Source organism: Nomascus leucogenys, chromosome 13 (genome assembly GCF_006542625.1).
Source record: "Nomascus leucogenys isolate Asia chromosome 13, Asia_NLE_v1, whole genome shotgun sequence".
Lineage (NCBI taxonomy): Eukaryota > Metazoa > Chordata > Mammalia > Primates > Hylobatidae > Nomascus > Nomascus leucogenys.
This window is the reverse complement of record NC_044393.1, coordinates 91971179-92043267: the sequence shown is the minus strand read 5'-3', so window position 1 is coordinate 92043267 and position 72089 is coordinate 91971179. Positions and strand designations below refer to the sequence as shown.

Here is a 72089-nt window from a genome sequence, read left to right as displayed (position 1 = left end):
GGGTATGCAAGGTCATGTGTAAAAGTCTAAAGTACCCAAGCTGAAGATCACCTGTACTCTGCTCCTCGGAGTTCAAACCCAGACACCACTTTCTAGGTGCATGCCCTGGAGCAAGGCTTCCTCTGTACCGTCAATGGTGGAATGAAGACACCCATAACGGCTGCTTCACAGGGTTGTTGAGAGGATCAAATGAGACAATGTCTGCAGGAACACGTGATATAGCTGTTATTGCCGTGAAGTACAGCAAGGGACAAAGGAAAAGGACTATGTCATTCCTTGAGTCCTTGGCACTGGAGGTGATGCACATCCTTGGGTGGGTGGAGAAGTCAGGGAAGCTGGTCTTGCTGATAAAGAGATGCGAAATTCCGGGCCAGGCGCGGTTGCTTACGCCTGTAATCCTAGCACTTTGGGAGGCCAAGACAGGCAGATCACGAGTTCAGGAGATGGAGACCATCCTGGCCAACACTGTGAAACCCCATCTCTACTAAAAATGCAAAAAATTAGCTGGGTGTGGTGGCGGGCGCCTGTAGTCCCAGCTACTCGGGAGGCTGAGGCAGGAGAATGGTGTGAACCCAGGAGGCAGAGCTTGCAGTGAGCCGAGATAGTGCCATTGCACTCCAGCCTGGGCAACAGAGCGAGACTCTGTCTCAAAAAAAAAAAAAAAGAGAGAGAGAGAGATACAAAATTCCTTTGGTTTTGGCAGTCACAGTAAAATTCTATGTTTACTGAAGTGTCCCAATGTCATATTTAAAATTTTTCATAGCTGATATACAAAATTACAAATTGGCAACAAATATTTTTGTCATTTATACACACACATATTCCCTTTATGTATATGCATATATATATATGTGTGTGTGTGTATATATATATATATGTATGTATATTTCCAATTTTATAATTGTAAACAGATCCCTGATTTCTCATTTTGGTTCACCAAGTATCTTAATGCTCAGGCCCTGACCATTTTTTTTTTCTAAAAATAGATGTGTTTTTCTTTTTTTTTTTCTTTTTTTCTTTTTTTATTATTATACTTTAGGTTTTAGGGTACATGTGCACAATGTGCAGGTTTGTTACATATGTATCCATGTGCCATGTTGGTTTGCTGCACCCATTAACTCGTCATTTAGCATTAGGTATATCTCCTAATGCTGTCCCTCCCCGCTCCCTCCACCCCACAACAGTCCCCAGAGTGTGATGTTCCCCTTCCTGTGTCCATGTGTTCTCATTGTTCAATTCCCACCTATGAGTGAGAACATGCGGTGTTTGGTTTTTTGTCCTTGCCATAGTTTACTGAGAATGATGTTTTTCAGTTTCATCCATGTCCCTACAAAGGACATGAACTCATCATTTTTTATGGCTGCATAGTATTCCATGGTGTATATGTGCCACATTTTCTTAATCCAGTCTATCATTGTTGGACATTTGGGTTGGTTCCAAGTCTTTGCTATTGTGAATAGTGCTGCAATAAACATACGTGTGCATGTATCTTTATAGCAGCATGATTTATAGTCCTTTGGGTATATACCCAGTAATGGGGTTGCTGGGTCAAATGGTATTTCTAGTTCTAGATCCCTGAGGATAGATGTGTTTTTTTACTCTGGCATTCCTCTTATTTTTCATTTATGAGAAAACAACAAGACAGTAGACCTATTTTTTTTCCCTCCTGGGTGGCCAGAGGTAACAATTCTTTGCTCATTTTCTTTGTTCCTGGATTGCCTGTGTCTAAAACAGTTGGTGCCCAACTCCCTGCTCCTTCTCCCTCTTCTCCTCACTCCAGTTTGCAGATCCCAGGGCTGCCAGGGCTGCACTGAGCTCCATGCCCACAGGAGACAGGAGAGTGTGAGACAGAGCAGTCACAGTTCCTAGGAGCCCCCTGTGGACTCACAGTTGCTACCGGCTCCCAGGAGCTCACATTCGCCAAACTGAGGATGGTCCTGGGATGTGGCCAAGTCCCTAGTAGAGGCAACTGCTCCCTGGGAACAACCACCATGCTCCTATTCCAGACCCTGCTTGGGAACACCATCAGTACTGAAGAGGGTGGGAAACTTCCATCTTTCTGAATCCCTTTCAGTTCCAGGTCTCCCACTGGGAGTGCCTGAATAGCGGGAGGAAAGAGATAAAGAGAGTGCACCGGGCAGAGTGGAGCATCTCCATCCTGGGGTCGTGTTGTTGCTCTTTCCTGTGGGCTGCCCAAGAGGACCCAGATTTGGGACTGTGCCTGCAGGGAGTCTGAGAGGAACCTCTTTGCCCCATTCAACCCATTGCACTGGCCCTGTTATCCACAGGGTCTGAGCTCCAGGTCCTGCATTTGGACCTGGGTGGCAGGATGTGACCTGGCACTGGTGAGTCCCCCTCCCCTTCCCTCCCTTTCTGTCATGCCCCTTTCATTGCACCTATCACAGTCTGTTGTTTTAAACTTACTTACTGTCTGTTTTTGCAATTGAATGGTAAAACCCAGGACTGTTTTTAGCCCTGCATTCCTAGAGCACCAGCAGTACTTGGTATTGTCCGTGACTTTCTGAATAAGTGACTGAGTGAGTGAGTAAGCGAATGAATGATTCAGTTGCCTATTTCCTCCTGCTCACTGTGCTACTGCTGACATTAGGTGCAGCATTGCATTTCATCATGACAGGACTCCACCCCCTGCATTGGTCCCATTTTGCCCTCCCCTTGGGGAAGAAGCTAAGGGTCTCTGTCCCACCCACTTCTTTTGTCCCTTCCTGAAGCTGGGGCTGGGAAAGCTCAGCATAGGTCTAGTCCTGTGGTGTCTCTTTTTCTATTTGAGCCTCCCTAGACTTTTGTCTGCTTAGTGCATGATGCTCTTGCATCATTTGTTGCTTTTAATTCTTGCTGCTAGCTGGCCTGCTATCCCCAGGGTGCTGTTCACCTCTATGTCCTCCCCTGGCCATCTGCCCCTTGCAAAGACCTGCCAACAGTGAGGGATGTTCAGGTACTTTCCTTGCTCTCTCCTCTTTCTCATTCCTCACCCTGCTCTTTCCCTCACTAAGAAGTTCAGCAAGCCCCCAGGACACTGATGATGGACATTACTGCCACAAAGAACCAGGGTGACAGTACTGCTACCCCCTCTGCATTCCCAGTGGGTCAAAAACAGTCATTTTTCTGGAGCAGAAACATTGTTTCAGGAGTCAAAATGCACAAGGATAATTCAGCTAGGAGGATTGAGAGAGTTAATGTGGAGAGGGAGAAAGATACACTGTCAGGAGAGAACATTCAAATCCTCCAAGTCTCTGGAGGATTATTATATTATGTGGGGATGTGGAAGCTCTCCGCTAGTTGGCATTTTAACAGAGCTGTGAACTGCAAAACCTGCAGCATGAAGGATTTAGAAAGATAAACAGGATCTCTTCTCAGCAAGCATCCTTAACAGGAATGAGTGAGGGGAGCTGAGGGCACTCTGGGGAGTCCAGGCTGCAAGTACAGTTAATGTGGGATGCTGTCCAAAGCATATGCTAAATAGCTAAACACAGCCTTGACTAGGCCACTCTGTAACAGCCAAGGCTGTGCTTGGCCTGTTTTGATTGAGCACTGGATGGTCTACTGGTTGGACAAGTTGAGTTTGCCTTGGGAATGCAGAACTCCTGGGCCTGAGAGAGGATCTGTTGTGTAGCAAGGGAAGGCTGCACTGAGGGAAACCTATTCTGTCAAAGACTCTGATGCAGAAAAAAGTCTATTCGACATTCAAGTTACACTTTACATATGTTAACTTCACTTGTAACTAACAATCAGTTTTCTAAAATAAAAACTTGGAATGTAAAATTATTGAACAAGCACTAAAGGTCCTAAGACATACTCCAGGGACTTGTCCTGAGTTGCAGTCTTGCTGAATTGGAAGAGGTCGGGGGGCGTATTGTGACTCAGAGTCTTGAAGCCTCATGAAGAAGTGACTGGCATGAATTTTGTATGAAGAGAGGAGCATCAGTCATCAAACCTGAGAGGAGAGGTGAGATCTTGAACAGGGAAAAAACAAACTAAGTGCTAAAAGTTTAAGTGGCTGGACAGAGGTTGGGAAGATAAATGCAAGAGGGTTTGAGATGAGGGGTGAAGGGCAAGGGCACAAAAATGGGGGCTGTGGTGGAGGCCAGTTTGAAAAGGATGCCAGCATTGTGGTATGAAGCTAAGCCTGCCACATGAACTGGGGTACTCCTGACTCAAAGTTTATCTTAGAATCCCCATTTAACCTCTGATTCCAAGACTTGAGATGTTTTATATTGGAGAGCCTCAAGACGTGATGTCTCTGAAACCTGGTAGAAAGATGTTGCTTTCTGAGTGGCAGGTGGCAAATGAAACACAAAATAGGACCATGGGTTGAATTTCTCATTCTAGCTTAGGAATTTATGACACCTGAAGAATATGAAGGACATCAATATGGGGGCTGAAAAGGGTGAGGTCACAGTCTGGGAAGTGGCAATTGGAGGAACAGCAGCTTTCTGGATTTCTGGATTGTCATGGATTCCCAATAAGAGATGGAGGGCTGAGGGGTGACCCTGTTTGGAGCACTGCTAACCAGTCTTGCAATACCACTTGAGACTCAAGTTAGATCTTTCTGCTGGGAAAGGGACACCCTCCCCATCTCCTACCTATCACTGATAGTCCATAGCTGATAGTGGGACTTTAATACATTCATTCATTTGCCATGTATTAAATAGTTTTTTTGTAGATATAAGCATTTTTATTCGTAGATATAAGCAATAAGCTTTGAGTCCTGTGTTCAGAGATTGATACGGCACAGTGCTTGATTCAACACTGCAGATTTCACATACTTGAAGTTTTGATTACTACAAACAAATAGATATTGGAGTTAGAAAACTCCAGATTCAAATCCTAACTCAACATTTATTGACCATATGACTTGGGATTAAGATCCTTAAATGTTCCAAGCCTCAGTTTTTATCATCTATGTTATGAAGTTGGTAACGATTTCACAGCATCGTTGTCGCACGGGAGCCAGTGCATGGTGGGCCCTCAGTGAATGAGGTCTACCCATTCCTAACGCTTTATCCACAATTCTGTAATCAAAATGCTTTGAATGCTGAAAGTTCTTTCTTAAATGTTGAGTCAAAGCACTTAGATGGCTTAACTTGTTCTGAACTAAACATGAGGCCATTTCTGTCTTTATTTCATTGAGTGTGAATATTTGTGTACTTTGCTGCAGAAATAATAGTGTGCTTGATTCCAGAATGCTGCCTTGCTGGTTTTGGTCTCATTTTAGCTTTCTGATAAGAAATTGTGGGGTCGTGATTGCCCCATTACATTTTGTTAAAGTCCACATTACACATACACATCATCATTAAAGAAAATGTGAGTTACCATTTGGCAAAACTTTCCTTCTCAGGACTAGAAATGAAAACCCAACATATGTGCTCATCGGTTTAACCAAAATTATTATTATTTTGAGAGAGCATCTTCCTCTGTGGCCCAGGCTGTAGTGCAGCATTGTAATCACAGTTTACTGCAGCCTCCACCTTCTGAGCCCAAGTGATCCTCCCACTTCAGCCTCCCAAGTAGCCCAGACTACAGGCATTCGGCACCACACCAGGCTAACTTTTTTATTTTTGTAGTGATAGGGTCTCTCTATGTTGCCCAGGCTGGGTCTCGAACTCCTGGCCTCAGGCAGTCCTCTCACATCTGCCTCCCAAAGTGCTGGGATTACAGGTGTGAGCCATTGCACCTGGCCTGTTTAACCAAAATGTAATGAGTAGTTACACTATGTAAGACATGTTGCTTGGTATTCTGAGGGTTATAAAGATGAAAAAAGAGCCCTGACACTGAGAAACCAGGAATCCAGGATTTGGAATCTGACTGGTACACAATTATAATGCAAGGCAGATCATGTTAACTTTCCTGATTGGGAACTCCAGGCAGGATGACTTCACATCTGGATGGGGATGAAGCTTCGTAAAGGAGGGGACATTTGAGATAGTCCCTGGTGGGTGATTAAGAATTTGCCAGGCAAAGATGGCAGAACAAAGTATTCTAAGCACAGGAATAAAAAGGGAAGTGTGTGAAGGCAAAGTGGACAACTTATGGAGAATAGCGAGGGTTCAGTTCGGTGGTATCACAAAGTGTGTGACAAGGAGGTGGGGGTGAAGCTATGGGGGGTGGTGAATGGGCAGAGTCATGTAGGGCAGGAGTTGCCAGGGAGAATCTGTGCTTGATTTGACTGAAAAAGGAAGAGATTATTGTTGTTAATTTTTTTGATCACTAAAATAATATATGAAGAGAATTCAAATTTAAATGAAGAGAATTTGGAAATGAATGTGGACGTATAGAAGAACAGAGGGTACAAGGTTTCAGTTGGGCAGGAAGAATAAGTTCTAGCAATCTAATGTTCAGCATGGGGATTACAGGTAATGATACTGTATTGTATACTTGACATTTGCTAAGAGGGTAGATCTTAGGTCATCTCACGACACATGAAAAATGGTAACTATATGAAGAGATGGATATACTAATTAGCTTGACTGTCGTAATAAGTTTACTATGTATATTTCTATCCAAACCTCATGATATACACTTCATATGGTTTGGCTGTGTCCCCACGCAAATCTCATCTTGAATTGTAGTTCCCATAATCCCCACTTGTTGTGGGAGGGACCAATGGGAGGTAATTGAATCATGGGGGTGGTTAACCTCCATGCTGTTCTCGTGATAGAGAGTGAGTTCTCATGAGATCTGATAGTTTTATAAGGGGCTTTTTCACTCCTGTGCTCTGCACTTCTCCTTGCTGCTGCCATGGGAAGAAGGACGTGTTTGCTCCCCCTTCGTCCATGATCATAGGTTTCCTGAAGCCTCCCCAGCCATGCCAAACTGTGAGTCAATTAAACCTCTTTTCTTTATAAATTTCCCAGTCTTGGGTGTGTCCTTATAGCAGCATGAGAACAGACTAATACAACAGTTTAAATACATATAATTTCAATATGAGATTTTTAAAAAGTAAATTCCTATAGCCCACACCTAGATATAGCCATTGTTCATATTTTAAAATGCATCCTTTTACTCTTTTTCTGGATGAAGATAGATGGCTAGCTAGTTTGATTGATTTTGAAAGTAATTATAAATGAAATCTCATTGTTACAGATTATTTTTATTTATTTATTTATTTTTGAGATAGAGTGTTGCTCTTGTTGCCCAGGCTGGAGTGCAATGGCATGATCTCAGCTCACTGCAACCTCCACCTCCTAGATTCAAGCGATTCTCCTGCCTCAGCCTCCTGGGTAGCTGGGATTACAGGCATGCGCCACCACACTCGGCTAATTTTGTATTTTTAGTAGAGATGGAGTTTCTCCATGTTGGCCATGATGGTCTCGAACTCCCGACCTCAGATGATCCACCTGCCTCAGCTTCCCAAAGTGCTGGGATTACAGGCGTGAGCCACCATGCCCGGCCTTGTTACAGATTATTAAAAACAGTTGACACAATAACTTAAGAAAATAAAATATAATAGCAGCATGGTGCATGGATAGGTTGGTGACTCAGCAATCTACCAATAAAAAAAAATTAAGAATGTTGTTGTAATGATTAAGAGGAAACAGATCCTTGAACTAGGGTGGTGGCTATGGATAAACAAAGATGCTTCCAGTTTCCAGCCCAGATGACTGGGGAATTGGGAGCCATAAACATGGCCTTTGCGGGAGGGGAGGACTAGGTGTGTATCTTTAGATGTGTTGAATGTGTGGTGGTGGTCAATCTGGTGGATAGAGATGTGGGCCACGACTCAAGAGGAGGACAAAATCCAGATTTGAAATTCATTTACATTTTAAAGATTGCTTTGGTTAAAGAAGGTGAGATTTCTGAAGGAGAAAATAGAGAATTTTTTTAAACAAAGATAAGAAAAGAAATGTGGGGACATCCACGTTTAGAAAATGGCAGAAAGACAGGAAGCTAGAGAAGGAGACAGACGAGGGAACCCAGGATGGTAGGAGAAATTCAAGAGTGCAGGATCCTTGCAGTCAAGGGTGGAAGTGACTTCGAAAATGGGTTATTTGTAACCTGACATGTTATAGAGAAGAAAAAGAGGATGAGGATTCAGCAAAAAAGATGGAAGGAAATAATGTATAGGTATCTAGCCCATTTTCTGGCACAGGGAAAGAACAGTAAATGTCAGCTATTATTTGAACAACAGACCATTAAATTTGGCAGTTAGGAAGTGTTTACCCCTTCATCCTCAGACCCAGCCAAATGTCTTGCACAGAGTTGGAGCTTATTAAGTGTGTTGTACAATATAATCAATGAGTAGAAGACAGAAGAGGAAGAGCTTAAGAATGGTGATAATGTAGAGGTGGCCAAGTCATAAATCTGCTCATCCCAGCCAGTAATCCATTCCTCACCCCAGGGAAACTCCTGCCTTTTGGGAATGTGTCTTCTGGGGTCAACTGTGCACAAAGGCTAGTGTGCGTGGGGAGCCAGGCCAGCACTATGGGGACCTGATTGAGAGAGAGGTTGATGGCAATCTCCTGCTAACATTTCTCAACCCCTCACAGGTGTCACATAGAATGGGCATCAAGTGCAATGGGTAACTACAGCATTGTCAGGGAGTTTGTGCTCCTGGAATTTTCTTATCTCCATGAATTCCAAGTTCTGCTGTTTGCTCTGATCCTGTTGATATGTGTGCTGACGCTGCTGGGCAACCTGGCCATCATCAGCCTCACTTGCCTTGACTCTCGCCTTCACTCACCCATGTACTTCTTCCTCTGCAACTTCTCCCTCATGGAGATGGTGGTCACCTCCACTGTGGTACCTAGGATGCTGGCAGACTTACTATACACTCACAAGACCATGGCCCTGGCCCAATGCCTAACCCAGTCTTTTACTTCTCCCTGGGCTCTGCCAACTTCCTGATACGGTCATGGGCTTTGATCGCTATGTGGCCATCTGCCGCCCCTTGCGCTACCCAACCATCATGAATGGTCCAGTGTGTGTGAAGCTGGTGGTGGCCTGTTGGGTGGTTGGTTTCCTCTCCATTGTCTCTCCCACGCTGCAGAAAACACGACTGTGGTTCTGTGGCCCTAACATCATCGGCCGCTACTTCTGTGACTCTGCCCCGCTGCTCAAGCTTGCCTGCTCTGACACCCGCCACATTGAGCGCGTGGACCTCTTCCTGTCCCTGCTCTTTGTGCTGACCACCATGCTGTTTATCATCCTCTCCTACGTCCTCATTGTGGCTGCAGTGCTGCATATACCTTCCTCCCCTGGGTGCCTGAAGGCCTTCTCCACCTGTGCCTCTCACCTCACAGTGGTGGTTCTGGGCTACGGCAGTGCCGTCTTCATCTACGTAAGGCCAGGCAAGGGCCACTCCACATACCTCAACAAGGTGGTGGCCCTGGTGACTGCAGTGGTAACCCCTTTCCTCAACCCCTTCATCTTCACCTTCCGGAATGAGAAGGTCAAGGAGGTCATTGAGGATGTGACCAAAAGGATCTTCCTTGGAGACCCAGCAGCCTGTAGGTGAGAGGGTGGGCCCTTGACAGGGCTAGAGAGCACCTGACAAGTCACGAGGAGTAGACTTGCTGCAGGTGGGCACCCACATGCCCAAGCTGGAGCTCCTCACTCTCTTTTTTCTCATTTTCTGCTGCTCCCTCATCTTCATGCAAGTTTCTTCTCCTGCACTGCAGAGAACTAATGGACACACATTGTTAGAATGTCGCAAAGGCAAGTTTCTGTGCACCTGAGATAGTTAAGGAATGGATAGGGAATGCTGAGTGAGTACAATGGGACGGTATTAATTAAAAGAGATAATCCAAACAAATAAGGCTCTTAGTGCAGGGTCTGGTACATTAAGTAAGAGCTCAGTAAATGTGGCCATTATTAAAATGTCCTATTAAAACTTTTCTTTCTTAGCTCTATGGTTTTGCTTGCGTTCTTTTAAGTTCCCTTTACTTTGGGTGTGTTTCCTTTTCAGGACCTGGCTTCAAGGTCTAGGATAGAGTTCTGAAAATGGGAGGAGCTCTAAGAAGAGCAGAGAGGCCTGGCACCCCAACACAGGAGGAGCCATGTGCCTCTGTTGGCTCCCATCTCTCGGCCTGACTGCTCCTGGATGGAAGCACCCGTCACACCCAGGCTGCCCACTTCTTCCATCTGGCCCCAGAGCCTCTTGCCTTTCCACAGAAATGGCTCTCTGGGAGCCACTCCTCCAACTCTTTTATAGAAAGTCATGAAGACCTTACCTTTTTCATGCACTTGAGAGTGGGGGAAAGCTGAGCTGCGTCCACACTCTCAGACTTGCTGCTTTCCCCTTCCCGTGGGGCCACTACTTCCCTTCTACTGCAGAATCTTAGATCCAAGTTCCAGAAGGAGGACCAGTTGCCCAGGCCTTCTGAGGTTGGGTTTCCTGAGAGCAGCCTGGCCAGATAACCACGGCCCCTGGATGGTAGAAGCAAAGATGGTAGAAGTCAGACGAGAAGGAGTAAACGGAGTGGGACTGGTGTTGTGGGTAACGGGGTGGGAGGGCTGATAAGAGAGGCATTCCTCGGAAATCTGGATGGCGTGGGAAGTCATGGGAAGATGGTAGGGGCAGGAAGAGCTCAGGGTCTGGTTTCTTTTACTAGACTGAGTCTCAGCTGGGCTGGGCTAGGATGAGCAAAGCAGGGCAAAGAGTAGATGCAAACTTCCTCTCATTTCTGAAGCTGGCTCTGTCCACAGGATCCCTAGAGGAGAGGCCCTGCTCATAACTTGCAGTGCGGTGTCACAACGTGGGAGCCACCCCACAGGGCCAAGACTATGAAGAATGGTTGCAGGGGAAGCCTTCCAGGACACAGAGCCTGGAGGCACCACTGTCTTACTGTCTCTGCCATTTAGCTTGATCTCTAACATAGCTCTTTTTTTTTTTCAACCACCACAGTATGTTTTTGCATTTGTGGGCCTTGCCAAAAGTGGGCGGATACTTCTGATTCTGCCGTAAAGACCAGCAGGGAAAAGTTTTTCTTCCTGAGAACTTGTCTCTTTCACCTCTCAAGAGACTAATTACTTGCCCTCCTTGCAAACTTCCTGAAAAACTGAAGAGCTAAGTGGAAAGTAATTGTCTCCTTCTGAGATGCAGATACTTTTCCTCAGCTTCTCCTCCTAAAATAATCAGCACAGGAGTCACTCAGTGTCCTCCCCAGGGATTCCTTCCTGCTACTCTCTCTTCTCTGCACATTCCCCTCTTAAAAAACTAAAAATAATCAATAGCCTATAGCAGGCTATCTCCTGTTTTTCATAGGATTTCCTTGGAAGTGGGATCTCTGGTCAGTTTTGGGGAAGGTCTGACTAGCTTTGGGCCTTCACAGCAATCACCCCATGGAATCCAGCATCATGCAGCCTGACCTGCCCCACAGCCTTGCCTGTGGTTCTTTGCTCTTCAAAGTGTGATGCTTGAAACAGCACTGGCATCTCCTGGGAGGTTATTGGAGATGCAGAATCTCAGGCCCCACCTGAGACCTCCTAAATCAGAATCTGCGTTTTTGCAGGATCCCCGGGTGACTCCTATGCACATTAATATCTGAGTAACGCTGAGCTAGACAATTTGCTGGTAGAGTTTTCAAACAGGAAATTGTATAAGAAAGACCTTGTTCCAATCTCAACAACGTGAAGGGCATTGGAAGAGGGAATTTGGGGACACGTTTGCTATTATTGGAGCCATCTTCCCTTAGTGACCTTTATCCCAGGCCCCATTTCCGGAGACAGTAGTAACCAGGATAAAGACCCTGAAGACTGTCATCCTAGTCTGACTTTAAGCTTCTTCAGTGACTTCAATCAATGGCCCAGCCTCTGACTCGCTGTTAGAATTCTGTGTGGACGTCACCTAGAGATGTCTAGATATATTGGTTCCAGACATTTGTCTTAATGTGGCATGGTCGTCAATGTGCACAATGTCAAATGAGACTCCTGGATAGATAGAAGCGAAAAAATAATTTTTTAAAAATCCTGCAACTTGCTGGGAGGGATCTTGGGATTCCAGTTCCAGATCAAAGTAGCTGTTATAAAAAGGCTCCCCAGGTTTAAGACATGATGTAAGTAAACCACAGCTTCATGGAATTGCAAGGGAGTTTCTAGGTCATGCAGGCCTGCCTCCCTCTGTCTCAGTGCAGGCATCCCCACTGCAACACACTGATCAGACTGGCTTAGGGACTCTGCTTGAACCAAGTCCAGGGATGGAGCATGCCCAGCTGTGGGAGGCAGCCCCTTTCTTCACTGCATGGTTCTAAATTTTAAGAAGAAATCCTTATGTCAGACCTCAGTGTGACTTCCTCTAACCTTCACCCATTGTCCCAGTTCTGCCTTTTTCAGTTATGCAGGCAGACTAGCAGGTAAGCAAAGATATCTACGCATTCCCCTCCAAAATAGTCAGGTTTACAAATAGGAGTTTGCATCAAACTGTTTCTAGAACTCTTGCCTTCCACATTGCTTTGTTTGGTTCCTGTTAGGTGCATCTTGGAACTGACTGAGGTACTAGTTTATTTATTTGTTTATTTATTTATTTATTTATTTATTTATTTTATTACACTTTAAGTTTTAGGGTACATGTGCACAACGTGCAGGTTTGTTACATATGTATACATGTGCCATGTTGGTGTGCTGCACCCAGTAACTCGTCATTTAGCATTAGGTATATCTCCTAATGCTGTCCCTCCCCTCTCCCCCCACCCCACAACAGTCCCTGGTGTGTGATGTTCCCCTTCCTGTGTCCATGTGTTCTCATTGTTCAGTTCCCACCTATGAGTGAGAACATGCGGTGTTTGGTTTTTTGTCCTTGCGATAGTTTACTGAGAATGATGGTTTCCAGCTTCATCCATGTCCCTACAAAGGACATGAACTCATCATTTTTTATGGCTTAGACAACTAACTGAGATTTAGTGCAGTGGGAAACCTTTTCTCTTGCTCTGTTGACTGCATTTCTTACCATCAACTAAGATGACATTCCATGTTTAGGTTATCGTGCTAACTCATGTTCGAAATTCATATAAACCTCATGACTAATGACAGCTAGCATTTATTGAACACCTACTATATTCTAGGTACAGGAAAAACAAAGATCTATAAGGCACGACACCTAACATAGGGAGCTCAGAACCCACACACAGACAAAACTACATTGAACCAAGTCCAGAGATGGACCATTCCCAGCTGTGGGAGGCAGCCCCTTTCTTCACTGTATGGTTCAAATCTTAAGAAAAAATCCTTATGTCAAACCTCAGCGTTACTTCCTCTGAATTCCTGAAGGCAAAGCTCTCGGGGAATGCCCCATTTCTTTTGATTAAGTTGAAAGTTAAGTTGAAATGACTTTTTGAGGTCCAAAGAACAGTTTTATAGGCTGAGAAGAGGAAAAGTGAATTCCTGAGAGAGGCAACTGAGTGTGTAAAATAACATAGACATAAAATGGTATATTGTATAGACAACCAAAGCCTACAGAGACGAGATTAATGAGTGGGTTTCTGGAGACTGGCCATGGGTATGATCACTAATCAGACCCAAGCCCCTCAGGGGACCTGTAAGTGTCATCTATGAGATGCTCCACTCACTGAAATAACAGGGCATATTTGATTACAAGAAACTTCAGTGTGTACATCAGTGTAGAAATCTCTGCTTGCCTAGGGCAATCATATTGTAGTCACCAAAGGTGCTATTTACCTTCAGCGCTGAAACTGTATTGCCTTTAATTTTGCAAATAACCTAAGCAAGTTCAGAGAGCTTAGCTTTTCTGAAATGCTTGATTTCCCTCTCTGCCAGCTGCTGAATTAGTCATGTGTTATACCCCTTTAGGGCTGGTTCGGTCAGGTCCTCCAACAAAAGGGAGGCATGGGGATGAGGCTGAGAATGGGGGGATCTGCCTTCTGTGTCTGTGGAGGAGAGGGAAGGAAATCGGTGGTGTCCCCTCTCCTTAGATCACAGCCAACTTCCTCCATAACAAGGACAAGGGCCTCATATACTGTCCTTTGGACTCACCCCCAGGGTTGGGCAACCCAAGAACTTCTGGGTGAGTTGTCCGCTGAATGAGGGAAGTGGCAGAAACACAGGTGTGAGTGGTGAGCTGCTCAGGGGCTAGTGAAGAAGCCAGGTCCCCTCATATATGGAGGATCCTGTGTTTATCAGATAAAATAATTCATAAGTTCCCTTATAAGGGCAATGACATGAGCTTTACCTCCATAGGACCTGGCAGGTGTCTAACTCAAGGGAAGGAGAATGACAGCAATGCAGCATTGACTGGGGAGCAGGATCTAAGGGAAACCCAGAGGTAGGATGCTAGTGATGTTCTGGAGCCCCATGGAGAACCCATACTGGGGCATTGCTACAAGACTCCTGAGAATGTGGAAGGGAGTTTGGAACTGGCTAACTGGCAGAGACTGGAATAGTTTGGAGGGCTCAGAAGAAGACAGGAAGGTATGGGAAAGTTTGGAAGTTCCTAGAGACTTGTTGAATGATTTTGACCAAAATGCTGACAGTGATACGGACAATGAAGTCCAGGCTGAGGTGGTCTCAGATGGACATGAGGACCCGAATGTTAGTAGCCAAGGCAATGGGGAAAATGTTTACAGGACATGTCAGAGACCTTCACAGCAGCCCCTTTCATCACAGCCCAGAGGCCTAGGAGGGAAAAATAGTTAATGGGCCAGGCCCAGGGCCCTGCTGCTCTGCGCAGCGTCAGGACTTGGTGCCCTGCATCCCAGCCACTCCAGCTCCAGTCGTGGCTAAAAGGAAAGAAGGTACAGCTCAGTTCATTGCTTCAGAGGGTGCAAGCCCCAAGCATTGGCAGCTTCCACGTGGTGTGGCAGAAGACAAGAGTTGAGCTTTGGGAACCTCTGCCTAGATTTCAGAGGATGTATGGAAATGCCTGGAAATCGACCGTTAAATTGGCAGGAATTAAACACCACCATGATAATAAAATTAGATAACAGAAACTCAAAATCAAATAAGTTATGCTAAAAACAAAGGTGATTCGTATTCAAAACTCCGAATTACTTTGCTGCATGGTACTTTTGCCCATGAGATTGAGGTTATTTAGGCCACCTGTCTCAGCGTGGTGGAAATACTATATGGGGCTGTACGGTGGGGCATCTTTCCCTAACTCCAACTTCAGATGTCATCTTGGTAGCTTAAAATTGGACATGGTGAAAATATTGACACCAGGAAGTTGGCAAATGCTAGAAGTCAGCAAATGGGGAGAGGCGGCTAAACATTTACTATCAGACCACTGAGCCACGACCACCATTCCTCAATACCTGTCAGGCATTGTTGAGAAAAACATACGTACATCAGAAAACCTAGTGCTGAAAGAATTAGTGAATTAGATTGATATGAATCTAGTCCACTATAGGCAACACTGACATTTTCTTAGTTTGACCCAGAGGGTTTTTCACCTCACCACTCCTAAAATCCCATCTGTGCAGGGTCTTGATGTTACTACCAACCACTGCAAGATCCAGGCCTGACTTTCCTTTGAAAAGTGATTATATGCCTTTGTCTTCCTTCTTCAAAAACTTTCATACCCTCAATTTCTTGCTCTCTAATCCTCCCAACTGGAAAAAATAAATCCATTTTTTTGGCTTCCCACTGGGATTTACGTGTGTGAGGATGGATTCTTGGGTTAGCCATTTAGAACTAGGATGCCAGACAAATGAAGTGTGTGTGGGAAGATATTTGGGGCCAGGGAAAACACTTTAGTTTCATGGAATCCTGTCATGATTTCGCCTACACTTAAATTAGTTCTGGGTGTTGAAAGCAACCTTGCCCTCCTACCACCCTGAAATTAGGTCCCAGTGTAAGTCACTTCTGTGAAGTGGAAAGGCTGTTGCCATCTGTGCATCTACATCCAACGACCTTACATAGACAAACAACCACATCAACTGTTCTCACCTCGCAGGGAAAATGATGTCATAGCAAAGGGACTGTGAATCCATTGTATAATTAACATTGTATATGAAGAGAATCAAAATATTTATTTAAAATAAAAATATCTTACATGTGTAGGTATTATTTGCTCTGTTTCAAATGTTCGTGGAAACAGTGGTGATAAATAAAACACAAATCTTTTTTTCCTCCTTTTCAACTTTTATTCTGGGTTCAAGGGGTACATGTGCAAGTTTGTTACCTGGGTAAATTGCATGTTGCTGAGGTTTGGTGTACAGATAACTTTGTCACCCAAGTAATCAGCATAATACCTGATAGTTTTTCAATCCTCACCCTCCTCCCTCCCTCCACCCTCAAATAGGTTCCAATGTCTATTATACCCTTCTTTGTGTCCATGTAAACTCAATGTTTAGCTCCCATTTATAAGAGAAGATGTGGTATTTGTTTTTTTGTTTCTGTCTTAATTTGCTTAGGAAAATGGCTTCCAGCTCCATCTGAGTTGCTGCAAAGGACATGCCTTCACTCTTTTTTACAGCTGCATGGTATTCCATAATGTATATGTACCACATTTTCTTTATCCAGTCCACCATTGATGGGCATCTAGGTTGCTTTTATGCCTTTGATATTGAAACACAAATCTTTAAAAGTAACATTGAATCTATACTTGCTTTCTGCCAATATGTGTTTCTTTCAAGTGATGGATACTAAATGTGCAATTACTGTGAGGAAGGGGTTACTAGAATTGTTGCCATTACAAGTCTACAAACTTGTAGAATCTTGATAGATATGTGCTCAGTAAGGGTCTAGAGGAGGCAAAACTGAGCAGCTTCAGATCCTGGAGGTTCCAACTTTGAATTAACCCAACTTTTAATTCAGATGGAAGAAGAAAATTCCAATGATGGGGAGATGGAAAAAAAGGTTTGAAGAACCAGATCGTGCTGTCAGTTCTGCAATTTCTTTGACCAATTAATTCTTCCTCTCAGCCATGTTTCCCTTACCCGCTAAAGCGGGTCAGGAACACTGCTTGCTGCAGTTTCAGAATCAGAAATTTTCCTTCTGAGCTCTCATACACTCTATAGGAAAACACCTTATTGAAATTAACCACACTTTTTAATTTCTCTCAGTACATGGAACCCCTTGAGGTCAGACTCTGCATTTCTTTCATCTTTAACAGCCACTGCTGAGTGGAGTGTTTTGCTTATGATGGGTGATCAGTGAATCTTTATTTAATTGAATTACTATTAGGGTAAAACCAAATGGAAAATATATGTAAAAGTGGTTTGTAAAGTATGAAAAGTATACAAAAGTAAGATATTGTTAGTAGAATTATTCTTAATTTACTCATCCTTCTTTCATTTACTCTACAAATACTTACTTTTCTAGGTAGCAAGCAGAGAACAAACAGAGGAAAAAAACATCAATTCATTCAACAGCAACTGCAAACAACAGAATCTTTGCTCTGTTATGTAATTAAGCAAAATTTTGGTCCAGAAACTGAAACTAGGAATGTAAAAAGACCCTCCGACTTGGCTGAGGGGTATCTCAGAAAGAAAGAAAGACACTTTCAGAAAGCCAGAGAAAGGGGTGCCTTGTTTAGGAAGGAGTTAGCTTGGGGTAAGAGGAGGTCACAAGGAGAACCAATGGGCTGGTAAGCAAGCCACATCTCCCAAGCTCCAAATGAGCCTAACTCATTCATTTCCACATAGTGAATTTTTTAAATGCTCGACATTTGTGATAAATTAGTAGTTTTATTGTTTTCAAGTAAGTGTAGCTACGAATAAACTCCTGATTATAGTTTATATATCACAAATTGGGAAATGGAATTTGGTAAATTAAAATGTATTTACAAAAACCATGTGTCAGAACAACTTAAATTGGGGCTACTTTAGAAAATTCTGCGTGGGTGAAAGCTAAAGGAACACCATGATCCTGAGGTCAAAGTAACTGGAAGATTTTTAAAATTTCAGGCTATAGTTGGAAGAGGGAGGACAGTGGAGCTGATGTTTGACTCCAAAGGCAGCATGGGACATAATAGATTTTCAAGAATTTTATACCCACACGTATGTGAATGTAATATAATGTTCATATTTTATGTAATGTACAATGTAATACATATGTGTGTAAAATAGGATATATAATGCCTGAATAAGTGAACTTACTAGGTTTATTACAATCCCTTGCCTTTAGGCAAATGAATGTTTCTAATCATACAGGAGCAAAGTTTATTTTATCTTTCTAAACTCTGAATATCTCCTCTCTGGAAACCACGTAATTCCTCACTAGTGGAGATTTATCTTGTTTTAATTTCTCTCGGTTTCGTCTTTCTCTGATGCAAAGGTACCTGATGAATTGCACTCTCTCAGTGTCCACCTTATAGTCAATGTGCTACTCAGGTGTCATCTGGTCAGGAAGCCGTTGCTCAGCCCCCTCCTGGTCTCAGTGTTGCTCTCCTGTGTGCTCATAATACCTTCTGTGAATCCACTGTTGCACTTTCCCCACTGTGCTAGAAACAGCTATTTATCACTCTTTCCTTCTTTAGGCCAAGAGCTTTGTCAGGTTAAGAACAATTTATGCCTTTTTTACCTTTTTACCCTCTACCTGTTACAGTGCCTGACACACACAGCCTACTCAATATTGAAGAAATGAATGAATAAATGGATGAATAATTATACAAAGACCCAGTCCTCCTCCCAACACTCACACACACATTGAAAAACAATCAGTTTGTTTTTGGTAAGTTTTGCTTCTTCCCTTGATCCCATGCAGCCCAAGCACTTATGGTGCATACACTCAGCAATGGTGCATACTGTGATAGAGAAGCACACCCTGAACATGCACATGCATGCACACATAGGTACACACATACACACCCATGCACACATATGTACACACACACACACCCATGCACACATATGTACACACATACACACCCATGCGCACATACTGGGATTGGATACTACCTCTTGATCATAGAGCACTTCTTGGCTACTCTTCCTTAAATGCAAAGCACATGCACTTCCCTTTACTGAAAGCTCTGGGCTACTCTCAGAGTTCTTACGGCTGCCAGGGGATGTAGGGAACACTTCCATGGTGGCCCATAAGAGCTTTGGGCCAGACAGTGCAGCACTGAGGGCTCACTGTAGTTATTGCTCAGAGGGAAAAAAACTAAAGAAACTCAACAGTGGTCTTCCCACTCGCTGGAGGTCTCCCTCCCCATAGAACTGCTCGATGGAGGCAGGCCAGGTCCCCCTGGGCCCTGGGCTCATCATTGTGCCTTGCAAAGGCCTTTCAGCCTCTGCATCTGCCCCTGTAGCACTGTTTTAACTGTCTCATTGCAGAAGGTGAGGATAAAGGGATTGAGGAAGGGGGTGAGAACTGAAGTCACCAAGGCCACAACCTTCCTGACTTGCACAGAATGAGCTTTGCCAGGCCTGACATACAGAAAGATGGTACGACTGTAGCCAATGAAGACCAGTGTGAGGTGAGACCCGCAGGTGGAGAAAGCCTTCTGGCGGCTGCTGGCAGAGGGGATCTGCAGCACAGTGGTCACTATGTAGCCATAGGAGATGAGAGTCACCAGGAAGGAGCTAAGGACAAAGGCCAAGGCCATCAGAAAGTCCCAGAATTCCAACAGGTGAGTGTCAGAGCAGGACAACTGCAGGAGAGGTGCATTGTCACAGAAGAAGTGGTTAATGACGTTGCTGTGGCAGTAATTAAGATGAGCTCGGGAGAGGACAGTGGGTACCATGGCTAGGAATGGAGCTGCCCAGGCAGCCCCAGCCAGCCGGACACACACAGCCCGGCTTATCAGAGTGCCATAGTGCAGTGGGTGGCAGATGGCCACAAAGCGGTCAAGGGCCATGTCTGTCAGGATGAGGAAGGAGGTGGAACCCAGGGAAAAGTAGAAGTAGAACTGGACCATGCAGCCACTGAAGGTAATGACTTTGTGGGGGACCAGCAGGTCTGAGAGCATCCTGGGCACTGCAGTCATGGTTACCAAGATCTCCAGCAGGGAAAAATTGCCCAGGAAGAAGTACATGGGTGTATGTAGGTGGGTGTCAGCTATGACCATAACTATGATGATGGTGTTTCCAATGAAGGCGAGAAGATAAAGCACGAGGAAGGGGCCATACAGAAGAGCCTGCAGCTCACCAAAGGAGGAGAAGCCCGAGAGGACGAATTCGGAGGGCTGGCTCAGATTTGCCATGATCCACAGGCTGGGGCTCTGCATGCAAGGGAAACAAAAGACAGATGGAGAGGCAGAAACAGACAGATAGAGACAGAGAACCATTGACCTTAAACTGAAGAAACAGGGACAGAGACAGAGAATAGAGAAAGGCAAGTAGCCAGCAAGTGATAAACAGAAGAGCAGAAAGAAACGGCAATAAAGAAAGATAACAAAATAGGAATAGGAAAGTCATGGAGAAACAGAGTGAGGGTATCAGAGAAGTGAAAGACATAGCCATTATTAAGAAGAGAGAAGGCTGGGGATGATGGCTCATGCCTGTAATCTCAGCATTTTGGGAGGCCGAGGCAGGGGGAACACTTGAGGTCAGGAGTTCAAGACCAGCCTGGCCAACATGGTAAAACCTTGACTCTACTAAAAATACAAAAATAAGCCAGGTGCAGGCATCTGTAATCTCAGCTACCTGCAAAGCTGAGGCATGAGAATCGCTTGAACCTGGGAGGTAGAGGTTGCAGTGAGCCGAAATCATGCCACTGCACTCCAGCCTGGGTGACAGAGCAAGGCTCCATCTCAAAAAAGAAAAAAAAAAGGAAGAAAGAAAAACAGAGGAGCAGATTAAGGAAGACCACATGGCAACGGACATTGACATTTAGGGAGAAAACAAGAAGGAAACAACAGAGGAACAGAGAAAGAACAGAAAAAAATTCAAATATGAGAGAGGGAGAAATAGAGAAATACAGGAAGGGGAGGAATACAGAAAAAAGAGAGGGAGAGAGGGCATTAGTGCACGTGACCCAGAAGTCCCCAAACGTAGGCTGATCCGTCTGTGTCACACCCAGAGGTTGTGCCCCAAGACCCCTTTTAAAGGCTCCCTGCAAACCTTTCTGAGCTGCCTCTCTGAGGACCCTCACTTGTGCACATTTCTCCAGCTGTGATCATGAAATTAATGAAAGTCAGAGTTTTGAGTCCAGAAATTAGCTTCCTTTAGAGTGGGCCTCTGCTTCATGTTTGCAAAGATGGAGAGCAGAAATGGTGCAGGAGGTCAGGGAGCGAGGCCTGGAAATCCAAGTGGCTGCTCTCCCAGGACACACACAGTCATCAGGCTTCCCAACGGCATCAGCCGTCTACCCAAGGGCGCTGCTTTGCCATCTCCAGGGCACTTCCCCTCCCAACGTGGTGCAAAGCGTAAGCTATGGAGTTGGCCTGCCTGTGTTTGAATTCTGGCTCTAGACCTGCTTGTCACGGGCCATAAATCTGCTCTTCTTTGTTACTCTCTCTGAGTCCGTTTACTCAGCTATAAAATAATGGTATTACTGATACTTAGCCTCTATGGTGATTATAAAATTAAATAAGTGAACTACTTAGTGCAGTGACTAGCACATACTAGCCAACAAATTGTTGTTGTTATTATTATCACTGTTCTTATTGTTAGACCGTCGATAGAACTCAAATTTTTTTGGCCCATCACCTCTCTACACTTCTTCTCGTTGCCAACGTATGTGTGTGTGAAGATCTCTACAGCTTTACACTGTTTCTTGGAATTTCAGTTCACTAAAAGGGTACTTTAAAACATTTCAAACACAAAGTATTTACAACACAAACTGTCAGGAGTGGAAGGAGTGAAGCTGTGTGTAGATACACTCTGGCCCTTTCTCCAGCCCCATAAAAGTTTCATTTGGGGCTGTGTCCTGGCCACCCAGCAGTGAAATTCTAATTTTAAAAAGCCTTGCACCCGGCTGGGCGTGGTAGCTCATGCTTGTAATCCCAGCAGTTTGGCAGGCTGAGGCGGGCGGATCACGAGGTCAGGAGTTCAAGACCAGCTTGGCCAACACAGTGAAACCCCATCTCTACTAAAAATACAAAAATTAGCTGGGCATGGTGGCGGGCACTTGGAATCCCAGCTACTCGGGAGGCTGAGGTAGGAGAATCACTTGAACCTGGGATGTGGGATTGCAGTGAGCTGAGATCGTGCCAATGCACTCCAGCCTGGATGACAAAGCTAGACTCCATCTCAAAAACAATAAATAAATAAATAAATACATAAATAAAGCCTTGCACCCATGCCACTGACAAGCATTAACGGTAGGTCTAAAATCTACCCCAGCACTGACTAAATTGAAACCCAGTCCTTATGTTTGTGTTGCATGAGAACCTGACTGACATACAGATTTCCCCCACTCACCTTAGCCTCCAAGCCTGGTGTCTTCTTTGTAAGCTGCTCTGACTTAGGCATTCATACCTGGAGACACCTGCCTACTGGCCTCACTCTATAATGTGAGTGACATCAGAAATGCAGTCTCTTTCCCTTGGGTTGTGTCTTACGGCTGGAAAGGTGGACAACGGCTTTGTGCACAGCTAGGAAGAGGTGGCACTGCTGGGTGAGCTAAAACACTGCCAGTCCTTATGCTGATTTTCTAATTCAGCGCCTACCCTGTGTCACTACAAAGCCAGGGGCAGCAGCATTGATGTGGGGCTGGGAGATGGGAAAGAAGTCCCTCAGGAGACCAGAGGGGAAAGGTGCTGATTCTGTTCCTTCTCTCTCAAGGATGAGTGTTTTCAGCTCTTTCTCTCGTCCACATCTCCAAGTCCTTTGTGTCTTGATGTTTACAGTTGAGCTTATGCTGGATGGGAAACTTAGACTCCAGCAGACTCTTTTCTGTGGGAATGACAGGAAGCCAAGGAGCCCTCTGGGGAGTTCGGAGGCACTGACGTTACTCCTTAGAATAATGAGATGTCCTCTGTTTTGAGGAAGTAACATTTGAGAAAAAGATCTGAATAAAGAAATGGATAAAGACCTAGATATACCCAAGCAGCTGACGGCTTAGGATCAGCACCGCCTGTCTCCTGGCCCTTCCCCTCCTCCTAGGACCGTGGAAAAAAAGATGAGATCATGGAACAAACACAAAGGAATTTTCCCAGCTGGACTAAAATTATGACAGCCTGGGTACCTAGCCAGGGCTGGATCCAGAGTTTCCATTTGCAGACATAATCTCCAAGTGGATCCAGGATTTAGGGATCTAGGGAGGCAGGGAATGGAGGCCCTGGACCATAGCAGCCTCTTGTTAAAATTCTCCAAAGAAAGTATCATCTGGAGAAGTCTGGGAATCAAACAGATCTCTGCCTCCAGAGGCAGGGCCCTTGGTGGACACATCTTGGGATCTGGCTCCTGTGAGAAGATACACACCCTGGGGACAAAGGTAAAGGAAATATGGGGAGGCCACTCCAAGCTTCCAGCTCCCTAGTAAACTCTGAGTCACAGTCTTTCATCTCAGAGACATTTAAACCTTATGCATGATACCCAGTGCAACCCCACCCACACTGAGACAGAAATAATGACTCGAAGATTTCAAGGAAAAGCTGTGCAATGAAGGTAGTGCAGATGGGCCCTGAGTTTAAAAATAACCAGGGCTGGAGGGGTTGACCAGGCAATCTTTCTGTAGGACTTGAGCCTGGAACTGAGATTTGGAGCTGACCCATTGAAAGCAAAGAAGAGGCTGGGAACAGTGGCTCATGCCTATAATCCTAGCACTTTGAGAGGCCAAGGTGGGCATATCACTTGAGGTCAGGAGTTCGAGACCAGCCTGGCTAACATGGTGAAACCCTGTCTGTACTAAAAATACAAAAATTAGCCGGGTGTGGTTGTGGACACCTGTAATCCCAGTTACCCAGGAGGCTGAGGCAGAGGAGGCTGAGGCTTGAGCCCACAAGGCAGAGGTTGCAGTGAGCCGATATCGTGCCACTGCACTCCGGCCTGGGTGGCAAAGCAAGACTTCATCTCAAAACAAAAAGAAAGAAAGTAAAGAAAAATGTAGGTCACAAGGCTAGAAATGGAGGAGGAAGAAGAAAGGAGCCAGTTGCTAGCAGGGAGCTCAGGTAGGCAGACAGGTGCTGGCCAGAGCAGGGCTGGAGGTAGGATCTTGGGAATTGAAAGGCAGGAGCATAGGTCGGGGCTACATGGGCCTTCATGACTATTCATTTTCTATTGCTTCTGTAGCCAATTACCACAAATTTTGTAGCTTAAACAACACAAATTTATTACCTGACAAATTCTACAGGTCAGTAACTTGACACAGGCCTCAATGAGCTAAGATCAAGGCGTCATCAGGGCTGCGTTCTTTTCTGGGGTCTCCTTGCTTTTCCAGCTTCTAGAAGCTGCCCACATTCCTTGGCTTATTTTTCCCTCATCCATCTTCAAAGCCAGCCACATGTGTCTCTCAGAACCGTCTTCTGTCATCACTTAGCCCTCTGACTGAACTCAGAGGAAAAGTTTCTCCACTTTTACAAATCCCTAAGATTAGATTCAGCCCACCTGGATCGCCCAGGCTAATCCCCTCATCTCAAGGTCTTCAACCCAATCACACCTGCAAAGTCCCCTTTCCTATGTAAAGCAACATTTTCACAAATTCCAAGGATTAGGGCTTGGACATCTTTGAGGGGGCATTCCTCTGCCTATCGCAATGACTACCGTGCAGCTTTGGTGCCTGGTGAACCACTTATTTGACCAGATCCATTCATGTTTACACAATTGTGTTCATTCCTTAATAAATATGTAGCGTCAACTCTGTTAAATGATCATAACATAGAGCAGCCACCATAATCCAGGAGCATAATCCTAAATCTGTCCTTATTTCCTTTGGGATTAAAGGCACATGGAGCAATGTTAATTCTTGTTTCCTTTCTAGTCTTCCCAAAGAGAAAGAGGTAGGATTGAAACAGCGAGGGGAACTACTCTCGTGCCACTCAATTCTGTCTCCTGGGCTTCCCAGGCTTTGAGGCACGGCCCCATTTCCTTTTGGTTAACTTCTTCTTTCACTTGATGAGATTAATGGGAAATGCAGTCATTTACATGGTTGAATTGGTGAAGTCTTCAGTCTCCCAGGGACTTCTTCCTCAGTCAACTCTTCATCTTTTCACAGTCTATTAATGGACATTTCCATTGTTATTGCTTCTTTGATCCGGATTGATTCCTACTCCAGTATCCCCTTAGCCTCTGGCCGACAAATAATCCTTCTCCACTCGTGCCTCCCATTTCACCTGTGTGGTGATTGACTGTGACAGCTGCTTGTTTCTCTACGTGAAACCCAAGCAAACGTGGGCAGCAGAATAAAACAAGATAGTTTTCCTGTTTATTTTCATGTTGACCCCTTTCTGAACCTTCTTACAGATTTACTGACCTAAATCAGTTTTAGGTGGGCCAGTCCTCATGGATTCTAAGGTAATCTGGAAAATACTAACAAATATCTCAGCTAAAGCATCTTTATTTTCATCATCAAACCATAGGTAATTATCACACTCAGGCCCTTGGAAGTGGGCAAAATACACAAACATAAAAACCAACGTGCTTATCAGTTACTGATAATCTGAACTACTTCTTGTTTCAGCTGTTTTGTAATAAAATTATTGTTTTGTTATTGAAAATCTAAAGAAGAAAATGCCTGAAGTCAGGGAAGAGCTTGAGAAAGGAGCTGTATGTGTTCCTGGGGGAGTTAGATTGCACCGTAATCATCTCTGAATGTGCATTTCCAGAAGAGGAAGAGAGTCCAGGGACTACAATAAAAATGTCAACACCTCTGCTCAGATCTGCCCTACTGTTTCCTGGGATATGTTGACATTTTGACTTGCATTATTAGACTCAATCTCATAAGGCTGTGCCTGGCCATTAGGTGAGACACAGATTACTCCCTGGTGTACTCTTTTTCTTGGATGTGACATATCTAATCTTGGCCCATTGCTACTACAAAGCAACTCTTTTTCTCTACATTTTGGCATAAAGCCAACTTGGAGTGGCACGAGGACATTATGTTTAGAAAGGGGTGGATGGAAAACTTGAACGTGTTTGGTGGTAGGGACAGAAGAAAATTTGTGATCAAATTTTTGGCAACTATTTAACTCATCTCGTTTTGTTCGTGGTAAAGGAAGGAGGTAAGGAAGGATTGAATGGCTCACTCTAGGTGCATGAATTTTTTCTTTATATGCTACAGGTATCCCTTGTTTTCATGATGTGCTCTGCCTCCCAAAGCCAGATATCCTCTGACTGGGGGCTTTTCTGCCCCAATCTCCAGCTTCTATGGAAAATCTCTGCAGATTTTCACTGCTGGCAGGGTTGAGAGTGGGAGTTTCCTCCCTCAATTCTGACTCACTAACAAATCAGGGGATGGGATAGCTCTCTATTAATGCACAGGAATATGTAACTGCTAGATTTTCAGACAGATTGGAGGAAGAAATTATCTCACATGATAATACCTGTAGGCTGGAATCAGGCAGAAAATAGTTTTCTTGAGAATTGATGTGGGTCACCTGGAGAATTGAAGAGTCTAGCAAGTGGGTGCTTGCCTGGTGGTGGTTGGAGATAGGGTCTGAATTAGGATCACTAAGTACAGTTGTGTGGCTTGTAGCCTGCACAAAGATGCTGATGGAGAGACTGAAGGGGCACATGGGGGCTGAAGGAGCTGCATCTACTTGATGGAAAGGGGCACCTATTTTATGCACAGAGGTACACTGTACTTGTCAAGCCTTGTTCTTCCCAACTACATCTCAGTGGGGAAACGTTTTTCTAATTTACTCAAGGCTCTGGTGTGGAAGGCACTGCCCTGGGCTGGTGCAGAAGAGCTGAGTGTTCACAGGAAGGTGCAAGGAAAAACCTTAGCTCTGCGCCCCTCCTGCATACTTTCTTTAGGTTCCTCCAGCCTTTCCGTTGTGTCGCCTGCCATCTTCTCTCTCCCATGTTGACTCTTTGTCTTATAATCTTGCTGCCCAGTTCTCTTCTGCTTAAACTTTACGTTTAAGGCCGGGCGCGGTGGCTCACACCTCTAATCTCAGCACTTTGGGAGGCTGAGGTGGGCGGATGACTTGAGGTCAGGAGTTCGCAACCAGCCTGGCCAACATGGTAAAACTCTGTCTCTACTAAAAATGCAAAAATTAGCCCTGGCATGGTGGTGTACTCCTGTAATCCCAGCTACTTGGGAGGTTGAGGCAGGAGAATTGCTTGAACCTGGGAGGCGGAGGCTGCAGTGAATTGAGATCACACCACTGCACTCCAGCTTGGGCGACAGAGCGGGACTCCGTCACACACACACAAAAAAATAAAAAAAAAACCAAAAAGACTTCATAGCTCCCTTCCTACCCCACATCGACCCCTGATCCCACCATTTTTTTTCTCATGGCTTCCCTGTCCTGACCTCTCACACCCTTGGCTACCATTCAGGTGGCACCTGTCCTCATGTACCTGTCCTCTCCCACAGGGCCTCAGCCCCACTGTCACTCTGCCCACCCCGCTCCTCTGCTATCCACAAACAAGCCTAAATTTCCTTTCTGTATCTCAAGGGACATAATATTTCAAAATTTCCCTTTAAATGCTGCAGGAATCTTATTTTAAATTTAAATAAGATTGTCAAATATGAGGATTCAGTCATCCCTGTAAGTATGAGCCTTGAAAAAGTGAGGTAAACAGTTCTAAGTCAAAGGAGTAGAGATGGTTTTCTAGTTATCTATTGCTTATCTATTGCTACCCCCAAAACTTAGTGACTTAAAACAATGGTGATTTTATGATGTCTCAAAATTGTGTGGGTGTGGAATTTGGTCAGGGCTCATCTAGGTGATTCTTTGGTTCCACATGGCATCATTGGAGGTTTTCAGCGATTTCAAATGTTCAGTGGGCTGGCCTAGAGGACCCAGCATGACTTCACTCATGAGTGTGATGCCTCAGAGGAGATGAGCAGGTGCTGCGATGAGCTGGGACTGTTGACTTCATGACCTCACCGGCCTGGGGATCTCACAGAAGTTGGATTCATTACACGGTGGCTCAGGGCTCCCACACTGAGCATTCTAGCAGAAGAGGTTGACACTGCATGACCTTTTATGTCCCAGCCTCAGATGGGACAGAGGGGAGGAAGAAATTATCTTGCATGATAATACCTGCAGGCTGGAATCAGGCAGAAAATAGAGTTTTCTTGAGAATTGATGTGGGTCACCTGGAGAATTGAAGAGTCAGCAAGAGGGTACTGGCCTGGTGGTGTATGGAGACAGGGGCTGAATTAGGGCCCCTGAATGCAATTGTGTGGCTTGTAGACTGTACAAAGGTGGTGATGGAGAGACTGAAGGGGCACATGGGGGCTGAAGGAGCTGCATCTATCTGATGGAAAGGGGCGCCCATTTTATGCACAAAGATGATACACTGTACTTGTGCCAGAATGTCTTGCTTTATCCCCCCCAACTGATCCCAGACAGTTTGCTTAGATGTCTAAAACAAATACAAATCATAGGCTTTATTTGATCTACTTGTCAAATATGATTGTCACAGATGTCACATATGGTCACTTTTGCCATACTTTTATGAGTCCAAGCAACACAAGATTCAAGAGGCGGGGGCATAGAGCCATATCTTTTTATTATTATTATTTTTTTTGAGACAGAGTCTCACTCTGTTACCAGGCTTGAGTGCAGTGGCGTGATCTCAGCTCACTGCAACCTCCGCCTCCCAGGTTCAAGTGATTCTCCTGCCTCAGCCTCCTGAGTAGCTGGGATTACAGGCATGCGCCACCATACCCAGCTAATTTTTGTATTTTTAGTAGAGACAGGGTTTCACCATGTTGGCTGGGATGGTCTCAATCTCCTGACCTCATGATCCGCCCGCCTCAGCCTCCCAAAGTGCTGGGATTACAGGTGTGAGCCACCGCACCCAGCCAGAGCCATATCTTAATGGGAGGAGTGCCAAAAAATTTGTGGCCCTTTAAAAAACCTGTCATGGATAAGTCAACAAAATTTTCTTTTTTTAAGTCTTAGATTACTCTGTCTGATATCTGATTCTGAATGGAAAGAAAGCCACTAACTCACCCCACTCTCTTTTCACTCCCCTTCTCAGAGAACAGGAGGCTGCAGTATCTGAAGTCAAACTTGTTCTGATATTACACTGTATTTCTTCCTTTTTGTCCATTTATGAGGAGGGCAGACACATTGCCCCACTAGGAGTTTTATATCATCCAAGCTGCAAGCATCTCTGAAACATAAAAACAACAAAATATTACTCTGTCTATCACATACGCACATCGCGAGGCCTCAAAAACATCTCGCCTTATTCCCACAACTGATCCCAGACAGTTTGCTTAGATGTCAAAAACAAATACGAATCATAGACCTTATTTGATCTACTTGTCACTATGCTTAAAAACCACACAGCACAGTCTTGATTTTTTCATACATTATAATGCGTCTCTTAAAATGTGTGATAAATTTTTGTGTAACACATTCTGTTAATGAATGCTTATTTTTCAGTAATCTATCTCTCAAAAATTAGAGAAAGAAATTTATTTCAACAAAAAAACACAAGACTTTTTAAAAAGTTTCTTTATCTGTGAGGCTTTTCTTGGTAAAAGAATCCAAGACTCTTGGAAAACTTGGTAAGGGTTATTCAACTTATGTTTTTCTTTACATAAATATTCCTACATATCTGAGCTGAAAGCATTAGTAATGTTTGTGTGATATAAAAACTGATTCTAAAACCTGTTTTCTATTAATATTCTAATTTTTCAGAGTAAGGAAGGGGTGGAGCAAGGCAAATAAATCATGAATGATATGGGCTCCAATGGTAGACAAATGACAAATAGGGATGTCTCCTGCACCTGGCTGGAATGGCTTTCAATTCTTAATCATATTGACAATAGTGGCTGCACGGTGGCTCACGACTGTAATCCCAGCACTTTGGGAGGCTGAAGCAGGAGGATTGCTTGAGCCCAGGAGTTCAAGACCAGCCTGGGCAACATAGTGAGACTCCATTTCTACAAAAAATACAAAAATTAGCTGGGTGTGGTGGTGTGTGCTTGTAGCACCAGCTATTCAGGAGCCTGAAGTGGGAGGATTACTTGGGCCTGGGAGTTCTGCAGTGGGCTATGATTGCACCACTACACTCCAGCCTGGGTGACAGAGCCAGACCCTGTCTCAAAAGAAAAGAAACAAAACAAACAAACAAAAACATTGATAGTAGCTACTAACACCAGCTACTGCATGGTAGAGTTTGAATTTGAATCAGGTCTGGTCCCGAAGACTCTGCTCTTAATTTTTATGTCATTTTGTCTCACCAACCTAAACATAATCCAAACTTGTATATCATTACATTGCTTATTGACTTATATTGATTATATAAAAGATATTTTGCTGATTACATGAGAAGAATATGAGAGTCATAGGAGAAAAAAATCACATGTAATGACTATAGATTTATTCTGTGGTAACCTATGAGGGAGAATTATTATATTCGGTTTTTAGATAAGAATGTAGAATCTCACAGAGCTTAAGTAAATCTCAGTGTTTCTTGGTCATTACATGTTGGGGCCTGAGACTGAAGCTCTGACCCGCTTCACACACTGTGCTTTTCCTCTATATCAAGCCAAGAATAGTAATGCTATGACTGTTTCAGATATTCTGTAGCTCAGCAATGACAGAAACTGTGAAACTGAAATTAGTCACATTATTTGATAAGCTAAACCCAAAATTCATGAGGAAGAGAATAAGTAAAACAAACAAACAAACAGAAACCCAGATGTTTATAATGGACAAATAATTGTTCACTCATATTTGTTGGCCTTTCTGGAGGTGACCCTCCCGGTGGAAATATCACATATTTTTGCTCCATTAATTCAGGAGTGGTCGAGTGATTTGCTTCAGCCAGTGAGATGTGGGTAAAAATAATGAGAGTCACTTTGTAGCAGGAGCTTTAAGAGTTGGCATTTGAGTCACATTCTCTCTTTCCCCACATCTGAGATCATGGAAGAATGTGTTTCAGGTGAGCTTTCTACTGCTCCAGTCCCTATGGTATAATAATGAGCAGAGTCTACTTCCTGGCTAGTGATGGGCGCATGGCATGAGTGAGAAACAAACCTAGTTGTTAAAAGCCATTGAAAGATTTGAGTTATTGGTGACTTCAGCATGACCTTGCTGTAGCAGATATTGTTAGTGGTACATTCTAATCCCTTAAGTTTCCTTTTATCGTTTCTGTGTTAAGCCCTATGTACCTTTGTGGTGAGAGATAAAGCAAGGCCAAGGTTCACCAGAGAGAGCCAGTGTGGATGCGAGAAACACAAAACCAGAGAGGTGAGGTGTTAGAAAAGCAGTAATGGAGAGAAAGTGAGAGACAGAGAGACGCAGGAGGCCCAGGAATGCAGACAGAAAGCTAGAAGGAATAAAAGGCAACCCAAGAGAAGCAGCAGAAGTGACAAAGAAAAGCAGAAATTGTGAGCAGAAGGAGGGAGGAAATGCAGGCAGGACACGGGACTGAGCATGGCCAGAGGCTGAGCACAGAAGCCAGTCTAAAGCACCTCTGTGAGGCTTTCTGGATGCCCCTCTGCTGAGAACTCTAACTCAGCCACATATTTCCAGCTTTCAGCAGCAGCAGCAAAGCCATTCAATTCAGGAAGCAAGGGGAGCCAGAACAGAGAGACAATAAGATCCCTTTGGGGTGACCATCTGCTACATGTTTACAGTGGCTGAAGGCAGAAAGGGAATCAAGATATTTAGATTCAAGCTCTGGAATCCAGGGAAGACCCATTGGATGCTGCTGCTCTGACAGTCCCTGAAAGATGTGTGGTATGTGGATTGCACTGGACTTCTAGCTCTGCTTCTTAAAGTGCTGTGACTATCCTAGTGGACCACCCTTCTCTGACACGACTCACTCTTGTATGGGGGCTGACAGCACGGACCTTGGACCATCTAGGTTTATATCCTGGCCCTGTGAATTGCCAGTTGTATGACCTTGGGCTGATACTGATCCTCTTGGAGTGGAATTTTTCCCAGATGTAAGATAAAAAATAGTAGAGCTAGCGTGAGCATCAAATTGGATTATGGCTGCCACATAGGAAGAGTTCAATAACAGCAGTTTCTGCTGTTGTCATTGGCATGGAAACTTCATTCTCATCATCTCTCCTTCTAACCCAACCGCCAACCGCCAACCACACTTCTTTAACATGAAGGTGATGGGTTTGTGTGTGTGTGTGCCTGTGTGTGTGTGTGTGTGTGTGTTGATGCATCTATATATGGGTCCAGCAGTGTGCTGGCTGCACACTTTAATTAGAGTTAACTGAGTGAATACCTTTAGAGATCCATAAGTAGTAAATAAAATCAGAAATAAGAGTACACAAATGAAGCCCTGAGAAGACACACGTTAGCTTTCTCTCTGGAACCACAGACATTTCCTAGAACTGTATCCTGGCCACCAGCAATGATATCTAATCACAGAAGTGGATCTATCTCCCTAAGCAGTGAGCATGCAACCCTCTCGCTAATCTTAATGCCAAGTCTAAACTCATCTTGACTAATCGAAACCTAATCCTTATAACTCATTAATTCTCCAGACCCAGCCAATGCATCTTATTTCGTAAGTCCAGCATGGGGAGCTTTTCTTATTAGGTCATTCACTTCGGTGGCCTCCTGACTGTGGTACCCAGATTTTGACACGGAGACATAAGCCCCTTGGGAATGGGGCAAGCAACCCTGGCCCTGCTTTGCAAGTGACTCCACAAGTTAGAATCTGTCAGCAACTTTCACTGAGTCTGTGAGGAAGAGACTTACTGTTTCTCCCTATACAGCCCAGGGCAGCAGTATCCATGACTGATGTCAGTCTGGAGATAGCATGGAGGTGGCAGGGAAATCCAGTGAGAATGATTGTCTTGCTGTTCTTTGCTCCCAAGGATGATGGTGCTGTTCACCCACCGTGTTTTGAAACCTTTGGGGTCTTGCTGATTTTTAGAAATGAGCTGGACCGAATGGGAAACTTTAGACTCCAGCAGGGTGCTCCTTGTGGGAACAAGGGAAAGCCAGGAGTCCTTTGGGTTGTACAATGCTGATGCTTAAACTAACAATGGGTACACTTAGGCGACGGCAACAAGAGGCAGATGAGAACTGGATCCAGCACCTCAGTTGTGTGTGTGTGGTGGGGGGCTTTGGAGTTCGACCTGGGTTTGAAATGTAACATTTACATAGTTGTTGATGAAGCATTTATTAAGTAAATGTAACACAGATAAAAATCTGGAATTTTATTCAATAAAAATATCCCCAATATTATGGGGATAGTAATGTCTCCCTCATAAGGCTAATTTCAGAATTAAATAAAACATTTTATGTAACACACTAGTACAGGTCTTCCTGGGGTATAGAAGAGCATGGTAGATGTTAGTAAGCTGACAAGAGCAAGCTAAGGTTTGTTTAGCAATGCTCTTCTCCAGCCCTTTCCTGCTGTCTGGCCTCACTATCCCAGTGTTACAGGACGGAGGAGAGTCTGGAGCTTCGGGATCCCCAGCTGTGAGATCCCCTTCCCCCTTTCTCCACTGCTCAGTCCCAAGGGGCTGTGTCTCCCTGGCACTCCAGCAACCATCCCAGACACTGACATTGTCATAAACTTCACACTTACGCTCGTGGATCCTGTTCATCATGTCCAGAGGCACATTTACTTATCATTATTGATAAGGACATGCCACACTCATTGCTGAGGTATTTATTGAGCATTTACTGTATTCCAGTATGTAACTTATTCAACTTAAAGCATCTGTCTTTGATTATAAGACCGTTGATCTTCAAAAGTACATTTGTGAGTCTCAGAATCGCAGGGTTGCCAGGATTCTTGAAGGTCACGCCAGTCAACCTACCTGGTGCTTCATTCCCTGCTGACAACAGCTGCCTGCCTCCTGTAGAAGGGTGGTCTAGGAGTTCTTGGTCACTCATTTCAACTCAGCTAGTAAACTGCAGCATGACCTTAACAAGTCACTCGATTTCTGAGTTTCAGGCTTACAATATGTAAAACGAAGTGTTGGAAAACATTATCTTTCCATTGCTGATATTCTTTGGCCCTTATTAATATCAGTCATTCTGATCTCTTGTTTCTCCACATCCAAATATGGACACACTCTGTGCCCCAACCCAGATAGAGAAGGAGGTAATTTTTTTTGCCATGGCAGGCCTCTAAGTTTGTTTTTGGGGGCTCTCTCTCTCTCTCCTCCTTTCTTCGTCCCCATCTTCCCTTTATCCTAGAAATATGTATTACATTCACAGAATATCTGGAAAAACCAAAACCCTGGATCTATACCTTATGCTTCCGAAAAATAATAAATTCCAGATGGCTCAAACAGACTTATATGTAAAAAGTAAAAAATGGGATTTATTTTCCATTTTTAATTTCCTTGGAGTATGAACATAGGCTTTCCTAAGGAAAATATGGATCCTGGGAGTCTAAAAGACTTAAGTGTAACTGCCTAAGGATGAAATATTTACGCAAGATAGAAACAAAACATAAAAACAAAAACATGAAATAAAGATTTGTTTGATTTATGCAAAATGTTCTCTTACAAACCTGTACATTCATTAAAGAAAACTACAAATGATTTTTTAAACATGAAAAGAGCTCAACCTCACTCTACATTAAAAAAAAAACTTTAATAAGAATTGTTTCTGAACACCTGTTATTTTTTAGACAATGTACTGAAGATATAGCAGTGAACAGAGTGGACATGGTCTCCCCACTGTGGAGCATATTTGATGAAGACCGATGTTACCATATGCTATAAAACCGGGTAAACACACACACACACACACACACACACTTACAAAATAGTGAATTGTTTTGAGCAAGAAACTACATGGTTGTCTTAGATTTGGGAGTGATGAGGGAGAAGATGTTTGGACAGATCTGTGATGAGGTCACAACAGAGGCTTAAATCCCACGGGGAGCTCTGAGCTAGGACGGCTTTCCAGAGTTGTCCTGAATTGTGTCCAGAGTTGTCCTGAATAGAAACTTGGGGCCTGGGCAGTTATGCTTCTGCATCCATAGGCCACTGGATGCAGGCTACCTTAGAGGAAGGTCTATAATCTTGGGGAAGGTGTTTCTCTTTGACTGGGGGCAATTTCAGGGTAATTAGCATCTTGGTTCTGAATGGGAGTCCGGGCAACGCACTGCAGCATTTACTGTAGTATCTGGAAAGCCCCTGGCAGGGAACCTGAACATGGATATGTCTGTGAGGTTAGGGGAAGCATCTATAGGAGTAGTCATTAACAGGTATCTGGTGCTAACTAGGCACAGTATGGTGGGAATCACAATGAGCACTCTGAGAGATGGTGCAGCGTGCCTTTACAGGAGCACAAAGGGATGTCAGTGTCTCTGAGCAGAGGAGTGACACAAGATGACATTAGAGAAAGGTATTTCTAGAAATCATGCAGAGCCTCACAGGTCTCAGGACTTTAACCAAACGGCAGAGAGAAAGGTTCCATTCAGGGGAGAGACCTGATCTGGTCTGTGTTTTAAAGGATCACGCAGGCTGCTATGGGGAGAACAGAGTAGACAGAGGGAAGTGAGGGTAGATGTGAAGGTCAGTTAGGAAGTTTTGTGGCAGGTAAGTAAGATTTGTTCCTTCTCATTTCCTCTTTTGTGGGTAAGGTCTCTGCCACTGGGGTAATAATCCTATCTATAATAACATACATTATTAATGCAACCATATATAGTAGATAGGTAATAACCCTATCTGTTCTACTAGTTTGCCAAAATGTCCTTTTCTTTCCCTGGGCCATGATGACTTCTCATACCTGTGTCCAAGTATGCTTATGTGGAAAAGTCAAACATAGACATGAAATGGCCTTGGGCTTAAAGGATATTCAGCAAACACTTCTACTCACTTGTAAAATCATTAATCTAGGATAAGTTTATGTACTAGATCTGGTGTGGACTATAATGGCCCATGATGTTATCTAGAGAGAACTGATTCAGACAAAAATGTTAGCTTTGCGGATGGGTTCCATCCAAAGAGTCATGAGTGGAGAGTCCTCATGTTGGACTGAGAGGCTCAGGTCACCATTAAGAAGAAGGCTTGAAAACTAGATCCATTTCTGCCCCTTGACTTTCACAAGGTAAAAGTGGAAGAAAAATTACACATCACGCCCATCAATGCCCTGGCATTTCAGATGAGGGGGTCTGATATTTCAAACCTAGAAGGCTGAAAATTCACACCAAGTATCACACAGCTAATAAGTATGAGAAGGAATTAGCACTCAGGTTTCTTGATTCCAATTTCAATGTTTTATTCATGATCTTACGCTATTTTGAACTTTTTCCACTTTCACCAAAGATGTACACTTTTAAATTGTGCTCTCAATGTTATGGGCTCTACTGACAGAAAATATCTGTCTTCATTTTTACAAAGAAAATGTTCTATTCCCTTAAGAGGTGTTTGCAGAACGTTGCTTAAAAATGTTTTGATAGAACTTAGCCAAAGAGACATCTGTTTGGGGAAGGGTCTGAAAGCTCCTTGCTGCACTCAGACATCCATTAGGGCTAGATAAGCCATTTTCTCTTCATGGTTCCTCATTTGCTCTCCCATCCTCATCTCTGCCCCCACCCAAAAGCCAGAATCTATTTAACTCACTTTGCCTACTTATTCTAATTGCTTTCTGACTCACTCCAATGCTATCTTTATCCTTCACCTGCCTTTACCTCATTTGTGTCCTCATCAGGCCCCCAATAACAAGCTCCATCCTCTGCTATGTATTTTAGATTTATTTTTATTTTATTATATTTTTAAATTTTACTTTAAGTTCTGGGATACATGTGCAGAACGTGCAGGTTTGTTACATGGGTATACACGTGCCACGGTGGTTTGCTGCACCTATCAACCTATCATCTAGGTTTTAGGTCCCACATGCATTAGGTATTTGTCCTAATGCTTTCCCTCCCCTTGCCCCCCAACCCCCAACAGGCCCCCGTGTGTGATGTTCCCCTCCCTGTGTCCATGTATTCTCATTGTTCAACTCCCACTTATGAGTGAGAACATGCAGTGTTTGGTTTTCTGTTCCTCTGTTAGTTTGCTGAGAATGAGAGTTTCCAGCTTCATCCATGTCCCTGCAAATGACATGGACTCCTTCTTTTTTATGGCTGCATAGCATTCCATGGTATATATATGCCACATTTTCTTTATCCAGTCTATCATTGATGGGCATTTGGGCTGGTTCCAAGTCTTTGTTATTGTAAATAGTGCTGCAATAAGCATACAAGTGCATGTGTCTTTATAGTAGAATGATTTATAATCCTTTGGGTATATACCCAGTAATGGGATTGCTGGGTCAAATTGTAATTCTGGTTCTAGATCCTTGAGGAATCACCACACTGTCTTCCACAATAGTTGAACTAATTTACATTCCTATCAACAGTGTAAAAGCGTTCCTATTTCTCCACATCCTCTCCAGCATCTGTTGTTTCCTGACTTTTTAATAATTGCCATCCTAACTGGTGTGAGATGGTATCTCATTGTGGTTTTGATTTGCATTTCTCTAATGACCAGTGATGATGAGCTTTTTTCCACGTTTGTTGGCCACATAAATGTCTCCTTTTGAGAAGTGTCTGTTCATATCCTTTGCCCACTTTTTGATGTGGTTGTTTTTTTCTTGTAAATTTGTTTAAGCTCCTAGTAGATTCTGGATATTAGACCTTTGACAGATGGATAGATTGCAAAAATTTTCTCCCATTCTGTAGGTTGTCTGTTCACTCTGATGATAGTTTCTTTTGCTATGCAGAAGCTGTTTAGTTTGATTAGATCCCATTCATCAATTTTGGCTTTTGTTGTCATTGCTTTTGGTATTTTAGTCATAAAGGCTTTGCCCATGCCTATGTCCTGAATGGTATTGCCTTGGTTTTCCTCTAGGGTTTTTATGGCTTGGGGTTTTACATATAAGTGTTTAATCCATCTTGAGTTAATTTTTGTATACGGTGTAAGGAGGGGGTCCAGTTTCTGTTTTCTGCATATGGCTAGCCAGTTTTCCCAAAACTGTTTATTAAATAGGGAATCCTTTCCCCATTGCTTGTTTTTGTCAAGTTTGTCAAAGATCAGATAGCTACAGATGCATGGTGTTATTTCTGAGGTCTCTGTTCTCTTCCATTGGTCTATAAATATGTTTTGATATCAGTACCGTGCTGTTTTGGTTACTGTAGACTTGTGGTATAATTTGAAGTAAGGTAGCGTGATGCCTCCAGCTTTGTTCTTTTTGCTTAAGACTATCTTGGCTATATGGGCTCTTTTTTGTTTCCATATGAAATTTAAAGTAGCTTTTTCAAATTCTGCAAAAAAGTCAGTGGTAGCTTGATGGGAATAGCATTGAATCTATAAATTACTTTGGGCAGTATGGCCATTTTCACAATACTGATTCTTCCTATCCATGAGCATGGAATTTTTTTCCATTTGTTTGTGTCCTCTCTTACTTCCTTAAGCAGTGGTTTGTAGTTCTACTTGAAGAGGTCCTTCACATCCCTTGTAAGTTGTATTCCTAGGTATTTATTCTCTTTGTAGCAATTGTGAATGGGAGTTCGCTCATGATTTGGCCCTCTGCTTGACTATTGGTGGTGTATAGGAATTCTTGTGATTTTTGCATGGTGATTTTGTATCCTGAGACTTTGCTGAAGTTGCTTATCAGCTTAAGGAGTTTTTGGGCTGCGACAGTGGGGTTTTCCAAATATACAATCATCTTATCTGCAAACAGAGACAATTTTACTTCCTCTCTTCCTATTTGAATGAATGCCCTCTATTTCATTCTCTTGCCTGATTGCCCTAGCCAGAACATCCAATAGGAGTGATGAGAGAGGGCACTTAGTGCTATGAATTTCCCTCTTAACACTGCTTTGTCTGTGTCCCAGAGATTCTAGTATGTTGTGTCTTTGCTCTCACTGGTTTCAAATAACTTCTTTATTTCTGCCTTAATTTCGTTATTTACCCAGTAGTCATTCAGGAGCAGGTTGTTCAGTTTTCATGTAGTTGTGCGGTTTTGAGTGAGATTCTTAATCCTGACTTATAATTTGATTGCACTGTGGTTTGAGAGACAGTTTGTTATGATTTCCATTCTTTTGCATTTGCTGAAGAGTGTTTTACTTCCAATTATGTGGTTGATTTTAGAATAAGTGCTATGTGGCACTGAGAAGAATGTATATTCTGTTGATTTGGGGTGGAGAGTTCTGTAGATGTCTATTAAGTCCACTTGGTCCAGAGCTGAGTTTAATTCTTGAATATCCTTGAGGTTAATTTTCTGTCTCATTGATCTGTCTAATATTGACAGTGGGCTGTTAAAGTCTCCCACTGTCATTGTGTGGGAGTCTAAGTCTCTTTGTAGGTCTCTTAAGAACTTTCTTTATGAATCTGGGTGCTCCTGTATTGGGTGCATATACATTTAGGATAGTTAGCTCTTCTTGTTGCATTGATCCCTTTACCCTTATGCAATGCCCTTCTTTGTCTTTCTTGATCTTTGTTGGTTTAAAGTCTTTACCAGAGACTAAGATTGCAACCCCTGCTTTTTTTGCTTTCCATTTGTTTGGTAAATATTCCTCCATCCCTTTATTTTGAGCCCATGTGTGTCTTTGCACGTGAGATGGATCTCCTTAATACAGCACACCAATGGGCCTCGACTCTTTATCCAGTTTGCCAGTCTGTGTCTTTAACTGGGGCATTTAGCCAATTTACATTTAAGGTTAATATTGTTATGTGTGAATTTGATCCTGTTATCATGATGCTAGCTGGTTATTTTGCAGATTAGTTGATGCAGTTTCTTCATAGTGTCATTGGTCTTTATATTTTGGTGTGTTTTTGCAGTGGCTGTTACTGGTTTTGCCTTTCCATATTTAGTGCTTCCTTCAAGGGCTCTTGTAAGGCAGGCCTGGTAGTGACAAAATCCCTGAGAATTTGATTGTCTGTAAAGGATTTTATTTCTCCTTCACTTATGAAGCTTAGTTTGGCTGGATATAAAATTCTGGGTTGAAATTTTGTTTCTTTAAGACTATTGAATATTGGCCTCCTACTCTCTTCTGGCTTGTAGGGTTTCTGCAGAGAGATCTGCTGTTAGTCTGATGGGCTTTCTTTTGTAGGTAACCTGACCTTTCTCTTTGGCTGCCCTTAACACTTTTTCCTACATTTCAACCTTGGAGAATTTGACAATTATGTGTCTTAGGGTTGCTCTTCTTGAGGAGTATCTTAGTGGTATTCTCTGTATTTCCTGAATTTGAATGTTGGCCTGTCTTACTAGGTTGGGGAAGTTCTCCTGGATAATATCCTGAAGTGTGTTTTCCAGCTTGGTTCCATTCTCCATGTCACTTTCAGGTATACCAATCAATCATAGGTTTGGTTTTTTCATATAATACCATATTTCTTGGAGGCTTTGCTCATTCATTTTCATTTTTTTCTGTAATCTTGTCATCACACCTTATTTCAGTAAGTTGATCTTCAATCTCTGATGTACTTTCTTCTGCTTGACAAATTTGGCTATTGATACTTGTGTATGCTTCAAGAAGTTCTCATGCTGTGTTTCTCAGCTCCATCAGGTTATTTATGTTCTCTAAATTTGTTATTCTAGTTAGCAGTTCCTGTAACCTTTTATGAAGGTTCTTAGCTTCCTTGCATTGGATTAGGACATGCTCCTTTTGCTCACAGGAGTTTGTTATTGCCCACCTTCTGCAGTCTATTTCTGTCAATTCATCCATCTCATTCTCTGTCCAGTTTTGTGCCCTTGCTGGAGAGGAGTTGCAGTCATTTGGAGGAGAAGAGGCATTCTGGTTTTTAGAATTTTTGGCATTTTTGTGCTGGTTTTTCCTCATCTTTGTGGATTTATCTGCCTTTCATCTTTGAGGTTGATGACCTTTGCATGGGGTTTCTGTGTGGGGGTCCTTTATGTTGATGTTGGTGTTGTTGCTGTTTGTTAGTTTTTCTTCTAATAAGCCTCTCTTCTGCAGGTCTGCTGCAGTTTGCTGGAGGTACACTCCAGACCCTGTTCACCTGGGTATCACTAGTGGAGGCTGCAGAACAGCAAAGATTGCTACCTGCTCCTTCCTCTGGAAGCTTCATCCCAGAGGGGCACCGGCCTGATGCCAGCCAGAGCTATCCTGTATGAGGTGTCTGTCGACCCCTGTTGGGAGGTCTCTCCCAGTCAGGAGGCACGGGGTCAGGGAGTCACTTGAGGAGGTGGTCTGTCCCTTAGCAGAACTGGTGTGCTGTGCTGGGAGAATTCCTCTTGTTAGGATCAGCTGCTCTCTTCAGAGCCAGCTGGCAGGAAAGGTTAATTCTGCTGAAGCTGTGCCCACAGCCGCCCCTTCCCCCAGGTGCTCTGTCCCAGGGAGATGGGAGTTTTGTCTGCAAGCCCCTGACTGGGGCTGTTACCTTTCTTTCAGAGATGCCCTGCCCAGTGAGGAGGAATCTAGAGAAGCAGTCTGGCCACAGCCACTTTTCCACACTGTGGTGAGTTCCATCTAGTCCAGACCTCCCTGCTGCCTTAGCACTGTCAGGGGAAAACTGCCTAGTAAAGCCTCAGTAATGGTGGACGCCCTACCCCAACCAAGCTGGATCATCCCAGGTCAACTTCAGTCTGCTGTGCTGGCAGTGAGAATTTCAAGCCAGTGGTTCTTAGCTTGCTGGGCTCTGTGAGAGTGGGACACACTGAGTGAGACCACTTGGCTCCCTGGCTTCAGCCCCCTTTCCGGGAGAGTAAACGGTTCTGTCTTGCTGGGGTTCCAGGCACCACTGGGATATGAAAAAGACTCCTGCAGCTAGCTCGGTGTCTGCCCAAACAGCCACCCAGTTTTGTGCTTGAAACCCAGGGCCCTGGTGGTATAGGCACCTGATCTGCAGATTGTAAAAACTGTGGGGAAAGTGTAGTAATCCAGCTGGGTAGCACAGTCCCTCATGGCTTCCCTTGGCTGCAGGAAGGGAAGTCCCCTGGCACCTTGCACTTCCCAGGTGAGGCAACGCCCCACCCTGCTTCTGCTCACCTTCCATGGACTGCACCCACTGCCTAACCAGTCCCAATGAGATGAACTGGGTTCCTCAGTTGGAAATGCAGAAATCACCTGCCTTCTGTGTTGGTCTCACTGGGAGCTGCAGACCAGAGCTTTTCTTATTCAGCCATCTTGGCCCCTTCTTTGGATTTATTTTTTACAGAATATATTCAACTGTATTAAGATTAAATTTTGCACAACATCTATGGCCATTTATTTTATTTTAAAAGTTTTAATGGTACGTAATAATTGTACACATGTTGGGGGTACATGTAATATTTTGATAACCAGGGTAAGTGGGATATCTATCACCTCATTCATCATTTCTTTGTATTGGGGACATTCAAATGCCTCTCTTCTAGCTATTTTGAAATACACAATAGATAGTCATTAAACGTGCCACCCTACTATGCCATAGAACACTTATTTCTTCTATTTAACTGGAATTTTGTAACCACTAACCAAACTCTGCCTGTCTTCCCCTCCCCTATACCCTTCCCAGGTTCTGTTAACCATTATTCTATTCTGTACTTCCATGAGATCAGCTATTTTAGTTTCCACATATGAGTGAGAACATGTGATATTTGTCTTTATGTGCCTGGCTTATTTCACTTAATGTAATGTCCTCCAGTTTTATCCATTTTGCCACAAATGACAATATTTCGTTCCTTTTAATGGCTGAATTCTATTCCATTGTGTATATGTATACACCACATTTTCTGTGTTCATTCATCCATTGATGGATACTTAAGTTGATTCTATATCCATATTTATTTTTGAGTCGGTTTTGGTCATTTTTATCTTTCAAAAATTTTCCATTTCATCAGGCTTGTTAATTGATTTCCCTTTTAAGGTGTCTTGCTTTTATTCTCTTCAACTTAAAATTAAAATTTTAATTATGCCTTTGGCTTATAACAAGTCAAGAAAACAAGACCCCTTCTATTACACAGTCTTAGTAATTGTGTGAATCAATACAAAATGTTTGGAGTGTAATTTGGTGCCAATAAAAAGTAATAGCTTCAATACATCTGCATTTGACCCAGACATTCCAACTCCAGGGAATCTTTTTTTTTTTTCAGAAATATAATTGTTTATGTACTTACATGTATACTTACTTGCTTTACTTACAAGTACATGTTTATGTACTTACAAATATCTAAGAATATAGCATCATTTTTTCATAATTAAAAATGGAAACGACAATGAAAATTAATTAATAAAGGGCTATCTAATAAGGAATAGGACATCCACATAATGGAATCCTATGTAAAAAAAAAAAAAGAGGTAGAGTAATATGTGCTGACATGGAAAGATATATTTTATATGTTGTTAAATGAGAAAGAAAAGGTTGCAAACAGATTTTCACAGCCTTTATAAAAAAGAATATGGAGATACATGCTTGGAAAATTTCTCTAAAATTATATGGCAAGTAGTTGGGCTTGGGCAATTTAAGGAATTGGAAGAAAGATTAATCCCAATTTATACCCTTAGGCACCAGTTGAAATTCTCAGATTTAATAGGTGTACTTAAAATACTTAAAACAAAAATGCAGACAAATGTTTTGTAATTCCTACTTTTTCTATCTTACTCCAACATTAGACAGATTTCCAACTTACATTTTGTCAGTTCCTGCAGGTTGCAAACAGAACTGTGTACATAGGCTGCCCTTATGTACACAGTACAAAGTAGAGGCTCTCTCTACTTTGCAGTTGTCCAGCTGGTAATCAGGGACATGCCATGGAAAAAAAAACAGTCTGGAAGAATCTTGCTGGAACGCATACAGATGCACATATATCAAGAAGAGTGAAAATCTGAGACAATAGACCAAAATAGAATTCGATTTAGGGGAGGGACCTCTTAGAGTATTCTGTAGGGTCCAAGGACTAGACGCAGGAACCTTTTTAAAATGAATGAAGGAGTCATCAGGCTTTTTAGAAGATTTTTGGTGAAGTTAAGGTTTTGACCAAGACCAATATGCAGACTTTTCTGGGATATTGGTGCATGTTTTAGAGGCCAATTGTGGTGTCTCCTACTGGGGGAAGAGCGTTGATTTAGGCTCCGAATAACTAGAGAAACTTGAGAAAAGCCTAAGATAAAGGGCAGAGGGAGTTGACTGATTAGAATCTGAGACATCTGGAAATCTAGACCTGAGGCTTTTCAGAAAGGCAGCCCCAGTATTGAGAAGTCCCTGATTGGTACAAAAACTTTGTCCCTGTCAAACAAAAACTTTCAAAAGTTCTAAAACTTAATTGGTAAAAATAAAATAAAATAAAATAAATGGGAATAACTTAAAGTTTGTTCTGCTCCCACTAGACTGCCTGGGGACTCCCTGAACGTGGGCTAATTAAGAAGCAGTAACTCGGTGATTAAGTACCCTTGGGAAGAAGGGAAGCGGGAGGAGGGGGGGAGAGAGAGGACTCTCGACTTTGCACAACACTCATTTCTGGGCTTTTTCCTAAGCTCCTCTGAGAGGACATTTCCCTTCTTTGCCATGAGAGGGGATTGCAGCAACTTGTTCTGGCCCCTGTGCATGGCTCAGCACTAGCAGGACAGGAGGTAGCCTCAGCAGAGCCCTAGAGAACATCAGAAGAGGTGGCGAAGCCCCTCTGTAGAGGTGAGTGTCTTTCCAAGGGGTCTCCTCTATGAAGGAGAGGGTAAAAGCATTTTAGGATGGGACATTCTGGGCCTACCTATCTTCTAGAACAAAGTCACCCAGATATTGAAGTGTGGGCTAGGGGAGCAGTAGAGGGTATAGGCTCATCTGCAGATCCTTCCTGCATAGCAGAGAGCACTTCCAGCTCCTCTCGGACCCAATGCTAGACACAGTCACAGCTCCCTGACAGTCGGTGTCCTTCTCACTCACGTTTCTTCATCTCGTGCTGGTTATGCAGAGGTTGTGGAAAACCAGAACACTGAGCTTTCCCATCACTTCTGTCCCTGAAGCTTTTTAAACCATTAGTAAAACAGTGACATAGACAGGAAGGGGGTTACCTAAGCAAGGGAAGGGCAGGAGGGAAACTGGTAATGTGAGGCAGGAAGGAAAACCAACCAGAGTAGGATTGAGGGAATGTGGCCCAACCTATCCTGGCCAAAACAAGTATTATTTAATCATATATTATCCATCCATCCATCCATACCTCATCTAGCAAAATTTGTCAGCACTACTTATTTTATATGTATGATATATATCTTATATATTTAAATATCTTATAAATAAAATATATATGATATGTATATTTTATATAAGATATATTTCATATATCTTATATAAATAAGATAAATAATATAAGATAGTAAATAATATAAGGTGTGGTAGTTAGCTGTGTGAGTGATGAAATCTGACAGACCTAGGTTCAAATCTTGACTCACACAGCTATTAGTTGGTTTACCTTGTGATAAATTAATACATAACTTAATATATAAGATATATCTATGATATATTCATTTCACATAATATATCTGTCTATATCTATATAAAAGATATATAAGATATATATATAAAATATATAACTACTTAATTTATGCATGTAAATTTTATGTGCCAGCCTCAGAATACAACAGTGAAGATATGTCCTAGACCTCATGGAGTTTATATTCTAATGTCGTAGATAAATAATAAATAAACTAAAATTTCCTCTCCTTCTTTCTTGCTTATTTTTTCCCTGTGACATGATAAACAAACTAAACTATTACATATTTTACGTAGGTGTCTTGTGTGTGGTCTAACCCCCACCTCTTCCTTGAATATAAGCTCCACAGAGCATGGAATTTTCTTTGTTCTGTTCATGACTACGTTTGTTTATTGTTAAATGAAGGAATGAAATAAATAATTAGACATAATACAAGGTAATAGCAACTGTTATAAAAAAACGGAAGTCCAATAATGAATGTGTCTTTTCTGTTTTGGGTAGAGTGATTGGAAAGAGTCTTTGGAAAGGGTGACATTTGAATAATGGGATGAAGTGACAGGCAGAGAGCCAGGCATCCTTAACAGCTGGCGGTCCCAGATCTATTCCTTATCTGTGCCAGGTGCCATCTTTCCTTCCTCCCACAACTTTGGAAGGAAAATGGAATTAGAGAAGAATGGGTCTGTTCTGGGAAATTATCCCAAGCTCTAGAGTTCTCACTTAGAGATCTTGCTGTTCTGTAAAATGGAAATTTTAAAATCTGGAACAGCAGAGATGTTAGTCTTACATCCTCTGCCTCCTTTCTGCTGGCCCCAAAGGTGGGTCTATGCATTACCATTACAGATGAGAGCTGGGGTTTAAAGTTCTATCCTTTGAACATCATGTAAAATGCCTTTATGTCATCTTGCACAGTTAACCTAAGAGAAAGCAGGACAACTCCAGGATCGGAAGGACCTGATTGACTCACCTTTAAAACTGGCCTATTTAAAAGGTCTTAGCCTCTGCCCCCGAGAGAAGGTACATTTAGTGGGGAAAAAGGCAAGGAAGGTATTTCACCACCAGTAGAAGAAGATGTCTTCACCCATTCTAGGGGGCTGGTTACACAGGGAAGTGAGAGCCTCACTTGTAGAACTGGGAAGACAACATGTACCTCAAGCTATGTATGTGCCGACCACAGTAGCAGGGACATGTCACCTGATTCTCAGGTTGGAAATAGTTTCTTAACCTAATCTTTCTTCCTTCTGTCTTGAGAGCAGGACCATATGGAGCAATGCCACCTCTCTTTTAATCTCTGGGCTTCAAAAGAAGCAGAGTCAAGGACTAAATGATGGACAACCACTCTAGTGCCACTGAATTCCACCTTCTAGGCTTCCCTGGGTCCCAAGGACTACACCACATTCTTTTTGCTATATTCTTTTTCTTCTATTTAGTGACATTAATGGGAAACACAGTCATCATTGTGATTGTCTGAGTGGATAAACATCTGCAGTCCCCCATGTATTTCTTCCTCAGCCACCTCTCTGCCCTGGAAATCCTGGTCACAACCATAATTGTCCCCATGATGCTTTGGGGATTGCTGCTTCCTGGGATGCAGACAGTATCTTTCTCTACATGTATTGCTCAACTTTTCCTGTGGGAACCACAGAGTTTGTATTACTTGGAGTGATGTCTGTGGACCCTTATGTGGCTGTGTGTAACCGTTTGAGGTACAACATCATTATGAACAGCAGTACCTGTATTTGGGTGGTAATAGTGTCATGGGTGTTTGGATTTCTTTCTGAAATCTGGCCGGTCTATGCCACATTTCAGTTTACCTTCCACAAATCAAATTCGTTAGACCATTTTTACTGTGACCGAGGGCAATTGCTCAAACTGTCCTGTGATAACACTCTTTTCACAGAGTTTATCCTTTTCTTAATGGCTGTTTTTATTCTCATTGGTTCTTTGATCCCTACGATTGTCTCCTACACCTACATTATCTCCACCATCCTCAAGATCCCGTTAGCCTCTGGCCGGAGGAAAGCCTTCTCCACTTGTGCCTCCCACTTCACCTGTGTTGTGGTCGGCTATGGCAGCTGCTTGTTTCTCTACGTGAAACCCAAGCAAACACAGGGAGTCTAGTACAATAAGATAGTTTCCCTGTTGGTTTCTGTGTTAACCCCCTTCTTGAATCCTTTCATCTTTACTCTCCGGAATGACAAAGTCAAAGAGGCCCTCCGAGATGGGATGAAACACTGCTGTCAACTCCTCAAAGACTAGCTGTTCTGTAAGTCAGTTTTAGGTGGTACAAGCCTCACGGTTAATTATTAAGTCACCTAGAAAATTCTAACTCCTCTTTTCTCTTATCATCATTACAAAAGTCAAAGAGTGTGTACAATTCGCTGTCACACCATGGAAGTAGATTAGGCTGGTAATAATGAAATCCATTGTCTGCCCAGGAGAATCTCATAGCCTTAGTTCCTGCCTGTTTCCACTGTTGAACATATTCTTGTGATTGGGAGGGACTAGAGAAAGGAAATGCAGACATTTTTGTAAGAGTTCTATTAGCCCAATTCATTTCCTTATAGTCCATCTGTGAAAATGTATTTTCTGGGGAAGGGAGGAAGTGTGGAGGGAGGTGGACTGAGAGAGGTGTCCTAATCAGAGTAGAAAGGTAGAGATGCTCACTTTGGTCCTTCATCACCTGTTGCTAAGTTCTTCCCTATATTTTTGTGCAATTTTTTGAGAAGATGGCCATATGCATTTTAGATATCCTAAGGCTCTTTCTCTCTGCCCCATTGATACTGGAAAGGAAGTGTAACACTGTTTACGTTTTGTCACAGAACCAGTCTAGAGTGGCGACGTGAGGATTGGAATGCTTCTCATTCAGCAGATATTTGTGGTGTAAAGAAGATAAAAATATTTGAGGATAAAAATAGAGGAAAATTTATTTTTGTTAAGCTTCAGCATATTCCTTTCACTGCCCTTCTTTGTGGTGAGTATAGGGACAGGGGCAAATAAGAACTAAATAACTAATTCTAGAGAGCGTCCTGTATTTTATGGCTGTTAAAAACAACAATGTCTGTTCAGACTGTATCCAGATCTAGACTTCAAACTTCATAATGTCTTTTGATTCTCCATCTCTCAAATCCAACAGTCTCAGTACCATCATGCATATCTTCTCTGTGGGCAGAATTTTTTAAAAATAAGAGGCCACTATTTTGACTCCCGGCTTTCTAGCAATTATAGGGATTGGCTGTTTGGTAGTATAACTGTTGGAATTTCACATAATATTGGAAGAAGTCCTTATAAGGAAGAAGTTTACCTAAACAACAACAATCAGCAGATTCTACCAGCCGTAAAGTAAGTGAGAAAATTGAGCTGTTCAGCAGTGGGATGATGAGGCTACTGAGAATTTTAAAGAGTACTATGTGAGGATGCCATGTTGTCTTGTCCTGTGAGGAGTGACAATCATCATGTATGTTTGGGTAGTTTGCATTGCATTAAAGTACCAGACAAGGTGGGGAATGAGCTTTAAATTCAGCCAGCCCATGCTCTGCAAGCCAACCAATGGACTCTGGTGGGACTGCATTGGCTGGAGAAAGGGGAGACTTTTGCTTAAACAAAGGTGCCCATGGTTTCCAAGCCCAGTAAGTGAGGATCTGTTCTGACCAGAAAGAATACCTTTTTTCTAATTCATTAATCCAGAGAAGTATCCTTTAAGAGATGAGGCAATAGAAACTCAGAGAATTGAAATAACTTGCTAAAGTTTACTTAGCCATCCACCATATCACATCCATCAGATTGGAAAAACATAAAACTCTGAGAATACTAAGTATTGATATGAATGCTGGCAAATAGGCTTTTAAAAAATCAACTTCTGGTAGAAATCTAAGATATAAGATCCAAATAATTAGCTAGTAGATGTCTATAATTAGGTTCTAGTACAGTCATAATTAGATAGTGGTAGTCCATTTTGCATTGCTATAACAGAATATAAATAATACCAGCCTGGATTATTTGTAAAGACAATAAACGTACTTGGCTTATGATTCTGGACACTGAAAATTTATTTGGCTTATGATTCAAGAGCATAACACCGGCAACCACCAGGGCCTTCGTGCTGTGTCATCCTATGGCAGAAGGTGGAAGGGCAAGAGAGGGCCAGAGTGAGAGAGCAAGAGAGGGCCAAACTCATTTTCATAGCAAATCCACTCTCAGAATAACAAACTCACTCCTGTGAAAACAGCACTAATTCATTCATGAGGAGATATCCCTCATGACTTAATCACCTCTTAAAGGTCTTACCTCTCAACAATGTCACAATGGTAATTAAATTTCAACATGAGTTTTGGAGGGGACATTCATGTCATAGCACTTCACCCCTCGTTCTCCAAAAGTAGCATCCTTCTCACATACAAAATACATTCATCCCTTCCCCATAGCTGCTAAATGTCTTAACTGATTCCAGCATCAACTCAAAAGTCCAAAGTCAAGTGTCTCATCTAAGTCAGATATGGGCGAGACTCAAGGCATGATTTACCCCAAGGAAAATTTCTCTTCGTCTGTGAGCTTGTGAATTAATGTTACATCTTTCCAAAATATTATGTAAGACAGGCATAGAATAGACAGTTCTGTTCCAAAAGAAAGAAATAGGCAAGAAAAAAGAGATGACTGGTCCCAAGTAAGTCTAAAACCCAATAGGGAAAACAACATTAAGTCTTTAAGCTGGAAAATAATCTCCCTTGACTCCATGTCCCACATGCTAGGCATGCTGGGGTTGGGGTTGAGCCCTCAAGCCTTAGCTGTGGTCAGTCCTCTCAGCAGCTCTCACAGGTTAGAGTCTAGTGCCTGCAGTTCTCCCAGGCTGGCATTGCACACTAGTAGCTCTGCAGTTCTTGAGTGTCAGGGGCATTTCTGCCCCCACGGCTTCACTAGGCATCCCCTGGTGAAGACTTTCTGTGGTGATTCTCCTCCTGCAGCAAGTTTCTGCCTGAGCCCACAGGCTTCGCGTGGCATCCTTTGAAATCTAGGTGGAGGAAGTCATGCCTCCATAGCTCTTGCACTGTGCATGACTGTAGAATTAACACCAAATGGATGCCACCAAAGTCTACCATTTGTACCTTCCTTCCAGAGTGGTAGGTCAAGCCACACCTGGGGTTACTTGAACCACACCAGGAGCAGCCAAAGAACACTGTCCAGGAATGCAGGGGGCAGCAACTCCAGGTGGCCTGTGAAGCGTACCCTGTACCCATTCCCCAAAGCCATTCTGCCCTCCTAGATCTCTAGGCCTGTAGTGGGATGAGCAGCCTCAAAGATCTCTGAAATGCCCATTGTCTTGATGAGCCCTTCTATTTATACTAGTCTCATTAGCAAATGGTCACTTGGTCACACCCTTGGTCTGTTCTCTTAAACACACATTTTCATTCTTTATGTGGGCAGGCTGAAAATTTTCAAAATCTTTTCATTCTGCTTTTTTTTGGTTATAGATTTCATCTTTATTTCTTTTCTCTTACATTTTACTGTATATGGTTAAAAGTAGCCATGCAGATCCTTCAATATTTTGCTTAGAAATTTCTTCCACCAGATAGTCTAATTCATCACTCTTATATTCTACCTTCCATAAAACCCATGGGCATGGACACAGATATAATTTTAATCTGTGTCCCTGCCCAAACCTTATGTCGAATTGTAATCCCCAATGTTGGAGGTGGGGCCTGGTGGGAAGTGATTGAACTATGGGTGCAAATTTCTCATGAATGGTTTAGAACCATTCCCCTTGGCACTGTCCTTGTGATAGATCGTGAGTTCTCATGAGACCTGGCCATTTAAAAATTGTGTAGCACCTCCCTTCTCTCTCTTGCTCCTGCCCCCGCCATGTAAGATGCCTGCTTCTCCTTTGCCTTCAGCCATGATTAGAAGCTTCTAGAGGCCTCCTGAAAAGCAGAAGCCACTATGCTTCTTGTACAGCCTATAGAATCATGAGCCAATTAAACCTCTTTTTTTTTGATAAATGTCCCAGTCTCAGGTATTTCTGTTAGTGCGAACAGACTAACACAGGCACAATTCAGTTAAGTTCCTTGCCACCTCATAAAAAGAATGGCCTTTACTTTAAAAAAAGGATGGACATTCCTCTTTTCTGACTCAGCTTTCATCAAAATGGCCATTACTTTTCATATTTCTACCAATATTCTGATCACGACTGTGTAAGTAATCTTTTAAAAGTTTCAGATTTTTCTACATTTCTTCTTTTCTTCTGAGTTCTTACCAGAATTTCCCTTAGTGTTCAATTTATGGTAGTCTAGGATTTTTCTAGCCTGCTGTTCCAAATTCTTCCAACCTCTGCTCATTACCCAGCTAAAAGCCACTTCCACATGTTCAGGTATTTGTTATAGCAAAAGCCCCACTCTTGGTGCACATTTTCTATCTTAATCTGTTTTTTGTTGTTAGAATAGCACAGGCTAAGTAATTTATAAAGAAAAGAAGTTTATTTGGCTCATGATTTTGGAGGCTGAGAAGTTCAAATGCATGGTGCTGGCATTGCCAAGGGCCTGCATGCTCTGTCATTCCATGGTGGAAGGCAGAAATGCAAGAGGGAGAGAGAGCAAGAGAGGCTGAACTCTCTTGCCCTCTCATGAATTTATTCATGCTCATGAAAATGAATCCACTCCCCCAATAATGACATTAATTTATCCCTGAGAGCATAACCCTCATAACCTAATTACCTCTTAAAAGTTCCACCTCTCAACACTATTACAATGGCAATCAAAGTTCAACATGAGTTTTGAAAGGGACATTCAAACCATCGCAGTAGGAAACCTAGGAAACTTGTACTATGCATACGCTATGGCCTATTTTTAAGTTTGTTAATTCTTTCTTCAGCTATGTTGAATCTACCAATGAACCTATGAAAATAATTCCTCATCTCCCATATCGTGGTTTTATTTATAACATTTCCATTATATTCTTTCTTATAGTTTTAAGCTGCCTATCAGAAACCCTTTCTTGTTTATGCATGTTGTCCACCTTTTCAACAAGATCATTTAACGTTTTCATTACATATATTATGTTTGCATTAAGTGAATATTTTTTCTATGACAGTCAACCCTTCATATCCATTGATTCTTCATCTTGGATTCAACCAACTGCAGATAAAAAATATTTGGGAAAAAAAGGTTGGTTGCGTATGTACTGAACATGTACATGCTTTTTAAAAATCATGATTTCCTAAACAATATAGAATAACAACTATTTACCTTGTATTAGGTATTATAAGTAATCTAAAATGATTTAATGTATACAGGATGGTGTATGTAGGTTATATGCAAATAGTATACAATTTTATATAAAGAACTTGAGCATCTGTGAATTTTTGTATCTGTGGGGTTCCTCTTTTGGAACCTTGGTTTGAAACCAAGCCCCCACAGATAGTGAGGGATCACTGTATGACATTTTAAATCCTTTGTTGATTTTTAAATTATATTTTAAATGAATGCTCTAGAGCTTAACATATATATCTTATCAGATTGGCTTCAGATTTATACTAACAATGCCAGTGAGATATAGGAGCATTACTCCTGTATAGCTCTATTCTCTTTTTCCTCCTTTTGTTCTGTTATTGTTGTAATACATAGTTCACCTACTTACAAACATAACAATATATTGTTATAATTATTACTTATAATTTTAAAGGAGATGGGAGAAGAAAGGAGAACGTTTGCATATTTCTAGCATTTGTAATGTTAACCTTATTTATTTTTTCTGGTTATCTTCATTTGTTTCTCAGATTCAAATTTACATTTGATATCATTTCATTACTCCAAAACTGTTCTGCTCCTAGCTAACTCTTTTGTGCTATTTTTGGTAAATATATTACATTTCTTTATGTTTTGCATTCACAAATAAGGTATATACTTATTGTCTTATATAACTGTTTTTTTAAACTAGTTAAAAGAAGAAGAGAATAAACATGCATTTATGCTTTCTTTTATAATTACTTACTACATATTCTTTACGATTATTTACCATAAAAACTTACTTTTATCAATGCTTTTCATTTTATTTATATGGATTATAAACACTGTCTGATGTCACTTGCTTTTAGTCTGCAGAACTTCCTTTAGTATTTCTTGTAAGTTTGGTCTGCTAGCAACAAATTCTCTCATTTAGTTTATCTCAGAATTTCTTTCTTCTGCCTTAATTTTTGAAAGATAATTTTGCCAGCTATAGGATTTGTGGTTGACCTTGTTTTTTCTTTCGCCACTTGGAATATATCATCCTGTTCCCTTCTGGTCTCAGCTGTTTCTGATGAGAATTCAGCTGTTAATCTTATTGATTCCATTAGATGTGAGATGTTCCATTAGATGTGAGAAGACACTTTTCTCTTGTTGCTTTGAAGATTTTTTTCCTTGTTTCTCAGCGAGTTTACTATTATGTGTCTACTGTAGATCTCTTTGTGTTTATTCTACTAGAAGTTTATTGACCTTTGTGGGTGAGTAGATTAATATTTTTCATCGAATTTGAGAAGTTTTCAACCATGATTTCTTCAAATATTTTTTACGTTCTTCGGTATCTCTCCTATCCTTCTGGTACTTCCATTACATGTATATTGGTACACTTAGTGGTATCCTATATTTCTCTCACGCTTTTTCATTTTTCTGTATTTCTTTTTTGTCTCTGATCTTTGGATTGCGTAATTTCTATTGACCTATCTTGAAGTTTAATCATTATTTCTTCCATCAGTTACAAAATACAGTTGTGCTCCTCTGGTTAATTTTTCACTTTACTTATTGTACTTTTAGACTCTAGAATTTCCATGTGGCCATTTTTATCATTTTGATATTTTTGTTGATATTCTCTACTCAGAGAAACATTGTCATCATACTTTTCTTTACTTTTTAAATAAAATCATTTCCTTTAATTCTCTGAACATATTTATAATGTCTACTTTGAATTTAAATGTTAAATATGCCATCTGGTCCCTCTCACATACAGTTTCTATTGTTGGCTTTTCCTCCTGTGTATGAGTCACACTTTCCTGTTTCTTTGCATATCTCGTAATTTTTTGTTGAAAACTACACATTTTAGATATTATATTGTATCACTATAGATACTGTTATCTCACTTCCAGGGGATTATTATTGTAATTTGGTTATCAATTTGTTTATAGTTATGCACTACATAACAATACATCAGTCAATGATGGACTGCATATAAGAAGGTGGTTCTATAAGATTGTAATGGAGCTGAACAACTTCTATCACCTAATGACATTGTAGCTGTTGTAACATCATAGCACGTCACATTTCTCATGTGTTTGTGGTGATGTTGGTATAAACAAACAAGCATACCATGCTGTGGTTGTATAAAAGTATAGCACATAGAGTTAGAAGTATAGCACAGTACATAATACTTGGCAATAATAATAATTTTACTAATTTATGTATTTACTATACTATGCTTTTTATCATTATTTTAGAGTATACTCATTCTACTTATGAAAAAGGTGTTAACTGTAAAATGGTCCCAGACAGATCCTTCAAGAGGTTATGCCAGAAGAAGGCATTGTTATCGTAGGAAATGACAGCTCTATGCTTTTTATTGCCACTGCATACTTTCCAGTGGGACAAGATGTGGAGGTAGAAGACAGTGACACTGATGATCTTGACCATTTGTAGGCCTAGGCTAATGTGTGTGTTTGTGTCTTCATTTTTCGTTAAGTTTAAAAAGTAAAAAATAAATTAAGAATAGAAAAAAGCTTATAAAATAAGGATCTAAAGAAAGAAAATATTTTTGTACAGCTGTAAAATGTGTTTGTGTTTTAAGCTAAGTGTTATTCTAAGAGTCCAAAAGTTAAAAAAAAAAGTTTATAGAGTAAAAAAGTTACAATATGCTAAGATTTATTTATTATTTCAGAAAGAAACTGTAGTGTTGTTTAAGTGCACAGTGTTCATGAAGTCTACAGTAGGCAGTGTACAGCAATGCCCTAGGTCAACACATTTACCTATCATTTCTCACTGACTCACCCAGAACAACTTCTAGTCCTGCACGCTCTGTTTATGGTAAGTGTACTATTTTTTATCTTGAACTGTATTTTTACCATATATTTTCTGTGTTGAGATACAGAAATGCTTGCCACTGTCACAATTGACTAGAGTATTCAGTATAGTAATTTGCTGTACAGGTTTGTAGCTTAAGAGCACTAGGCTATACCATCTAGCCTATACCATCTAGGTTTGTTGAAGTACACTTTATGATTTTCATACAATGACAAAATCACTAAACAATGCATTTCTCAAAATGTATTCCCGCCATTAAGTGATGCATGACTATTTCCCTAGCTGTGTGTACTCTCTAGTGTTGCTCTCAGAAGGTGCAGTCTTAGTTATGTATGCAGACCGTGAAGTAATAGTGATTTTAACAGGGATTCTTTGACTGTCACACTGATCACACACAACTGTTAGGCTCCACTAATTGCCAGCTGATGGTCCTATTATTTTTGATAATGCCCTGGGTTGTAAATTGTTCTATAGTCTGATACAATTAAGTTTGGATTCCTTTATAGCAGTGGCTTTGAGGTCAGATTTCTTAGTTCTCTCTTTCTCAGGCTCTCCCAGTTAATCTATCTGGTCTATAATTTATTTCTTACCTCTCCTGAATGTATCAGCCTTCTTCTTTGCCTTCCACTAAAACCTCCATTGTTTTTGAGTTTCGTTGGACTTGAACTTTCCTACCCTCTGTTTCAAACAAAGTGAGTTCTTTCAGAGCTTTCTGTGTTATGGCCTGGCTCTTCCCCTTAGCAAAATATCTGAGCCATAGCTCTGGAGCTGGGGGTGAGGACGGTGGTGCAGTTCTCACTAAGTGACAACTCTGCTTTAGTTTCAGGGTGGCAGACAGGGGTAGCAGCTTTGCACTTCCTGGCTTGCCTTTCCTGGTATAGAGCTTCTACTCTATGAGTGAGGATGAGTGGGATCCTAGCATCCTCAGCGTGCTGCTCTCGAGCCAGATCCCCTGCTCTATGAGTGAGGACTGGGTACTAGCAGGAAGTGTCTGACCTCTTGTCTTTCCTCTCCTGGAAATTAGCTTCTGCAATGTGTAGATGGAAAAGAGAGGGATGAGCAATGCTTGGCTACCTACCCCTTCTGGGAAGATACCAGAGCCCTTGACTGGGAGCTGGTAGTAAAGAAGCCCAGTGCTCTTGGCTGCACATGCCTGGAGTGGATTTCCTATCATAACGAGCTGGGAGGTGGGAGGAAGGTAGTGGGTTGTGGTTCGAATATCATAGACTCTCACTCTTCTGACCAAGCTTTGATAGATTTTCTTAAGTAAATGTTTTCTTTGTTTGCTGTATGCTCTTAGCACAATTTCCAGAGACTTGAAGTGCTTTTCTTAAATGCTTGTTTTCACCAATTATCCTTGTTTAACTGGCCTGGCAGTCTGCAGAGCTTCCTTGTCAATCATAGTTGTGTTAAAGCTATTCACCGATCATTCCAATGTCTGGATCAGCTCTGCATTGAGTTCCGTTGTTTTTTTCTCTTGAAAATGGATTGTTTTTCAGCTGTTCTACATACAATATACAGCCTTTTTAAAAGAAATTTGAGACAAGGAAACAATTCATTCTCCAGAGAAAAAAACAACAGAACTCAATGCAGAGCTGATCCAGACATTGTAGCTATCGGTGAGCAGCTTTAAAGCAACTATGATTGACAGGGAAGTTCTGCAGACTGGACAGATAAACAAGGATAATTGGTGAAAACAGTTATTTAAGAAAAACACTTAAAGTCTGGAAATGAACAAACCTCTTCTTTGGTTGAGCTTGAAGTTTGAGGGGTTCAGTTAATCTGGTTGGGAAGTCGAGATGTTTGGTGGTCTTTAGTGAACCATATGCTACACATTCCTTTAGTCATGCATGCTGTTATCTTGGGCTCAGGGTATTTAGATTGGGTATACACATTGGGTTTAACACATAAACAATAACCAGTGAAATACTTTAAATTTGTGAGATATTTTGAAATCTTCACAGTGTTATCACAGCTGTTTTTGATGTTGATCTCTCCTTGGCCTAACCAGATAGATATTTGTATGAGGGATAATCCCTCATCTCTTGGTCATTATTTCCAGCATGCCTGGACCGTTTGGTCTTCGTAAAACAATTTGTTTGCAACTTTTTCTCCTGAATTTATTTTTTGTTGTTCTGAAGGCCATGAACCTGCATGGTTCAAAACTGTTTTGAACAGTTTTCCACAAAATCACCCATACATGCATACATATACCCTTTTTCCCTAGATTTACTGGGAATTTCTTTCATATGGTTAACACTAAATACCATTCTTAGAGAAATGACCAGATTTTAAATTTGTTTTCTCTTCTTCACCATTACATAAAGACTTGGACACTCTTTTCCAGAATTAAGGTAAAGGGGATAAAGCTTTTTTCTTTAACTTTTATTTTCGCCTCCTGTTCACTTTTTGAGAATGGGATGTTAGCGTCAGTGCTGAGGACAACAAAAACTTCCAATTTAATGAGAATTAACCAGGGATCTAACCCTATGCATACAAACACACAATTTATCTATAGCTTTGACATTTCCTTGATGTTGGGATCTTCTGTCCAGTTACTTAAGCCAACTCCATTTGTATATTAGAGTTTTCTCTCCCTAAATATCAAAAAGGTCTGTCTTCTCTTAGGTGACTTTTTGGAACTTGTCATGGAATTGGGAGCTGTTGATGCTTCTCCACCCCACACTCACACTCTAACACCCACCCCCCGCTACTGTGAGAATTGTCTTCTAAAAATGCTTATAACCTCCCCTTCAGGGAATCACAGTAGGCTGAACAGAAACCACCTCATGCAAGTTTATACTCTACCCCTTCCCAAAAAAACCCCACAGCCCAAGGCAGACTGCCTGACAGAGAGATACAAAAAGCCATTCCATTGGTTTCATCACAAGATCGCCTCCATGGAGGTCCTATGGGATGTGTGGCTGAAACCATATCCCGGGTTAGCTCTCTGCCCTTGGCTTATCCTGCTTGCCTTCCTCCCTTTTCCCAGAGAGCATTTCTACCATATGTCACTTCCACTGGAATCCCTGTCTCAGGCTCCGCTCCTAGGGAGCCCAATCCAAGTCTATCGGAAGTGGTTCTAAAAGCAGACAATCTGGAGGTGGGTCACTTGCTGGCAGATGTCAGAGAGAACTGCATCAGCAGAGGTACTGATAGACCCCAGAACAATGAGATGATGGAGTGAATGCAGTTGTTAAGATTTTCTCCTCTTTGCACCAGTATTTGAAAGGTTCAAGGAAAATAGTAACTGTAAGGACTGTGGAATTCAGTTGATGTTTGCTAAGTGGCCCAACATTGTTGAGGAGAGAAAATGACATGCTCAGCTCTACTTAAAGGTATGAAGGTCAGAAAGCTTCTTTGGCAGCAATTAAAGAGATATTCCCTGCGGTCAAAGGGCTGACAAAGTGAAGAGAAGACTCAGAATTGAACTGTAAAAGTAACAGAATTTCAAAGAAGATTCATTCAGTCTAACCACATTTCCTGTAGCAAAGACTGTCTCATGATAGGGAATGAGTGGGACTCTTAGTCTTGGTGTAAAGATTTCTAGATAAATGCAGTTGAGAACTTTGAACACCCAGATTCCTCTGAACTCCCTTGGACTGCAGAAATATCTCATTCCCTTATTGGAAGATATGTCCCCCTCTCTTACTTTAGGAATATGCAAAGAGTTCAAATAAAGTTGGTGCCTTATGAGACGATGCTTGTCTTCCTCAGAAACTGCTCCCTTCTCTTCTCCTTCTACCAGATTCATATACAGGGTTAAATATCAACATAAGCTGGGGAAGAACTGAGGCTGCTCACAGAAAAGAGGTTTTGTACCCCAGAGCTCCTGCAAGAATGGGCCAGTGTGCACTAGCAGGTACTAGGAGGGATGCCTGCAGGTGGATCCAGAGGGCAGTGGATCCAGGGGGTGATTGGAAGATAAAGCTGGATAAGGAAGAGTTTGTTAACATGAAGCCACTCTCCCATCATGAAGGATTTAGTACGCTGGCAAAGAGCTTGGAAAATGAGTCAAATATATGCTATTTGCTGACTCATGGAAGCTTGGAAAAAGTAACATCCTTCATTAAATTAAGCGGAGATGCCAAAAATTGCCTTGGAAGATGATGAAGGAAGGGATCAAAAGGCTTAGAAGAGTGGAAATGCTATAATGGATCTACTATGTAAGACTGAAAAGCCTGTCAGCTGATCATGTTCCCAAGGAGACCTGGAGGACATTCTGCCTAGCAAGACGATTAAAAAGAATGTGCTGTAAAAGAAAGTATTAGCTGGGGTGGATTATGTTAGGAGCTGCTGTTACAGAACTGAGTTCTCTAGCAGCAAGGGGACATGGATAACTAGAATAGCAGAGGCCAGGTGGCAGTGCTTAACTGTCAGATGCAAAGCGTGTGGACTTACCCTATTGGGCAGAAAGGTTGAACGGGTAGACAGGAGCAGGCTGAATTGCAGGGATCTTTGGAGACGGCTCACAGAACATAGAGTTCTTGAGGCAGGCTGTGTGGGCAGCTAACAAGAGTTCTGCTGAATATACATAACTGAAAGAGATCAAGAATGTAGAAGAAAAAGGCTAAGGACAGTCACCCCACTGGAAAGTCAGGATCCTTTGCCAAATCTCCAGATTTGAGCTAGTCCACAGACCCACGATCTATCAAACGAAAAGGAATCTGAGGCAGCAGAGGTAGGGCCCTGCGACACCATGACAAGTATTTCTAGCAGCAGTTCCCTGATTTTCCCCCTACGGCCATCTACATGAGTAACCATAACTGGAGACAGAGGGATATTCAGCTATGTCAAGGGCTGTGGTATAGAGTAATATGTGAGTTAAAACTTATTCCCAGAGACCCAAAGCACCATGAATGGGCCCCTTATTAGAGAAACCTACAGGAGTCAGGTAAGGAATGAAGTGCTGATCTAGACGTATCTCACAGTCATTCCCTCCTTTTTTTTTTTTTTTTTTTTTTTTGAGACTGAGTCTCACTCTGTCACCCAGGCTGGAGTTCAATGGCATGATCTCAGCTCACTGCAACTTCTGCCTCCTGGATTGAAGCTATTCTTCTGCCTCAGTCTCCTGAGTAGCTGGGATTATAGGCACCTGCCACCATGACCGGCTAATTTTTGTATTTTTAGTAAAGACAGGGTTTTACCAGGTTTGCCAGGCTGGTCTCGAACTCCTGACCTCAGGTGATCCACCCACCATGGCCTCTCAAAGTGCTGGGATTACAGGCATAAGCCACCGCGCCTGGCCTCGTTCCTTCGTTTTTTACTTCTTTTCTTCTCCCTTTTCCCCTTTTTACTTTTCTCTTTTCCCCTTCACTTCCACCCCCCCCTTCTCCCTCTCCTTCTTCCTCTCTCTCTTTCTCTGTCTCTCACACATAGACACACGCACACACGCACATACACACACTCTGAATGAATACTCATTCTGCATCAGGCCTTATGCTAGGCACTGAGAACTCAGAGATGGAATCCAGCTCATCCATCCAAGAGCTCAGTACAGTGATGGAGAGGGACAAGTCAGTGAACAACACATGGTCACAAGCACCCCACAGAGGAGTGTACAGGGGAGCATGGCAGCACAGAGGAGGCACAGCCAACTGGGCCTGGAGGGGGAAATAAGCAACTTAGATAGATATCTACTCATAACTCTCTCCATCTTCCTCGTCTCTCCAATTTCCCACTTGAATTTATATCAACACATCATACATTTATTTTAACTCAAGGGAAAAATTATAAATATAATCCCTATATAGAAGATACTGGCCAATTTATATCATTAGACAAGTCAATCTTTCTAATTAGACGGGGGAGCAAAAGAAGGGTGGATCCCCTTGGGGGGGGATATGTTTTATTTCATGTTTGAAAGAAAAGTAAGCATCATCAGGCAGAAAATGGTGGGTCCCCTGCGTCTTACACCCGTTTTCAGCCGGGACTTGGCCCCGCTCAACGTTAATCTCTTGGCATGCATTTCTAGTCACGTTAAATAGACATTTCATATAAGACCCAGCTGATGTTAAGCCAACCCTGAGGACATTCAGAAAGCGATCTTATAAGCAGGAACTCCCCCCGCAGGAGCTGGGATTCCAGAAGGTAACCAGCTTCTTCCAGGTTATTTTATTTCTTTCTCACAGATGAGCTACTTTTCTGAAGCTTCCCAGAACACTTTAAAATTTGATCAGAAAACTACTCTGGAGAGGCTATAAGTGCAGAAGAGTAGCGTTCCCAGAGGCCCAGATTCTTTCCCCTGAATTTCATCTCATTGGAAAACAGTAAGTGGAAAAACATGGAATTTACAACCAGACTTAGGCCCAAGTCTCAGCTCTACCCATTCTGAGTTGTATGAGCTTAGGTCAGGTATCCACTCCTGTGACTATGAGAGGGACCACTTCTTAGGAGATGAAGAACATAAAAAATACAGGAGCAGATTCACATCCGGCCATAAGGAGCAGGTTCATTTTTAAGGAGTAGGTTCACATTTAAAGGAGCAGGTTCACATCTGGCCATAAGCTTCAGAGGTAGAAGAGCCATCTGAGATCATCTACACTTTTCTTTGATCTTTGGATTTCTTTTTTCTTTGAATTTAGACAATAAATCATTGGTTACATGGTTAGTCATGTCCGTGCTAGGAATTGAGCTTGGGTCTGCTGAATGACAAAATAGAAGGTAGACTAGGGAGGAAATGGTGCAAGGGAAAGAACACACATATGTATGCTTTTTTTTTTTTTTGAGATGGAGTCTCGCTCTGTTGCCCAGGCTGGAGTGCAGTGGTGCGATCTCGGCTCACCACAACCTCTGCCTCCTGGGTTCAAGTGATACTCCTGCCTCAACCTCCCAAGTAGCTGGGAATACAGGCATGCACCACCGCACCTGGCTAATTTTCGTATTTTTAGTAGAGACAGGGTTTCACCACATTGGCCAGACTCGTCTCGAACTTCTGACCTCGTGATCCGCCTGCCTCAGCCTCCCAAAGTGCTGGGATACAGGTGTGAGCCACGGCGCCCGGCCAAGAAAACATATATGTATTCTTTTCCCTTCCCTGACACCTTTTCCTATGATAGATATATATATATTATATATATATATGATCCATAAATATTTTCATAGGATATTATATATAACATTTCATAGGATATATATAACAATATAATACATATATATGTATTATATATAATAAACATAAAAATATATATGTAATAGGAAAAGGTGCAAGGGAAAGAATATGTATATAATTATATATAATCTATATTTCATAGGCAAATTAACAGTAACAAAGACTGCAAGTTGGTTAGATTGCTCAGGGAACCAATGGAAACAGAGGAAGATTGATAGTCAAATCCTAAAAAGAATTTCCCAGGGTGCAGAAAATGTAACTAAAATATGAAAGGAAGGAAACATAAATAAGTGAATGTTGATAAGTGAAGCAGTCTGTTCATTAATCTATAAGCAAGAACTCAAAGTAAGATGACCCAGCCCTTCCAAGGGCAGGCCAGACATGACAGAAGCAGAAACCTGGGGTGAGGCAGGGGCCACAGTGCAGGGGACAGCTGCCTGACCAAGCCTTTCGACTGCTGCTCTGTTCCTATGTGTATGTGAAGATCTGCTGCTTTGCAGAAAGCTTGAGACCCAGGCCATGTTAAGAGAGAAGGGGCCCAGATCAAAAATGTTGCGGCAGTGATTTTTGGGCCTTTCTAGAAAGAAAGGTGGTATTATGGTGAGTAATGCTTCTAGAATGTTGTGTGTGATGGGGGGAGAGAGAGTATAAGCTATATGCATAGGCCATGCGGCGTTACGAGTTGAAATATACAAGTAAACACTTCTAAAGTCAGCGTATAAAATTAAGGTGTTAGAAGTTTCAGATAAAAAAAATTAGAAAGAATGACTTGCCTAATGATGTAAATTGGCCAGTGTCTTATTTATATGGATTATATTTATAATTTTTCCCTTGAGCTAAAATAAATGTATGATGTGTTGATATAAATTTGAGTGGGAAACTGGAGAGATGGGGAAGATGGAGAGATGTGTAAGTAGATATCAAGGTAACTGAAGACCATTCAATGTGTGGAGGGACAGAGATAGATGGAAGGAGACTTGGGGACTGAGTAAGGAAGAAAGGACTAGACATTAGAGAGGATGATTCAGCTTAGAGCAGAACTGGAGACGACTTGAGGAGGTGAAAGGAAGATTCACAAAGTCAGGGCTGGGGAACAAGGAACAGAGGCGGGGGCTGGTGGAGCTAGGGAGAGTTCATGCATGCAAATTCCGGGGGACACTGGCTCAGTTGGCTGACACTGGGGCAGAAAAGCTGGGGTCCAGTAGGCAAGGATGGGAGACTCTCTAAATACAGCAGAAACAGCAAAGCTGCTTAGGAGTGAAACTTAGCTTTTAGCAATAACGACTACCATTACTGACAACATACTTCTGGCCCTCATGATGAAGACATTGCATACATTATTGCTTTTTAAAAAAATTGTATTAAATTTAGGAGGTAATTTTGTTAAATGCATAGATTGCATAGTAGTTAGGGCTTTTAGGGTATCCATCTCTCAAGTAATGTTTATTGTACCCATTAAGTAATTTCCCATCATCCATCCTTCTTTTCCTCCCCACTTTTCTGAGTTTTCATTGTCTATTATTCCACACTCTATGTCCTGTGAGCGCATCATTTAACTCCCAATTATAAATGAGAACGTGCAGTATTTGTCTTTCTGTGTCTTGGTTGTTTCACTTAAGAAAATGACCTCCAATGTCATCCATCGCACACATTATTTATAATACAATAGCCTTGCTAAGAAAAGGTTATTATCTCCACTTTACAGGTGAAGAGTGTGAGGGCCACAGAGGTTAAGAAACATCTTGAAAGTGACAGAAATTGTATTTCAACTTGGTTCTGGCTGATGCCAAAGAGCTACCCTGAGGTTTCCCAGCCATTATTGTGAGGCGCTCACAAAGCACTGCCAATGCGCTGACTAAATAATACTGGCTACATTCAAGCGTATGCAGCTGATGCTCTTACAAAGAAAATGCTCACCCATTGAAGAGTATTGCTGATTTTGCAATTTTTGTATTGCATGAATTTTCTCAACGAAGGGATAAAAAGGATCCATTTAATAACTTTTAGCGTCAATGGGGGATTCTCACAATTTGTTAAGGGGGTTCTGTAGCTGAAGGGGTTTGGTAGCCAACGTGTGCTGCCTTTCCCAAGCCCCCCATGCTCTGCAGCCTGTGTAATCTCCAGGCCAACAGCATGCACGAAGTACTCAGTTCAAGGACCTCGACCGTGTGCAGAAGGCATTGTGCACTGCCTGCAGATGTGTGAATATGAGGCGCTCAGAGGAACACACTGCAGAACGAATGAGGTGAAGGAGAGACGCATGGGCTGAGCCTGGGGTATTAAACTGGATCTATATGAGAGGAAGCCGCCGTTTTCCGTGGAAGCTGCTAATTACAGCGACGAGGTAATATGAAATGATTTTTGTTTGAGATGATTTCTGCTATCATTGTATTTTTCTCATTTTCCAAGTTAATTAATTTTTATTAACAATTTGTTGTTACCGCCTACCTTCCAAAGAATCAGGACCCAGAGAGGTCACGATGCCATGTCAGAGGCGTGTGCCGTCTCAGAGGTGTGGATTCAGCTCCACCTGGTGGCAGCTCTACGTAGTGCAGCGGAGGTACCGGGGCGCTCAGACCTCCAACTGCAAAGTCTGTTCCCCGGAGGATGAAGGGAGAAAAGGGGCAGAGCCTGTGCTTATTGCCAGAGTGAGGTGGAGAGTAAAAAACACAAAAGATAGAAAATATCGGGGACAATTTTTTGAAAACTTGAAACAAAAATAAGAGACATTCTAAAGCAAATCAAATTTTAAAAAATGGTTTGAGGGAGACCCACGAACCGAGAGACTCACTGAGAATAATAACAGAATGATTTCCATGAATAGGGAAACACAATTTAATTTTTTTTTTTTTTTTGAGACGAAGTTTCGCTCTGGTTGCCCAGGCTGGAGTGCAGTGGCGCAATCTTGGCTCACTGCAACCTCCGCCTCCCGGGTTTAAGCTATTCTCCTGCCTCTGCCTTCTGAGTAGCTGGGATTACAGGCATCTGCCAATAGGCCCGGCTAATTTTTTTGTATTTTAGTAGAGATGGGGTTTCGCCATGTTGGCCAGGCTGGTCTCGAACTCCTGACTTCAGGTCATCCACCCGCCTCGGCCTCCCAAAGTGCTGGGATTACTGGCGTGAGCCACCGCTCCTGGCCACTTTAACTAATTTTTAAAAGTTTGATTGAACTATGATCTTAAGAAGAAAGGTTAATTGAAAGGGATTCAATGCTGTGTTGATTCCCTACAGAAGAACCTGGGGCAGAGGTTGGTGAAATGGTTAAAACTGTAAACCCATGTTGCTATGTCTGGGAAAATCCTGTTCTCAGGTATGCATTTAACTGGGATATTACCAACACGTTTACTGTCTCCTTGGGGATTACAGAAGGCACACATTATACTGTTTTTACTGAATATATTGAATGCTACCAATAATATAACCCGTCCATGGAACACATGCCATGAAGTAGGTCTGTCAGAGGGATATTACCTGCCTTGTCCTCACCAAACCATGTAAATTAAATACCCTGTCCTACGTTAAGGATAGGGAAAACAGGGATTCAGAGATGTCAGGTAACTTGCCCGAGTTCTCCTAACTACACAAACGCCAAGAGGAGATTCAAATTCAGGTCCCTAATTCCAGATCCTGTTCTTTCCATTCTGTCGTGGTGCTTTTCTTTGAACCACATGCATTTGAAATTTGATTTTAAAGTTGGTTTTAAATTGATTTGTCAAATTATTAATAAATTCATATGGCATAAAGTTCAAAAAGTACACAAGTGTAGGACCGCGTGAAAACAAAAAACATATGAAAAGCGATCTCTCTCCCAGCCATCCAATCTCACTTCCCCGAGGCAGCTGTGTTTTCAGAACCTTGTATATCTTTCCAGGGTATGTGACCATGTGTAGGATTAAGAAATGTCAGCATCAAAATGATTGAGTCTCCAACATTATATAAAATTTTATTTGTATAACTAAGGCAAAAAGTCACAACAAGAGGTTAATTGACATGAACATCAAAATTAAAACAACTTTACTTGCTCTAACAGAAATTTAAATTCAGTCAAAAGCTAAGCACAGAGGAGTTTCAAAATAAAATGTGTTAATTCACCATTCAGTCTTTTGAATAGTTTTGAATCGCTACTAATGGAAGGCTTCAAAATGATTGGTTAAATTTTCTCCAAAGCTTTACGCACATTTCCAAAATCCTGTTAGAAAGCTCTGAATTATCCAGCCTGTCTTCCTTTCCTTTATTTTATCAAAAATGTTGTTCTGATATCCAGCTCTATTTATTGGTTATTAGATTGACCATTAGCCAACCAAGTGAATGTTGGCTAGAGATACTCATTAAGACTTTGGGCCAAAATGTCAGTTTGGATTTTATTTCTGGTTATATTATGGACAAACTAGATGGTCATTTCTCTAACAAAACATCTTGAAGTCTTAAAAATGCTCCCAAACTCTTTCCCCCACACGTTGTTTTGTCAGTATGAGTCCAGTTTTCACATGCAAAGTGAATCAGATCTATCACACGCAGTTTTAAGTACATTTTTGCAAGAGGTCCCATTTTTAGCCAAGTCACAGCTGAGCTTTACTTTCAGCTAATTAGTACTTGTTCTTAAATTGGGCAGTTCCAACCCAAGCTAGGAGATGAGATGCAATTTACTTCCTCTCTACTCTCCTAAAATTAACTGAGCTGTAAAATGTGAGTGTTCCCTTGTTTTTCCCTGGGTTTGGTTCCATCATAAGGAATTCAGCAGAACTCAGAATATTTCAACAAGTCTTGCTGTTATAATTTGAACAGTAATAGAGTACTTCCTTTCAAAACCTCAGCTCTTTGGTTGCCAAGCAACAATTAATTTATTGTAACTAACTAGTTTTAAAATTGTATGTGATGATGAAATGCAACAATATGCTTTTCATGCTCCTGAATGTACACAGCATTGGCCAGATCTGAAAGAATATGGCGGTCTTGAAGTATCAAAAACAATCACGAGGAATGCTTTTTGAGATCAAGAGAAGAAGAAATCTGTCTGTTCCCTGTATGAGCTCCTTAAGAGTGGCCTTAGGGAATACAGGAATCTGTAAGGGTTATATGGGTTACACAATTCGATGTCTACAAAATTAGAGAAGCCCCAGACACTGGAAGATCCTTGTCCCTAAAGAGGAGTGACATGAACTAGGAATAAGATATAGGGTTCCCTTGAAGGGCCCTGACAATACCTCCATTCACTTCATTGGCAGAACCTTTTAATTCATCCTGTATTATGTAAGAACGTTTTAAAGTGTGTATAGTCGATTTATTAAATGTGCTAAATTCAATGGGATAGAAATAGGACATAACCGTATTTTTTCCTCTCTCTTTGCCTCCAACAGGCTCCATCAGATCTCCCTGTCCTTCCCCTGTCACATTTACAGCAGATCCTGTAATTTTCCTCCCTTTTCTTAAAAATGCCTTTGTAGTATTCATTAAGACCCATTATCAGGTGTTAAACTGTGCTTTTCAATCTATATTAGAACTTCAATATTGAATCCAATTTAAAGAACTTCTTTTCCACTGGTCAGAGCTGACTGGCTATTTAGAGACCTGCAGGTGGAGAGCAGAAATGGTTTGCTCTTTTCACTCCTCCTTACTCGTCTACTCCAATCCCCCATCTTTGCCTGGATCCTATGGTATTAAGACAGGGAAGAGGAGGTCAGGGGGAAGGGGATGATGTCTTTTCACTTGCCTGGAGCTGTTTGTCCCATCCCTAGCTGCTGATGCCCTTTTGTGGGGCAAGCATCCAAATGGTATCTTTCTTACTGGGTGCATTTGTGGATTCTTTAGATACCTTGTAAGAACACCTGCATTTCACATTGCCTTGTGATCGATCCCCTTCAATTCCTGTGCTTGTTAAACTTACAGCCTCTCAGTGCTGGGGTCTCCTCATTTGAGGAGGTACCACTTTTGGGCCAGGAACCTTCACCAAGGTTCATCATTCCCATGGCATCCACGTGGCCCCTTTTGCCCTATCAATGATAGGAATACCAGCTTGCTATCATAACTTCCCATTGATAAGGCAAGAGGACTCTTTGCTCTCTCAGACTCTGAAGATAGGTGTTCATTGCTGTAACAGTGAAAAAGCAAGAGAACTAACATAACTAACTCCATTTTTGTTTAAGGGACCTTTACCCATTCCTGCATGTAGGCTAGGATAATATTAGAGCACTGAGATATTACGCAAAAACGGCAATCATGTAGTTTTAAAAACTAACTCTGGGATTAAAGGAGACTTACGTAAACAATTACATAAAGTTTTGTTAAAGATTTATAGGAGCATCATGACCTGACCAAAGACAAGGAAGTTCCCCGCCTCCTCAGACCCTCACTGGTGCCCGGATGTCTGAGGTCGTTGGTCACCTCTCCATCCCAACCCCCTCCTCCTCCTCCAGCAATAACATAAAAAGAGTACAATTTGTACTGACTTAAGATGGTACTTTAGGATGCAATTCCATCATCCTCTCGGTTTGCTGGCTCTCCGAATGAACATGCTTTTCCTCCCACCAATTCGTGTCTCATGTTGGGCTTTTGAGCAGTGAGCAGCTGAACCTGGGTTTTGCTTCCTGGGATTCTCTCACCACCTCACTCCCCTCGGGGCACCAGGGTGGGTCTCCTGGGGCTTTGTGTTGAACCAGGAAGTGGCTAAGAAACAGACCTAATTTCTATAGGATAAGAAAAGGACCTAAGCCTCTTGGAGACTGCCTTTACTTGCCTAGGGCATGTGGGAGAAGGAGCTATGAAACTCTTACTCCCGTGAATTTCCTCTCTCTAGTAAACACCCTTTTTCTTTATAGCATGGGTGGCTGGTGAAACAAAGGCCAATGGATTGTCATGGCATTTTTAATAAGTCTTACAGATCTGTGTCTGGCACTTCTTTAAATTATTTTGGTACTAAATGCATATTTCTTGTGGCCTTGAAATTCTATGACATGTGAAAAGGTTAATTTTCGTATGTCATTATAGAGGCAACCACAAGAGGGCAATGTTTCAGCAGCAGAAACAAAACCCTAAGAGAAGATGGCTGCCCTCCTTGGAGTCCACTGATGTTGCTCAGATGCCTTTGGGCTACTTAGGTTGAAAGCTAGATAGAAAGTTCAGAATTGGGACAAGGTCAAGGGTCACATCAGGAGAATGCAAAGACGGGAAGGTGTAGCAAGACAGCAGGACACCAGACTGGCAGACAGACAAAGACTAGAAAGTTTGGGAAGAAATCTGCAATTGAGAAGTGGGAAGTAAAGCTCTCTTTTCTCACCTCTACTCTTACCCTACAAACCTGCTCCAGGCTATTCCACTCTGTGGTAGGCGGACTCTTCCAAGAAGTAGACACCCAGCAGGATCAGAAGTCTGAGCAATTTCTTTGGGAAAATACAGAGGGAGAAGAAGGAAGAAGCCTGGCACTGGGAAGGCGGGGAGAGCCATCAGATAATGATGGGGGCGTGAGCATTATGAAGGAGAGAGTCAAGGTGGGAAGATTGAGTGGAAGAGTCTGCGATTGCAGTGCAGCTCTAACAAAGTCCAACAAGGGCACCGAGTTCTTCTTGAGTTTACATTGCTTACCTGAGTGGCTCCCTGCCAGCCACAGTCATTAGCTGGGAGCAGTCTGTGGGAAGCATGACCTAACTAAGGCGTGAGAAGGATTTTGGAGCGTAGCAGCTAGGGCTGCCAGTCAGCTATGCTCCCTGTGGTTAGAGATATGAGAAGGGCATTTGCAGGGCCACTGCACACCCTAAACAATGAGTGAATGAATGAACGAATACCCTTTTCTTATCCTTGTTTAATCATTACATTACCATCCAATCTTATATCTCCTTTCCTGCAAAGCTTTTGAAATACAAGTACATACCCACTGTTATTATTTCCATACTTCCCATGCATTTTTTTTAAGCCACAGCAAGTTGGATTCTCCTTCCCACTGTCCACTGAAACTGTTCCAGCCAAGGTAATCAGTGACTTCCCATTTATTTGCCCTATTTCCAAGGACTGCATGAATTTGGAGCTCAGAAATAAAGTCAATTGGGGAAGATAATGGTGGATACAGAGATATTTGAACAGCCAAAAATGTGAGAGAGGGAAGGGAGATAAAGCTTTGAACATTTTATAAAGGAGAAGGAAGAAAAGAAGAATACTGAGAGGTTAAAGAAAGTGTGGACTTTAAAAACAACTTCTGGGATATTGAAAAATCTTTTCAAACAAGCGAAATCAGGCAAACCCAGGGACTTTGTGATCACATGAAATTGAAGTGAAAAAAATAACCAATCAAATCTTCCATCTTCTGGCTAACTTCAGATTTGCCAGAAGAGATCAGCAAAGACATTAACATCAGTCTTTGCCCTCCCTCGAGGCAGGATGATGGGTTAGAAAGTGCTTTCTGCCACTTTGCTTAGAATTTATGCAGGGCTTTCATTATCCATACCCCTATCTTTTTTAGGCCTTCTTTCCAGAGTTTAACAGCTGCCTGAGCTCCTGGTGAGAGGACGGATCAATCTAAAATAAATAATAACACACATACCCTGTGTCTTATGTAATGACTGATCTTGAACTTAAATTTATGTACTGCATCTCTATGTAAATTAATTAAAATTTCTGGCATGTTAGCCTGTGCAATTAGACAAGAGAAAAAAATGCAGGGCCAAGATGTTAAAAAGGAGGAGAAAAAAAGATTAACATGAATTTTAAATAATTTATCTGGAAATCTTAACAAAATAAAGTAAAAAACCAATGTGGCTGGGCACAAAATTTATATTGAGAGTCAAAAGACTTCACATATAAAACACATTAAGTTAGAAAATATAATGGAAGGAAAGAACCTCATTTACAAAAGCAAAAACAAAGAAATATAACATTATTAGGAATAAGCTTAACAAGTAAAGATTTACATTTAAACTAGATTGACACTTAAAAAAATGCTCCTGAAAGACACAAAAGTAGATTTGAACAAATGGAAAGGTGGAGTAAACAATACAAAGATATCAGTTCTCCTCTAAGTGTATCCATAAAAATGATACAATCACAATTTAAAAATCAATAGTATTTTTTAAAGCTAGACAAGCAGATTACATTTTGTTCATGCATTATTTCATTCATTTATATTTTTAGAGACAGAGTCTTGCTCTGTCACCCAGGTTGGAGTGTAGTGGCATGATCATAGCTCACTACAGACTTGAACTGCTGGACTCAAGTGATCCTCCCACCTCAGCCCCCTGAATATCTGGGATTACACACGTGAGCCATCGTGCCTAGCTCAGATTAAATTTTTTATTATGGAAAAATAAACAAGCAAAAAATTTTCAAAAACATTCTGCAATAGAAGCATAATGAGGAATAACTACATCTGTAAAACAGATTATATAGCTATAATTTAAACAGTACTATCATTGGGAAAAATGAATTATTCAATAAATAGTCAAACAAACTAGGCAGCTACCTAAAAAACAAAAGTTAATTCCATTACTGCCTATGTCATACCAGGCTGTTTAAAATGGGTCAAATATTTAAATGTAAAAAAATAAAATATAGATTTAACATAAGAAATAAAAGAATGTTTATAAAAATGGGTAAGACCTTTCTTAGGATGACATAAAACACAGATGTCATAGAAGATTGACTTTATTAAGAATTTTTTAAAAATTTGCTATGGTTAATACTACCCCAAGGTAAATAGACATATGAAAACACCAGAAAACAATTTCAACTCATATCACAAATGGTTAAT

General features: G+C 42.1%; 2 protein-coding genes and 1 pseudogene across 2 annotated transcripts; 2 read left to right on the top strand and 1 right to left on the bottom strand.

The window, feature by feature from the left end:
• The first annotated feature begins 8532 nt into the window (after nt 1-8532).
• On the top strand, nt 8533-9472 carry LOC100587758 (annotated as a pseudogene).
• A 9580-nt stretch (nt 9473-19052) lies between these two features.
• Nucleotides 19053-20068, bottom strand: LOC100597908 (olfactory receptor 6V1). Its single transcript, XM_003270851.2, has one exon. The coding sequence runs from the start codon at nt 20051-20053 to the stop codon at nt 19112-19114; it is 942 nt and encodes a 313-aa protein (XP_003270899.1). The 5' UTR covers nt 20054-20068; the 3' UTR covers nt 19053-19111.
• A 26464-nt stretch (nt 20069-46532) lies between these two features.
• On the top strand, nt 46533-47467 carry LOC100597563 (olfactory receptor 9A2). The gene is given in 2 exon segments (XM_012512174.1): nt 46533-46836; nt 46839-47467. Coding segments are annotated over 2 exon segments (933 nt in total).
• Nucleotides 47468-72089: the final 24622 nt, after the last annotated feature.

Excerpts from the sequence above, each read along its gene's own strand:
- LOC100597908 (XM_003270851.2), bottom strand. The coding sequence starts at position 20,053 with ATGGCAAATCTGAGCCAGCCCTCCGAATTCGTCCTCTCGGGCTTCTCC.